Here is a 72,089-nt window from a genome sequence, read left to right as displayed (position 1 = left end):
ACCACTATATACCATTAGCATTCTATTTTCTCACAAATTCACCTAGAACTACAAATTAATGAAGTATAGGAGCTACCTTCCAAGCAAAGGTGGCAATGTTATCAAATGTTTTGAATCTGTATTACATGAATCATCTTTTTGTGGTAGCAGCTAGACAGACATGATGAGCAGAGTGAGGATAATAAATAGGCCAAGCACAGAAGGCCACCAAGGTGAAAAGCCCCAGGTGCCCACCAATGAGCAAAAATGGGAAAACAAGGACATCACCCCAGGGTGACCTTTCCTCTCTTTGCTGGTCAGATTTGGTGTTTTTAGTCACAGAATTTGGATCCTCCCCTGACCATTCTTCCCCTGGCATATCACAAGTCATATGGTCTTAGACAACCTTAGAGGTAAAACAAGAAGGCCAGAGAATAGTGCTTAAGCATTAACCTCTAGAGATAACATCTAGGCCTCAGTTGTGTTTCAGTTCTAGGCCCAGAAAAGCAGCAAAACCAGACAAAGGAAAGCCACAGCTGACTTCAGGACCTGCTGCATTGAATAATGACTCTGTGCCTTGGCACTGACCAATCAGTAGGATACATGATCTTAAAAGAACATACCTGGAGAGCTGATGAATATTCTATTAAAATCTTCCCCTGAGATCACCCCTAAAATTTCCACCTTAAAATCCTTTAGGACTGAGGTCCCAGGGCACTCTCCCTTCTAGGAGTACACCCCTGCCTTTCCCTTCACCCTCCTCCTTCTCCTCTTCTTCCCCCCAGGCATGTTTTCCTTGCCCTTTTTTTCTAAACTCTAAGGAACCCCAGGAGATTTGCAACCAGGGGAACAGTGGGCTGAATGGCTGGTCCTGAGCAAACAACCTGAACCTGTCTCCAAGGTCCCCTTTCCTCTAATTTTCTTCCTGCACTGCCAATAAACTCTTCCTTTACTATTGCATTTTGTCTCTTGATTTAATTATTTTTCTCAAGAAGTCAAGAATTGAGGTTTCATCTCTCCCCCTGTAAAACTTTCGGTCTGCTATATCAATTATCTCCCTACTTGTTATCGAGACCTGATATCAATCCCATGTGTCTTAGCTCTGTTGTCACGGCAGCATCCAGTATCAATTTCTGTTTAACAATCAGGCTAGGATATTTCCATTTGCTCTTCTAGATCCATACTTGATACTTTTCTCCACTACTTTGGTTCCTAGTGTGAAAGTGAGGCAGTTAGTTGATGTTATTATGTGCATCAGTGGATTCTTTTGTCTTCCAGTTTCTACGAGTGCTCATCAATATTGTTCATCAAGTTACACGTGGGAGCAGGGAGCTCGGTTCCCTTTAGTCACTTGGCACCACAGGCTTCAGCGTGGATCATGCTTCTGTGATCAGTGGAGCCACAGGAAGAGCATAGAGATACCCATAGAAGGGTCCTTCTACTTCGGTCAGGATGTGACACCAGCCACTTGGGCTTACATTCCTAAAGGAGTAAAAGTACCATCCTAACATGCAACCAAAAAGGAGAAAACCAGAATAATTTAATAATTACTTTACAAATGGTTCAAAAGTTGTTTTTGAAACATAAGGTTATGATTAAATTAAAGCCAACATTAAAACCCATGTTAACTTCATACATTTTTATTGTAAGAATAATAAAAGTGAACATATAGAGTATGATTCTGTTTGTCTTCAAGCAAATAAGCCTGTTAATGTAATGATGCTGCACAATTACCTAAAAAGAAAAGTGGAAGCTCACACACACAAAATAACTGAAAATTAAATTGTATTCAGCTCAGTTTATAAGCCCTCCAGATCTGCTCAGCTCTGCTCCAACCCTAGGCCAGGTAGCTGGCCATTTACCCTGGGTCCCAGGTACAACACCCCAGTAATGGCTTTCAGACTTCCCACAGGCTCAAAGCCAAGCTCCAGTCACCGCTGCATTTGCCTCATCCTCTAAAATTTCAAAGTATCTTTTTACCCAGGAGTGAGAGCAGTGCTTCAGTGAGAATTCAGAGCACCCTCCTGGTATAACATGAGGTAGCTCCAGCTCTTCCGACTGCTACCAACAGGGCCAATTAACAAAATGCAGAAGATTAGGGGAAGAACCATGAAATGGTCTTTTACCAGAGAAAGATAAATGACTAGAAAAAGTCCACTGAAAGACTGCTTTCCCTTCCTCGCCTGATCATTTTGAGATGGCGCTATCACATAATGTCTCTGAAGCTTTTCAACAAAACTAAGCAGCTGGCCCTGGCCGGTTTGCTCAGTGGTAGAAAATCGGCCTGGCATGCAGAAGTCCCGGGTTTGATTCCTGGCCAGGGCACACAGAAGAAGCGCTCATCTGCTTCTCTACCCTCCTTCCTCTCTGTCTCTCTCTTCCCCTCCCGCAGCCAAGGCTCCATGGGAGCAAAGTTGGCCCAGGCGCTGAGGATGGCTCCATGGCCTCTGCCTCAGGTGCTAGAATGGCTCTGGTTGCAACAGAGCCACGCCCCAGATGGGCAGAGCATTGCCCCCTGGTGGGCATGCCGGGGTGGATCCCTGTCGGGCACATGCGGGAGTCTGGCTGACTGCCTCCTGATTTCCAACTTCAGAAAAATACAAAAAACAAAAACAAAAACAAAACAAAACCCAAAAAATCCCCCCCAAACCAAAAAAAAACTAAGCAGCTGACTGCATTGCAGGTGAAGCTGGGAAAGTTCAACAATATGCAACTTTGAACTTGCCTGCCCTCTTTATTGCCTCACTTTCCCGCTGCCTCTCCCAATGTGGTATTTACAAATAAACTTTGCCTCAGAAAATATTTGCTAAGGAACCTAGGCTTAGAAAACTAGTACCAAGAATGGTCATAAAGAGAAGACCCTTTTGGTAGTAAGTGAAAGAAAGCAAATGAAAACTAGCTTAAGAATGAATAAAAAGGCATATTTTTCCTTTAAGGTGAGTGTAGCTCAGGCCCTGGCTGGTTGGCTCAGTGGTAGAGCGTCGGCCTGGCATGTAGGAGTCCCGGGTTCGATTCCCAGCCACGGCACACAGGAGAAGCGCCCATCTGCTTCTCCACCCCTCCCCCTCTCCTTCCTGTTTGTCTCTCTCTTCCCTTCCCACAGCCGAGGCTCCATTGGAACAAAGTTTGCCCGGGCGCTGGGGATGGCTCTGTGGCCTCTGCCTCAGGCGCTAGAATGGCTCTGATTGTGGCAGAGCGATGCCCCAAGATGAGCAGAGCATCGCCCCCTGGTGTGCATGCTGGGTGGATCCCAGTCCAGCGCATGCGGGAGTCTGTCTGACTGCCTCCCCATTTCCAACTTCGGAAAAATACAAAAAAAAAAAAAAAAAAAAAAAGTGAGTGGAGCTCAGAGTGTAAATTCCATGGGGTAAATTGGGTTCAGGCATAGTTCGATGGAAAGATTGACAATATCATCAAAATCTGGCTTTCTCTCTTGGCTTTGCTTGCTGCTTTGTCCACTTCACTGTTAGGCAGCTTTTCTCACACAGTGGCAAAAATAGTTTATGTTCTAACCTCTACACAGAGACTATGTCTTTCAGGATGTATTCTGAACCTGGGAGTAACTCCCACCGCTGACTTAAGTCAGGGTCCTTCGTGAGCACTCACCGTGACTACACTTGGCCAGGTGTGGGTCACACACCTACCTTCACCTCCACCAGTCCCACCAAAAAGAACCATGTGGACAGAAAGTGAAGTAGGAGTGGTCACAAGGGGAAAAAACAAGTGTTTAGTACCTGAAGAGAGGTAATGAATATAAGGCAAGTAAAAACAAATGAAGTTTATTAAAAATTCTATTTGTGTTTAATTGCAAACCTATATAACTAAGTTAATATCTTGCTTAGTGGTTGAGGAGTTCATGATATTTTCATTAGAAAAATACTACCAACACTAAATAAAAGGATACTGTAGAAGCAGAAAAAATAGACCTACATTTAAATATATTGTTGACTTTGCCAAAAACGCTGAATTGCATGTATGTATTTATATTGTCAGTCCATAAATAAATGCAAAGGCAAATAAAAAATAAAACTGTTGGACATCTGCCAAATATTACAAAAAGAAAAGAGAAGACCTTAAGGGGAATATTTGGAGCTAGATTTCCTACCTACCTGAAAGCAATAAAGACTCCATTGTTTGGGGGAGGGAGGTAAATAAAGTAATAAAAATCCCTAAAATGAAATAGCAGTTCCATTATTAAAATTCGTCACACTAATTAATGGAATTTAGGTATGTTTGTGGTTGGGTTTTTTTTGGTTCATCATTCTAATTTCGATTTCCTCTTGACCTTTCTTATACTTTTGCACTCTTAGAGTTGTTTTTCTTTCTTCTGCTTGTGTTTTCATGTACATCTATGAAACTCCTCGCTCAGATTTTTGTTTTTTTTAAATGACAGACATAGACATAGACTCTTTATTAAAAACTACAAGAAATACAGGGACTTTTACAGATGAGACTCCATGTAATAACATTCCCAGAGAGAATGTCAGATGTTAACAAACTCATTCTTAAAAAAAAACTACTAAATTTTATTTTAAATTAGTAATTATACTGATACTGGCTTTGCAGCAGCTATTTGAAATTTCTGACACAAATCTGGCTGGTGTACTAAATCTGAAAAGATAGGTAAATATAAAATATATCGGTCCAAGTTTTGATAATAGGATACTTCTCATGCCAAACTCTGGATCAGGTCAATGTCATTTAAAAATTTAAAATAAAAAAGGAAGAATGTTCTAGGTAGCAACTGAAGTTAACAGAAACTCTGACTTCAAATGGCCCAAACAAGTAAGGTGTTTTTTTTATCCCACATAAGTCTGGAGTTAGGCAGTTCTGGGGTGTTGATTTGCCCACCTGGGCTACATAGCTCTCCCTGTCCTGCCATCCTTACATGTTGGCTCGAGTCCATGTGTTTATTAGTTTGCTAGGGTTGCCATAACCAAGCACCATAGACTGGGTGGTATAAACAACAAACATTAATCTTCTCACAGTTCTAAAGGCTAAACGTGTGAGGTGAAAGTGTCAGGAGAGTTTGTGTCATTCTGAGACCTCTCTCCTTGGCTTGTAGATAATCCTCTTCTCCCTGTGTCTTCACATAGCCTTCCCACCATTCATGTCTGTGTGTCCCCATATCCCTTATTATAAAAACACCAGGCATATTGGATTTGGGTCTGCCCCAGTGACTTTATTTTAACTTCCTCTGTAAGGATTTTGTCTCAAAATACAACCACATTCTGATGGACTGGAGGTTAGGACATCAACATATGGATTTTAATGGAGGAATTATAATTCAGCTTTTAACACCGTGGTTATAACTTTGTGATCTTAAGACCATTGCAAAACTCTACAACTCATTTTTACTGTAGATACAAAAGAAATAGTGAAAGGAATGAGCCTGTTATCTTTTCCCCGTCCTCTTTTTTTTAAGTGAGAGGAGGGAAGATAGAGAGACAGATGTGCTCCGATAGGAATCTACCTGGAAACCCCTGTCTGTAACTGATGCTTGAATCAACTGAGCTATCCTCAGTGCCTGAGGTCGATGCCTGGACTAATCAAGCTATCTTTAGCTCCTGATGCTCATACCAATTGAGCCACTGGCTGCAAGAGGGAAAGAGACAGTGAGGGGGGAGAGGGAGGAGAATCCCAGAAGAAGATGCTTGCTCCTCATATGTTCCCTGACCGGATTATCAAGCCTAGGAAGTCTGCATGCCAGACCAATGCTCTATCCACTGAGCAAACCAGTCAGGGCCATTTTTTCCTCTCTTTAAAAGAAAACCAAAAGCTTCTTATAGCACCATCTCTTCTACTTAATCGATTCATTTATAGCTCATTGGCCAGAACTGTAGCACATGGTTACTTTTAGCTGCAAGGCAGTCTGGACTAATGGCAAGGGTTTTTTCAGTATCTCTAGTAAAGGAGAAAAGGCAAAGGACAATTAAAAGTGGGTTTGGGGCCACTTATTGTACAGTCTATTCCAGAGAATTTCATAGAATATTTAACAAATGCCTATTTTCTGATCCACTATTAATGACAGACACTATATCAAGCACTAAAGGTATATGAGTGAACAAAAGGCAAACTCTACCTTCACAGAATTTACAGTGTAGTGTGGAAGAAAAAAAAAAATTACAGTGTTGCATGGCCACAGAAAACTCGGGAGCAGCATAGTGTTTTACAGAAACCCATTGGAGAGACACCAAAACTAGTCATCAGAAATCATAAAAAGCTTCACAAAAAGTGACATCTATACTTTTTCTATCATTAGTATGTACATTTTAGAGGTACTTTAAGCCATAAGTCAGTTGATATTTCAGAAATCAGTAGGACAGGACTTGGCACAAAATAATTAAAATATGTGTGTCCATTTACTGATATTTTTTTGTTTGTTTTGTATGTCACAATGGCAAACTCTTTAGTACATTAGACACTATTTAAAGGGATCCCTTTCACTCAGTTATTCATAGTTATTAAATGAGGTAGTTACTATCATTGTCCTCATTCAAGAGATGAAGAAACTGAAACACTGAACAGTTAAGTAATTTGCTCAAGTCATATAACTATTGAAAAGCAAAGCTGGGATTTGAATCTAGGCAGTTCAACTCCAAAAATCATTCTTTTAACTGCCGTGTCATCAGGACTCTCTTGATTATACTTTGCTGCTAACATTTATTTCATATGGTGTTAAAAAATGTACTAGTACTAAAACTATAATCTTTCCTGATGTCTGAGTTTATATCTCTGGCCATCTATCTACCTGGTAGATAAGTAGTTTCTATCTACCTGCTACTGCACTACTCTAAAAATAATGTAGATGCTTCCAAGGAAAACCATGAAGTAATTATTTTTTACTGAAATGGAAAAAAAAATGGGGAAGCTCTATAAATTACATACATAAAATGTCTCAGTTTTCTTAAGGCTGTTCATTTTCTCCAGCTCATGTCTTCTCTTCCTATTGGCTATGCTGTAAACTGAATTTTGTTAATTTGGCATCGGTACAAGTTGTATACCAGCTTTGAGAAATTGTTCTTGATTCTTTTTGGACAGTGGAATATAAAGATTTTGTTTTTGTGTAGCAACAATCTCTTTTCTTATTTTATCTTTTGGTTATTTTATTGTTCATTTTTATATTTTGCTTATTTTTATTCCAGCTTGACATGGTTTCTATATAGTCTTTTGTTTAAGAAATAAAAGAAATATACTCATTAAATATAGTATGGCTTTTAGTTTTGTTAATGACGCATTTTAGAATTAGTAAAACCTCAGTTTTGCTTTACCTTCTTCTGACTGAACAAACAGCCAGCCAAGGTGCCATGTTCAATAATAGCATTTGAACAATACACTGGAGAAAAAAAATTAAAAGAATTTGTCCCACTTTTATTTCTAGCATCAACTGCTAAATATCTACATGCCACTGGCAATTATTTAGAATCAAATTTTATGCTGGGAGAAGTCAGCAAATCCATAATCCTGAAAACACTGGATATTTATTTATTTATTTATTTTGTATTTTTCTGAAGCTGGAAATGGGGAGGCAGTCAGACAGACTCCTGCATGCGCCCGACCGGGATCCACCCAGCACGCCCACCAGGGGGCGATGCTCTGCCCAACCGGGCGTCGCTCTGTCGCGACCAGAGCCACTCTAGCGCCTGGGGCAGAGGCCAAGGAGCCATCCCCAGCGCCCGAGCAATCTTTTGCTCCAATGGAGCCTAGGCTGTGGGAGGGGAAGAGAGAGACAGAGAGGAAGGGGGGGGGGGTGGGTGGAGAAGCAGATGGGCGCCTCTTCTATGTGCCCTGGCCGGGAATCGAACCTGGGACTTCTGCACGCCAGGCCGACGCTCTACCACCCAGCCAACCGGCCAACACTGGATATTTTTAAGCAAATGCCCATTGTGTATAAATAATTGTGACTCGAAAAACTAGACTCTTCTTTGTAGCCAAAGACAGTGTGAGTAGGTTTTTAACTATGAATTTTAAAACTTGCTGCCATCTACAACTCATTTTCCACAGTAACCTCTCATCTGGGTAATTTGTAAACCTGAATTATTTTTTATTTCTAATTACTACAGAAAGCTTTCATGTCTCACTGACCACTTATACTACTGGTAGCTAGATGAAAGGAATAGAACAAAAATAAATTGTGTCAAGCATTGTCAAGGTCCCTGATAATTTTCAAGAATGTGCTCTTTGGTTTTATTATGATATGACTATTTCCATTTTACCTTGATGCTGAAGCATGCAATTCTTATAGTTTTTCTGATAAAGTATAATTTCTATTTAAATTGTAAATAATTCTGTAAAATAACTACGTTTTGAAATGGACCTTCTCAGCTTTCTCTTGGCAATGTCTATTTACATTTTAGAGGCTGTATGGACTTAGCACTTGAAGCCAATTCAGTATTATTACATTTTAATTTTCCCAATACTGTGATGAAATAGATGAACTAAACTTTGCTGTGTTTCAGTTTTGAGATTAAGATCTGACAAACAGAAACTTTGTTGTGCTTATACTGGTTACAAATTCCGGCTCTGCTCATCTCCAGCTATCAATCCTGGGATCTCATGGTCACATTAAGCCGCAGTTTCCTCATCTCTGTAATAGCATTGGTTCACCCTCACATGGCTCTCTCACCGAATGACTGTGAGAATTGAATGACATAAGCTAAGACTTGGCTTCTCTAAATGAAGAACAAGGGTTTCCAGGAAGAAAAACTGGTCATCAGGAGGCACAGGATTCTCAGAATAGAGACAATGCATCTTACATCAGCATCTTCATTAAAATATTTTGGGGAGAAAAATGAAGTAATTTTATATTAAAACCAATACAAATGTGTTATGGCATGCTATTCAAAGCTATGAATATTTAAGATAAAATACGCAAAAGTCGTAATGAAGGAGATTCTCTCCTGTCACTGAAATTCCCTTCCGTCACTCTCCTCTCTTTAGCCTCAACCACCTACCCTCTTACCAAGCTTGTATGTTGTTGTTTTTTTTCCCATAGACAAGTGAAAGACACTTGACTAGAGAAAAATGCATAAAAATGTGATAAGATATGCATAAAATGACATATTGGTATCACTTTTGGTCTATCTAAAATTGTGTGCAATACCTTGCAAATCATTCCACATTTCTGCAATGTACGGATTAATTCAAGTTGCCATCTTTACTATTGTGGATTACTGCGACGGTCTTACAACCGCCCTGCTGCATCCATTCTGGTCTTTCTCAAAATTACCTTCAATCCTCATGTGAAATAGTGTTTTTTAAAAACTCGACTTCAATTATGATACCCTATCCCTTAAAACCCAGCCGTGACTCCCCATTTACCTTGGAAAAAATACTAAAGCTTTTCACATTTCTTCTTGTGCCTTCCACAACCAATCCCACACTCCTTCCTGCTCCCCTGTTACTACTGCTCTCACCTCTTTCAGCCCCTGGTATGTTAATAAATCTCTGGCTGGCCACAGGGCCTTTGTATAGATTCATCTCTTACTTAAAAGGACTTCTCTCCTCTCTTCATCTAGTGACTCTTCTTGTTTGAGATATTCCTTAAGAAAGGAGACTTCCCAGGTAAAGCTTTTCCTATTCACTCCAGATATGTAAAACTCTCATTTTAAGGTCCCAACACCTTGTATGTCTCCTCTGTGGTACTTACTACACTTGCAAAAACATTTGTGCCAATATTTAATTAAAGTTTTTCTTTATTACTTCTCTATTTAAGCTCCATCAGTTTACTTGATTTCATCGTACCACATAAGAAATTCTCCATATATGTTTGACTGAATGAATAAATGAGTGAATACAACTTCACTTTGCATAACAAATTTTATCATTGTCATTTTCCAATATATTTTACAGATAAAGACCTAAAATGTAAAGTTATAATATTTTCCTCTAGTAATATTACCATATTACATTCTTATTAATATAACATCTAATTGCTAGCATAGTGTTGGATGTAGAAGAGAATGAAAATAAATTTTTATTAAAATGGATTGAATGATACATTTTATAGGGAAAGGAAGAGTAGCTGTATATTCTGTTTTAATTAGCTTGTTGAGATGTTCTCTGAGATAAAACTATGTGTGTTCCACTTAGAAAGATATATTACATTATCATTTTAGTTCTACACAGTAATATGGAGAAAGAAAAAGGGACCTAGATAAAATATACTAATAATGTCTAAAAATGTAGAAAAGAAATGTAGAAAAGTTATCAGTATTTATTACCAGGTGTGTAATTGCTTTTTTAAAAAAATATAAAATTAGATATACACATTTGAAAGCTGAATTGTCAAAGTGATTATTTAATAATTTGTGATTACCATAGGCAAGACATAGTGATAGACATTGTGAGTATATCAATTTAAATAAGGTGGGTATCTCTGTCCTCAAGAAAATTAGGATCCCATAAAGTAGAAAAATTAACAAAATGGAGTTAGACTTATGTAATAAATGCTATAATAAAGTGTTATGGGCTGAATTGTGTCCTTGATCAAGCATCCCCTCCCCCCAGTTCATATGTTGAAGTCCTAACCAATGCTACCTCAAATGTGACTGGATTTGGAGATAGGGCCTTTAAAGAGGTCAGTAAAATAAAATGAAGTCATACAGGTGGGTACCAATCCAATATGACAGGTGTCCTTATAAAAAGAGATTAAGACACAGGTATATACAAGAAGAAGAACATTTGAAAACAGGGAGAAGACAGCTATCCACAAGCCAAGCAGGAAGGCTCTCAGAAGAAAATCACCCTGTCCACACTTTAATTTGGACTGCCAGCTTTCAGAATGTAAAGAAATAATTTTCTGTTGTTTAAGTCACCTACTGTGTGGAACTCTGTTATTATTTCTACCTGGCTAATATTAATACAGTTATAATCAAAAGTGTTATAGGAGCACAGATGGGGAAAAATTTTTGCTAGAGATTGATAGTGAAGGTAGAATATCTGTTTATTTATTGAAGTTTTTAAGAGACTTTCACAGAAGTTTATATTTATCTGTTTCCATCAATTACTCAGTAAACCTGTCAACCTCAAGTCTTATATTTCAACTCCAATTTTGGTTACCCATATCTTGTTACCTGGAGTTCTCTGTATTTGTTTCCTATGACTGCTTTAATAACTTACCACAAATTTAGTGACTTAAAAGAACACGAACTTATTCTTTTACAGTTTTGGGAATCAGAAGTCCAAAGTGAGTCTTATGGACCTAACTAAGGTGTTGACAGAGCTTGATCTTTTTGACAGCTTCTATGGAGAATTTTTTTTTTCTCTTTTTTTTTTTTTTTTAATAAATTTTTATTGATGTTAATGGGATGACATTAATAATTCAGGGTACATATATTCAAAGAAAACATGTCTAGGTTATTTTGTCATTAAATTATGTTGCATACCCCTCACCCAGAGTCAGATTGTCCTCCGTCATCCTCTGTCTAGTTTTCTCTGTGCCCCTCCCCCTCCCCCTAACTCTCTCCCTCCCTCCCTCCTGCGTCCTCCCTCCCCCCACCCCTGGTAACCACCACTCTCTTGTCCATGTCTCTTAGTTTCGTTTTTATGTTCCACCAATGTATGGAATCATGCAGTTCTTGTTTTTTTTCTGATTTACTTATTTCACTCCGTGTAATGTTATCAAGATCCCACCATTTTGCTGTAAATGATCTGATGTCATCATTTCTTATGGCTGAGTAGTATTCCATAGTGTATATGTGCCACATCTTCTTTATCCAGTCTTCTATTGAAGGGCTTTTACCAGGTTAAGGTGGTTGCTTGTATTTCTTGGCTCATGGCCTCTTTCTCATATTACTCCAACTTCCTTTGGCACATCTTTTATTACTGACTTGGACCTTTATATTCTTCTTAAAAGGACTCTTATAATTACATTAGTCCACTTGAAGAATACAAAATAATCTTCCCATCTAAAAAGATTCTTAACATAATCATTCTCTATGTACAGTCCCTTTTGTAATCTAACATATTCACAGATTGTTGGCATCACAATACGGACATATTTGGGGGTCTTTCAGTACCCTGCTTTCTAAGCTTAGCCAGTATATTCTATTCTCTCACTCCTATTGAACTTGCTTATTAAATTCTAAACAAAACTTATTATTGGATCTTTTTATTTTCTTCCCGGCCTTGCTTCTGTCATTAGTCTATGTTAACTGTGTTTGAACAGCTGAACCGTTCACTTCCCTGATCCTTCAATTCTCTTTCTATCATACCATTGCTTAGTCCTAGCCACAGCCCAAGCTGGATCAGTCACCCACCATCCCTTACACTGCTGCATCTGCAAACTAGAGAGCCACATCCATGGTCTCCAACTTAACTCAGTCTGCAACATGAGGGATATTTAGTCATACCTGCTTCTTTCCAGTTTCAATATCTATTAAAATAAAAATGTTACTCAGCCATAAGAAATAATGATATATTGCCATTTAAGGCAACATGGATGAACCTTAAGAACATCATGCTAAGTGGAATAAGTAAATCAGAAAAAGGTAAGAACGCTATGATTTCACACATAGGTGGGATATAGAACTGACACTCATGGATATAGACAAAAATGAAGTGGTTACCAGGGGTAGAGGTAAAAAAAGAGGGGAGTGAGAAGGGACAAATACATGGTAACAGAAAATGGTGTGACTTTGGGTGATGGCACCTAATGCAGTCAACAGTTTAAATGCTATAGAGATGTTTACCTGAAACCTCCTTATTCTTATTGACTAATGTCACCCTGTTAAATTTAATTTTAAATAAAAAGTTGAATAACATCACATGAAAATAAGAAGAAAACATTTACCTTTTACCTGATACATTCTTAATTTTCATCATTTCTCAGTAGATGCTCCAATTTCTTATTTCCATAAAATAATTGAGTCCACCAACACAAAATACCACAATTTCCTGCTCCCTCACTCACAAAATGCTACAAAGGTGTCTGTCACCTTTTTTTTTCTCCAAATATAACTGTTGAACTAAACTAAATTGCACTGTAGCATTGGGGGCTACAAAGAAAGTTGTAGAAATAGTGATCAATCTCTAATTTCTTGAGAAAATGTTGGAGGGCATATACATTTTATTCTGTCATAGTGCTCTTTAAAAATCTTAGTTGGTATCCAGTTATCTACAGGATAACTTCTAGCTTAGTAATGAAAAGTGTACCAAATCTTTCACATAACATCATTTTTTAATCTGTATTTGATTCTCTATACTGCACGTCTATTGTCTAGATATGCAACTCTACACCTTTGTACATTTGTCCAACTTTTTTCTCTGTCTGTAGTATTCTTACAGTATGTCCTGAACTAGCAAACCTCTACATTTCCTCAAAAACCTCAGTCATATCAATAGTTTTCCTGGGAAACTTTTCTTAACTATTCCAGGAAAACTCAGGAGATTTTCCTCTTAACTCCTAACTTCATTATTACTTAGTACTATTGCGGCTACTGTTAATATTACCAATAAATATAAGGTCTACCGGAAAGTTCTGTCCATTTTTGGAATAAAACAAAATACAAGTTTTTCTTATCTTCAATAAACTTTATTAAACAATATAATTGCATTATTAATGATTTCTTGCTAGCAAGAGGGCAATTGGTATATCTCATTTTTGAAAAATGTTTTATCTTTTGATGCAAAAAATTGAACCAGTGCTTGTTTGATATCTTCTTCATTTTTGAATTTTTTGCCCTTCAAAAAATTTTGTAAGGACAAAAACAAGTGATAGTCGGAGGGTGCTAAGTCCGGGGAATATGGTGGATGCAACAGACATGCTTCAGTAGTATTTCTTCCTTGTTGAAATTTGTAAAAATTATAGTGGCGTAAATGAACTTTATCAGTAGCCATGGGTACACTACCGCTTCACACATAAGACTAACGTAAATCAACTTTGTTTTAGTTTATTTGCTATATCAGTATGTATACATTAAGTGATAAAAATAGAGAGACACACATGCGCCAAATAAACGTGCTTATGTGTCGAAACTTGTTGTGATAGGAACGAACAGAACTTTCCGGTAGACCTTATACTATTTCAAATAACATAATAATTAGCTATCATTTACTAAGTAAATTACTAAACCTAAGTTACTAAACCCCAGTGCATGTTATTTCTTTTGAACTCCCCAATCACCTCTGAGTTTGAGTACAATTAGTATTCCTTTTACTATTGTAGGTACAGAGGCTTAGGGTAGTTAAGTGTTTTGCCTAAAGGTCACCCAGTTCCAGGATTTATATCAGGCCTATCTGATTCAAGGCTTTTACTAAATGTCATACCCCACTGGTTTCTTTGCAAATTGATCACATTTAGCTGCAAGGCTACATATGCTGTACTATAGAGATAGTCTGTAGAGGACGAGCAATTCTGTGGCATATTTTGTGTAATACTGATAAATTAAATTGTTTTGTCCCTGCCTGATGGTCAAACTAATGTATGACTGAGAAGGAATACGGGAAAAGCAGTTGCTGTTACTTAAAATATATGCTTTCTTATGTAAATGGAGGAGTTTAAAAATTCACGAAAGATATATAATCTACAGTCTCAGTTATCGCTTTCAACTGCTTAGTGAGTAAAAAAAAAATGCTTCCATTAATGTTTAGATTATATATTTTTTGTGTAATTTAGATAAATTTGATTAGAATGGGTTAAGATGAGAAAGTCTTGACTGGTTTCATTGTGAAAAAAGAAACCTGAAAAAATTACAGTACTCAAAGGTACAATTTTTTTTTCTGTATATTTTAACTTCTCATTAAATACCTGCCATGTAATATACAATGCACAACACCATTTCAGGAGGTTTTCTAGGTATAGAAAGTATTTCTAGCTAGTTTACAGAATATCAGATTAAATGATTTTAAATCACTTGTCCATGATAGTTTAGTCTGACTGATGGTAATACTGCAAGCTGCATTACTATACACTTAAGTTTAAGAAAAAAAAAAGTCATTGCCTGACCAGCAGTGGTGCAGTGGATAGAGCATCTGACTGGGACACAGAGGACCCAGGTTCGAAACCCTGAGGTTGCTTGCTTGAGCGCAGGCTCATCTGGTTTGAGCATAGGATCTGCTGTAGCTCCTTGGTCAAGGCACATATGAGAAAGCAATCAATGAACAACTAAGGTGTTGCAATGAAAATTGATGCTTCTCATCTCTCTCCCTTCCTGTCTGTCCCTATCTGTGTCTCTCTCTCTTTGTCACACACACACAAAAAAGTCATCACTTTGCAAATTATCTTTTCATTTATGGCCCATATAGACGGCAACAAAAGATGGACTGCCAGCTTTTGAATGCTCCCTAGAGGAAGCAGTCTACCAATTACATTCTAGCCCACAGCATTGCAGAACTGCAGACAATAGGCTATGGAGCACTTCATCTCTGCCCACAGACACCACCACTCTGTAAATCCTGGTTCAATGGGCTTTGTACGGATAACATTTCCTGAAAGAGCCAGAGTTTAAAATTTCCCAAAGCTAAGCCCACTGTGTATTTATTTCAATATATGGCAGAATCAACTGAGGGTCTAACAAATGAAGTCTAAATCCACTGGCATTATATTAGAAGTCATATATCAGATGCATAGCTAGCTATGCTCATCTCACCCTGAAAATGAATGAATGAAAATACATTACTACAGGCTTGGCTAGCTAAATAAATACTATGGAGTTTGAACTATCACTCCCTTATTCATGCCTGTAATTAAATTTTGAGAGTTTATGTACCAGAAACCTTGAAAAGCCTCCTAATGATCCCTGGAAACCAGGTCTTTTGAACTGAGTATGCTGATGTGCCATCACTGGCCTGAAATGTGACCCACAGGTTTCATGGTTTACTCTTAAGGTGAAACTGATAAATTACTGGTCCTGATTTCAGAAAGATCCTTTTATGTTCTGCGCTAAATGCAACAAGGTTCATTTTCATGAAAGAAAACCATAGAATTTCAGGCAGAACATTCTACTGAGATGCTGTAGAAAATGCATTTAACATAGACACATTACAGCGTATATTAAAAGAACACATAACCTGACCAGGTGGTGGTGCAGTGGATAGAGCGTTGGCCTGGGATGCAGATGACCCAGGTTTGAAACAGCAAGATTTCCAGCTAAAGTGTGGGTTTGTCCCGTTTGAGCGGGTTTACTGACTTGAGTGTGGGATCATAGTCATGACCTCAGGGTCGCTGGCTTGATTCCAAAGGTCACTGGCTTAAAGTGCAAGGTTGCTGGCTTGAGCAAGGGGTCACTGGCTCAGCTGAAGCCACCCCTCCACAGCCCCGGGTCAAAGCACATATGAGAAAGTAATCAATGAACAACTAAGGATCTGCAATGAAGAACTGATGCTTTTCATCTCTCTCCCTTCCCTGTCTGTTCCTCTCTCTGTCTCTCTGTCTCAATGTCTCTCTCTTTCTCACTAAAAATTGAGAGAGAGAGAGAGAGAGAGAGAGAAAGAGAGAGAGAACACAGTACAAATATCTTTTCCTGTAAATCAAGGGATTAGAAACTCTGAAGAGCTCCATTATTATTTTACCTTTAGAAAATACTGTTATTTACATTGGGAAGATTAAGAAGGTCATTCTAGATTTTTTAAGCCTTATGTGCTCCCTGGATGGCCAGTTAATTTGTGGGGTAGAGGTGTTTTGAAAAAATATGGGAGCATTGCTTGTCAGTCCTAATGGTCTAGTCAGTACTCAGATGCTTGATCAGGGATTTCTGCCCACTAAGGGACTAGGGAAAGAACAGCGAGGAATTCTCCCGCCTATAGAAGTGGCACCCAATACCAGAAGGTGTGGATTAGTATATAAAAATTTATCATAGGGGCCTTGGTAGCTCCTGCTACCCCAATAATGCATTGTGCAGACCCAATTACTTGGAAATCAGATAATCCTGTATGGGTAGACCAATGGCCCCTTCCTCAGGAGAAACTTAAGGAAGCTGCTCAATTGGTACAAGAGCAGCTACAGCTTGGGCACACTGAACCATCCAATAGCCCTTGGAATACACTTCCATATTTTGATCTTGTTGCCTCCTGGATTATCAAGGGGCATAGGCGACCCTTACAGCTTATAGGTTTTGAGTCTCATAATTATTGTTGTTTCTTTTTTCAAAGGATCAACAACAATGGCTCTGGGAAACTTCCACTAAATGGCAAATTGTTTTTTCAAATCAATGGACAACTTTATACTGAAATAGTCAACTTAAAATCAGCTCAAAGACTAGAATTATATGCCATTATCATGGCTTATCAGTATTTGCCATATTCCCGCTTTAATCTATATACAGACAGCAAATATTTACTTATGGTTGTTTCCACTATAAAGACTGCTGTCTTAGGGACAACTTCTGATGAACTATTTCAGCAGTTCTTCCTTCTTCTTCGAAGACTTGTATGTCAACACAGAGCTCCATGTTTTATAAGACATACTTGAGCACACTCTATGCTCCTTGGAGCTTTAGCACAAGGGAATGCCTTTGTTGATCAAGTTACCCAAAAGAAAATTATTTGAAGCTACCATGACAGATCGAGCAATTCAGTCTCATACTATTCATCACTAGAACGCTGCAGCCCTGTGTAAACAGTTTCAACTTTCTCAGGAAGCAGCATGGCAGATTGGGAAATCCTGTCCAAGGGGTCCTATACTATAATCTGTCCCTTCATTTGGAGTTAACCTTCAAAGACTCCTACCAGGACAACTTTGGCAAATGGATGTTACTCATACACCTTCATCTGGCAAACAGTCCTATGTCCATATTACAGTAGATACCTATTCTGGATTTAGAGTAACCTCTGTCAGAACAGGAGAGGCTGCTAAGCATGTTATAGCTCATTGTCTGTATGCATTTTTCTATTATTGGATTTCCTAAACTGGTTAAACTGACAAGGCTCCTGCATATGTAGCAAAAGCATTTACTGTATTCTGTCAAACTTTCGAATTATGGGTATTTCTTACAATTGTTAAAGTCAAGGTATTATTAAAGTGTACCCAGAAAATAGTTTAAGGTCAATTTAAAAAAATTTAAAAGGGGGGAGTCATATCTTGGAATTCCTATGGGTCTACCATATCATGCTTTTTACTTAAAATTTTTTAAATTTCTTTTGAATGCTGATGAACAGGAGATGCCAAATCTTTTTCTCCTGCAAACTTCTACCTTCTTCTATTTGATCCAGCTAATAACACTGTTTTGTCTTTTTCCAAATAGCTCCAGAGATACGGAAAAGGTTTATATAGGCGGATGGGGATCCTCAAACCCCTCAGGGAGATCTTCTGAGCATGGCTTTTAAGGTACCAAGAGGCAGAAAAAGCCCAATAGAGATCAGGGGAACTACCAGCTTTTAGGATACGTCCTTAAAGGTTCCAATGCCCCAAAGGGGTCTCATAGGATTTCATCTGGGTCTTGCTTCAATAGTGAATAGGAAGGTCATTGAGCTAAAGCCTGCCAGGTTTACATGCCTTTGCTGTGAGGAAACAGGGACACTGGAAGGTAGGCTTCCCCCTCGCTCCTCTAAGGGAGGGTTCAGTCTTTTCCAGCCCTGCTCAAGCCACCTATGACCTAACCTTGCCCAGAATGCTGGGTTTGCCACTGAAGGCTGAAGGTGCCCAGGGCCATCGGCCACATCTACAACACTGTGGACGAGCTTAGGGTATTTCTTCCAAGAAGCCGGTAAACTGATCTTACTTGCACAAGGGCCACTTAACTATGTCTTGCCTGAATAGTCAGGTTTTTCATTCTTCCCTTGAAGATCTCTGCTGTGGGTGTTGATAGTCCTATTTTCTGCTGCTTTGTTTAATATATAGTGTTTCCTTTATTCCTCCTACCTCAATGCCCCACTCATATTTCAGGCTGGGACCTACTCCTAATTTAGAGCTCTCTTTCCTCCTTTTGCCAACTTCTATTATGAATTTACCTTTGCCACCCAGCTTAGTGTATCCCAAGGTTCTCTTTACCACACCACAGTCACAGAGATCCAGGGAAAAGCAACCTGGTCTCATCTCTCCAGGCAGAGGAGAACAGAAGCTCCATCTCCACACATGCTGCAGATGGCTTTTCCAGTCTACCTGAATCATTACCAGCTAGAAGCAGCGGTCATTGGGACTTGGACATGAGCTGCAAAGTATAGAATTGTGACAACAATTCCAGTGCCATGTGGACTTTTCCTGGATGTGGACTTTTCTTGGACTCCTGCTCCTTGTGACAGCTCCTAACAGACTGAACTGGGGTTGGGTTGCATTCGCAGGAATTTGGAATGGTGTTGGTGCCAACTTGGACTTGGTGAACATGTTAAGGACACTACTCTTTTATGGATTCTTGCTGTATTGGCCAAGAGTTTGCTTAAAGGCCTTAATCACTGTAAAAAAAATAAATAAAAGACTGGATAAAAAAGATGTGGCACATATACACTATGGTATACTACTCAGCCATAAGAAATGATGACATCGGATCATTTACAACAAAATGGTGGGATCTTGATAACATTATATGGAGTGAAATAAGTAAATCAGAATAAAACAAGAACTGTATGATTCCATACATTGGTGGGACATAAAAACGAGACCAAGAGACATGGACAAGAGTGTGGTGGTAAGGGGGGGAGGGAAGAAGGGAGAGGGAGAAGGTCAGGGGGAGGGGCACAAAAAAAACTAGATAGAAAGTGACGGAAGACAATCTGACATTGGGTGATGGGTATGCAACACAACTGAATGACAAGATAACCTGGACATGTTTTCTTTGAATATATGTACCCTGATTTACTGATGTCACCCCATTAAAATTAATAAAAATTTATTTATAAAAAAAACAAAAACTAAACTGTTTTAAAGACATTTATATGTGGAACTAAAAGAAAAGGAAAGATAGGCAGCAGCAATAATGTTACTTCTTTCATAAATTAAGACAAATTATCTAAATTAATCTCCAAGGGCTTTGTATTTACTTTCCCATCATTTCCCTTGTTATTTCCTCCAGATTATAAAACATAAATGAAGAGATGTTTCAGGTCATATAATCTATACTTTGGGCAACTCTTTGGGTTATTCTGAGGATTTTATAGGCATATTTAGAAAAGCATGAAAAATCCTGATTGCTAAGCATAAAAAGGGCCATATGTATAAAGTAAGAAAAAGTTATGAATTTTTATTACCCACTTATCTGATTTCCATTTTTCAAATATATATGGAGTCAGCATAGCTCAGTAGAAGGAAGACCAGACTCAGAGCAGTAGGGGCTCAATATTCCTCTCCTGGCTCTTAAACACCCCGGCTTTATATGCTCTTACACAAGCCAACACTTTAGAGTGAGCTAATGCTCTCTCAGATTCAGATTTAATATTTCATTATTCCATTTGGTTGTTTTTCCCCCCCAAAAGCATATCATTTACCTACCTACTTACCTACCTATCTCACACCAAGTTTTTCAGAATATAGTTATTAAAAAAATTTTACCTTTTTTTTTGTTTTTTACTATTTAGCTGAACAAATTGACAAAAATCTACCAATGTGCTGGGTAATTTGGAAATGTGTGGTTAAAAAATACCTATAGCTTCTGGCAAAAATATTTCCAAAGTTGTAATACACTGTATAATGAGAAAAATGTCCTATATAAGACAATTATTTAAAGATAACAAACTGATACTTACTAAGTAGAACAACTGTTTATAAATTTAATAAGTTTATCATAGAGCAAAAAGTAAGAATTCTTACAATGTATACAATGGGGTCAGAGACTGAAAAGGTGACTTAAATTATGGCACATTAAGAAAAAATAAGTTTTCTAGAGCTTAGGAGTTTATCTACTTGAAAACTAAATCTCTTATTATCTTTTCTCTTGTGTTTTTCTAAAGTTTTTCTACTGTGACTTGTATACATTGACAGAATAAGAAGATAATATTTATATTTTTATTATGTAGGATTTACTACTGAATTAAAGATTCTAGTTCTCATATCACTATGTTCCAAGTCTCTGAAAATGACTTTAATGGAAAAAAAAATTCATAGAAATAATACATACAAGGCGATTTCATTTCTGCCATAGTTTTTCTTCAGTTTCCCCACTTATTTATGTGTTTTGAGATCAGTATTCAAATAATTATTTTCAGATCTCATGTTTTTTTTGATGTTAGAAATGAAGAGTAAAAACACTGAGGAAAACAGCCAGTGGGGAAAATGCTAAGTCTCTGAACATGAGCAGAACGTCAAATGCTCACAGCACTACTAATTACTTGCACTCCACAGCGGGAGCCTGTCAAGACAATCGTGTGGTGAGCCCCAAGCTGAAACAGCTGTTGTTCTTGTGCACGGAACTTTGTGTGTGCTCTTCTCCTTCGGAAAACACTTCCTGTGTGGAGTTTTGTGGAGTCTTTGCTTTTATTCCCATCATATGTGTTTATAGTTTTCACCCCCTATATTAAAATTATTCTCTTATAGAACATGACTAAGAGAGGTCATGTTCTCATTCAATTTGAAAATAACATCCTAAAATAAAGTCATGTTTAAAGAAATAAAAAGAAATTACTATAATTTGTATCAAACAAATACTTTTTGAATGTTTACTATGAGGTAGATACTATGTTCAGCTCTGGAAATACATCCTAATCAGTAAAAAGTGAATATAATTTTTGAACATTAACTACAGAATTGGAAGAGACTTTATAGATATGCCATTAAAGCCTTGTGCATGTGTGTGTGTGTGTGCAGAAGTGTTTCTTTTGGATTCCTTTTCTGTAAATGGTACTAATAAAATAACTGCAATATGCTAGGACCTCCACATATGTTAGCTCTTCAAGTATGTGTTAGTAAACCAATTTTTAGATAAAAAAGTTAAAATTCATTGCCTGACCTGTGGTGGCGCAGTGGACAAAGCATCGACCTGGAATGCTGAGGTCACTGATTCAAAACCCTGGCCTTGCCCCCATCAAGGCATATACCGGAAGCAACTACTATGAGTTGATGCTTCCCACTCCTCTCCCTTCCCTTTCTCTCTCTTTTCTCTCTTTAAGATCTATAAATAAAATCTTAAAAGAAAATGTATCCATAAAAATCCAATTTGCCTAAGGCCACACTGTGGCTGACATATTCGCAGGTGAATCCCTATGATCAGTGCTTCCTAGTGTCCATACCCTTGTATAATCCCTCCTCCTTCAGAGTGAATAGAACCTGTGACCTTTCCTTATTAATAGAATACGACTAAGGTCGTAAGATGTGCTTCTATTGCGTTATATAATACTATCTTGCTAGCGGATTTCTGCTCGAGACTCATCTTACTGGCCTGATGAAGTAAGCAGCCATGTGGAGAAGCTCATGTGTCAAGAAATGTGTGTTGCCTTTAAGAACTATACGCAGTCCAGTCTCTAGGAGGGAGCCATGAATAACTGTCAGGAAATTAAACAACAACAACAACAACAACTCCAAATAAATAAATAAATAAATAAATAAATAAATAAATAAATAACCCTCTGAAGTTCTCAGTCCCACAACCGCAAGGAAATTATTTCTACCAAATAAAGGAGCTTAAAAATGAATTGCTCCTCAGTTGGGCATCTAGGTGAGAACCTCACTCCAGTAACTCCTTAATTCTTGCTTTCTGAAACCTTAGTACAGGACTCAGAGGAGAAGGTTCCAACTCCTGACCCACAGAATCTGAAAGATAAGGATAAATTTATTTTTTAAGTTGGTGAATAGTAGTTATTTGTTATACAGCTATATATAACTAACACACATAGTATCTGAGATAGAGGCAGCATTCAAACACAGGTGTGTCTGATACTTAAGCCAATTGATTTCTATAACGCCAATGTTTTGCAAATTTGGGTTACAGAAGCCCTTCCATAATAATCATCTGTAGGTCTTATTAAAAACATTGTGTTGGGGTTTCACAGTTGTCCTACTAAAACAGAATCTCCGAGCTAAAGTCTAAGACTGGCATTTTTCACAAACTCTTGAAATGATGCTTATACAATTATGTTGAGAATATTTTACTTTGTTGCTTTTATAAATAGAGTTGTTCACTTTACTTAGAATGTATATAAGAAAATGTTCTTATCCTCTATGAAAAAGTTGACTTTGGAAGGCTGATCATTTTAAGGTTTTTACTCCAACAAAATTATCAACTAATAATAAGTAATGACAGGATAATGTATTTTCAACTTTATTTGTACATTTTCAGTTGCATTGTCCTGCACCAATAAATATAATATGCACTTATTTCAAGGCTCAAAATAAAATGGGAAGAAAGAAAACATGGGAATTGTGATGCTCTTTATATATTAAAAATTTGCGAACAAATCTTGACAATTTAAGAAATTTTCTTGTTCTAAACGTTAGTAATTCTGATTTGAAAAATTTCGAAGTACCAATTTTAAATTGCAACACATCTAAGGGGAGATAATAATAACAGCTATGAATAACCATATTTCTCCATGTATAAGATACTCCCATGTATGAAGCACACCTTAATTTTGGGGCCTGAAATTTGAAAAAATAAAATATATTACATAAAGTTATTGAACTCATTTTTTTAACTCAAGTTTTATTCATCATAAAATTCATACAACTCACCACTGCTAAAACTCCCATCCATTAGCTTGTCTTCATCTGTGTCTGAGGACGAATGACTGTCTTCAAATTGAGCGTAAAAACAAGCACAAAAAGCAGGAAATGCATGTAAAAAAAAACTACAACCACTGTATAAAATGCACCCAGTTTTTAGACCCCAAATTTTTTGAAAAAACATTGGTCTTATACATGGGGAAATACAGTATGTAAGTTATATTCAGAAATTTGTCTGAAATATTTGCAAGCCCCAAATAACCAGAATCTGCATTGAAAATTGGCAATTACCAGGTGACTAAAGTCACTTTATACCACTTCATATATGAGTTTCAAGTACAGATTTAAAGGTGCAAAGTCACTTTCTCCTGAATCTCAGTTTAAAGTGTCTGACAGATGAGAATCACATCTATAACGTTCATTTCTGCTGTAGGCACCTGGTACTAGCAGAGTGCTTGATGCAGAGGTGCTCAATAATTATTTTTCAATGACTGACTAAAGGATAAAGCAAACAAACCTATCGGTCTTTAGTTTTTTTCAAGACTTGATCCTTTAGGACAATCTTCTTAACCCTTGTTAAGGTATGTCAGTATAAAGACCCCTCCCCTACAGTGCTGCCTGGCAGGGCCTAGGGTGGCTCAAATACCCAAACTGGTTTTCTGTTGGACATAAGCAGCATTGTTCATATACCTTATGTGTCTTTACTACTTACTATGTGTGCTGTCACTTTAAAAAGAGTTAGATGCTTCTGAGCTAGGGTTTATATAACAGAAAGGGTACAAACTTATTAAAACTGTAAATTAATTTTTTATTTATTGATTTTATAGAGAGAAAGAAGTAGGCAGAGAGAGAGAAAGAAGCATTGACTTGTTATCCCACTTACTTATGCATTTATTAGTTGATTTTTGTGTGTGCTGTGACCAGGAACAGAACCCACAATCCTGGCATATCGGGACAACACTCTAACCAATTGACCTACCTGGCCAAGGCTGTCTTTTAATTTTTGAAATATATAGAATTTCACTGCTTTAATTTTGTTTTGTTTGACTTCTGAATATAATAGGCAAATTCCCCAGCAAAATCACCAGAAATGTCTTTGCATAACCAATTAGGTAAAATCATCATACTTTCTGTGATCTGCAGTGAACTAAGTGTGAGTTTAAATATTAAGGAACTCAGAGACTACGACTATAATATAATAATGTGGTAGTCTGTGAAAGAGCTCTTATTTCTCATCTTACGAAAGACTAAACTTAGATCAAAAGTGTGAAGAATCTAATCCAGGCTGAGAACCTGTTTTTAAAATCATCTTCTGATGTTTATTCTTTAATACTGATTTCAAGTTTTAAACAGTACAACTTCAGTGACATGGAAATTAAGGAGAGATATAACAAGACTGTGTCAGGCACTGAGGAAACAATCAAACTAAAAAAAAAACCCCAAAAAACCCACCTAATTCAAATTCTTCATTACTGAGAAATTCCCAATATAACAAGATGGCTCTATACATAGACAACTATAAAACAAGGGGCCTTTAATACGTCAAATAGATCTTTAGGATCTCCTGGGTGAGTGTCAAATATCACTCATTTTCTGTTTGTTTATCATGTATGTTGGTTCTCTCTCTGTCTCTTCCCGCTCTCTTTCTGCCTCTAAATACACACGCAAACACATCACCTCTCTCATAGTGAAATAATTACTACCCTTTTACTCTTGGGTGCACAGAAAGACTGCACTTACTGCTTCCTCTTAATATTAGACATAAATGAGTGACTTTTTTTAGGGCAATAAAGTAAGAGTGAATATAGTGTGTCTTTTCCAGGTGGAAACATTTACTTGCTGGAAGTCAGATGTTTGTTAGTCTCTTTTTGGCAATAATGATCATAGCACAGATTGTTGTGAAGACATACTTAATTTAAAGCAGTCTAAAAGGTAAGCCAATACACACAAAAAAACTTTGACCTGAAGGTTTACTCAGGTGTAGAGAGTACTGAATATAACCAACAAATAATTTGTGTAGTTGAATTGATCATTTTTGGGCTATTTGTTACTAGGGTACAACCTAGCCCATTCTGACTAAAACATTTCCTAAGGATTTATTTATTCTCAGTCAGAATTAAACCTTAACTTAGAAGTACATAAACTTTCTTATTATTTTCAGCACTGATTTCATCTCCAAATGAGAAAGAACTACATTTTATTTAGGACAGTCTTTCTTAATTACATATTTTTTTCATTTATTCTATTCCTGTTTAGCCCTACCCTTTACACACTCTCAATTTATGTCTCCTTAGGTACATTTAGAATAAGATAATTGAACATTTTTTTCAGCTTACTTGAGATATAATTAACATTTAACATTGTATAAATTTCAGGTGTACAATGTGTTGATTTGATACATTTATAAATTGCAAAATGATTATTGTCATAGCATTAGTTACCACTCCCATCCTGTTACATAGTTATCATTTTTTTTTGTTATTGTGAGAACATTTGATATTTACTCTCTTAGCAACATTCAAGTACATAATACAGTATTATTAGCTATAATCACCATGCTGCTGATAGATCTTCATACTTGTTATTTCTTATAACTGGAAGTTTGTGCCCTTTGTGCAATATTTCCCCATTTCCTCCATCACCAACATGATATCTGAACATTTTAATTGCAAATGGCATTTTAACTATAAAAACCAAGCCTATACTTTAAAATTATCCCATCTATCCATCTACCTATGTATGTATCTACATAACATGAAGCATGGAGAACATATAGCAACAACAAAAACAAGAATTGGACCACTTTTCATTTAACAATGAGAGTAGGTTTCTAAAGGTTGAAAAAAGAAGGAACAATATAATTTATAGCACAAACCAGTATGAGAAAAAATGCACATAAAACATGCAATTTACAAGAGCACATATATTCAAAAAGGTATATAACAAAAACATTAGAAGGGTTATCTGTGTCTGAGAAAGGGAGTGAGGAATGTGCATTACAAGAATAAAAATAAATAAATTGGACAAGAAGGAAGTCTTTTAGAGACAAGGGATTATTCAGTTCCATGTTTGAAGATATTAACTTACTCAACCTTCAACTTCTAGGTTCCCATGCCCTCTAATGATATGTAGGATGTATGTTTAAGAGTCATATTTAAGAGAAAAGACCCAAAATTAGTTGTAAAATATGGAATGGGGCTGGCTGAGAGATAACCTATAGAAGGCTTGAAGAGTACATGCAAGGTCAAGAAGAACGTCCATATTCAGAACAGAAACAAGAACAAAAAACAATCTAGATCTATTTGGATGGGTTTTGTTGTCATGGGATCCACCAAAGGGCTGGAATGAAGAAATCTGATCCAATACATATGTAATGTCTAGTAGACTCACCTTGTGCTAATCACTCAATTTACTTATGAAACTCTTGCTATATATAATGGTAGTGATTCTCACTTTATTAATAGTTTAAAAACAAAATAAAAAGTGTGTGTGTGTGTGTGTTTGTAAAGAAAATTAAATTCTTGGGTAGATAAAAATATTTTTGAATAGTACGGGGTTAGGAAAGATATTCTTAGAGATAAAAATCTCTAAAATATGAGAAAAACTTGAAGGATAATGAAAATAATTAAATGAAATATTAATATTCCTTTGACTTACATAAAATCTTTTATTCATAATAGTTACACTATTTGTTTAAATTATGATTTTATATTTTAAAGTTTAAATTAAAAATAAATGATATCCGGCCCTGGCCGGTTGGCTCAGCGGTAGAGCGTTGGCCTAGCGTGCGGAGGACCCGGGTTCGATTCCCGGCCAGGGCACACAGGAGAAGCGCCCATTTGCTTCTCCACCCCTCTGCCGCGCTTTCCTCTCTGTCTTTCTCTTCCCCTCCCGCAGCCAAGGCTCCATTGGAACAAAGATGGCCCGGGCGTTGGAGATGGCTCTGTGGCCTCTGCCTCAGGCGCTAGAGTGGCTCTGGTCGCAACATGGCGACGCCCAGGATGGGCAAAGCATCGCCCCCTGGTGGGCAGAGCGTCGCCCCTGGTGGGCGTGCTGAGTGGATCCCAGTCGGGCGCATGCGAGAGTCTGTCTGACTGTCTCTCCCTGTTTCCAGCTTCAGAAAATTCATCAAATATTACATGCTACAATTACCTATCCAATTTCATATTATCTATAAAAATGCTAAATTATAGCAAAATATGTTACTAGAGAATATTAGTATATTTTAATAGCACTAGAACAGTGATTTTCAACCTTTTTTATCTCAAGGCACACATAAACTAATTACTAAAATACTGCAGCACACCAAAAATACACCATTTTTTTTTATCTGACCAAAAGAGGTATAATTTTGATTGATTTGCAAAAATAATACTAATAATAGCAATTACCTACCCTTTTGGCTCCAGAGTGAGTTTTTAAAAATTCAGTTCCTTGTATCAGCCTGGCTGGCTGCTGATGCTCCATCTACCCAGTCTATACTCATTTGCAGCATCAGATTGTACCATGTGGGCCAGGGTTGAAGAGTTCGCCTTAGAAGTCTAGTCGATGATCAGGGACAGGAAGCTTCCTTGACCTGGTCAGGTTCTACTCTCCTATCAACACCACTAATTCAACCATTGGGGTTGGAGATACATGCCCAGAGCTGGGTATTTGGTCAATCCCGTGAATGCACTGCAGACAGGATCATGTCTTGTTGACCTGACTGCCATGTCCCTTTCACATTGAGTGAACTCTAAATATTGTCACCACATAAATGTAGCCCTGAGGGTAGCTTGCAGTGATGAGATAAATAGATAACATAGCTTCCAAAGTGGTGTATTTTTACATGAAATAAAAGTATTGGAACTACAAGAAAGCAGTTTCGTAATTTGAGATGCCAAAATAAAAATTTCATTGCTTTTGTTATAATGTGAAAGTTTTAATTATGTATAATCAAACATGAAAAATATAGATAAAGCCTTAGTTTTTGACATAAAAAATAAAATTAAAATAAAATTAAAAATCAAGTGCTATATTTGTACATAAGTATTTCTAGTAACAAGAATGAACTAAACAAATGCCGCCTTATTATATGATGTGACCAGTAAGGTGCAACTCTATTATTTGACCCATATATTTATGGTTCAAGACAGGACATTCACACTGGAAAGTTATTATTGCATTGGCTATTATTATTTTTTTATATGACAATTTAAAGAAAAAGAGGTCAGTGTCCCTGAATAAATAGTTATGTATTTCATGTTTTAAAAATTATGGTGGGACACAGGTTAAAAATCACTATACTAGAGCATAAATAAACACTAATTTTTTTGGTAAAAATATTTTATTGTATTAATTTTTTTTAGCTTCTGGAAAGAATTTACCTGAACTTTCTATTTTGTAAATGCCTCAAATTTTTTCTTCAAAAAAAAAGTAGAAATAGAAAAAATACAATTTAATTCTACACTAAATTAGAAAAATCCCATTATTATGTCTTTTCAAGAGTTGCATTTAAAAATAATGCAATATTTTATGAAATTTTATTAGTTTATATTTATATAATATAAATTGTTTAAATTTTACATATGATATACATTCATTTGAATCTGTTTATGTCATATAAGACAGAAAAAAAAATATTTATGTTAGAAATATTCTACCCATTGTTTGAAATTTCACTCCAGCAAAAAATATGTATGATTGATTTGCTTATGAATTTCAAGGTCTATATTGCTTGAATAACCATAAAATAATACACTGCTCACAAAAATGAGGGGAACAGGAAACAGTACTTTCAGCCTTTTGTATAGTGCATTTTCACCAATGAAATAAAAGTTGGTTTTGCATCTCATTTATATAATCAACTTGTCATTTGCTTTTCTGATGTTCTTGTTCAATAAAAAAATATCAAATGCTTCTTTTTTTATCACTTCATTTTGAAATACCCCCAATTTTTGTGAGCAGTATAATATATTTATTGAGCTCAAGCACTTAGTACTTTCTAATACTTGTTCTAAGCAGTCAGCACATATTAAATGAAATTTTTACCATAGTTCTAGAAAATAATTGAGGCACAGAGATTTGAAGTTTTTTGGTCAAGGTCATAATGAGAGTTTGTATCTGAACTGAGTTTCAAATAGATGATCTGGCTCCAGAATTTATCCTTTTAATGCTTGTCTATTTTTTTAATGGCCAAGTCAAAGGTCAATTTCTCTGATTTTTCTCCCTGGTCCTAACAACCAGAGTGACTTCTTCCTTCCCTCTTTTATCTAAAACTTGCACATTGCTTTCTACATTGTCTTGTGGTTATATGTACATATATATTTTATAACCCTAAATAATTTTACAGTGTTTACTGTTTTTATTTTTAATCAGAATGTCCAGTATTATCTTTCAAAATATATCTCTGGAATGGCTATATTTATAAATAAATAAATAAGTGATTTAAACAGAAAAAGAGATCAAACCAATGAAGTGACTCTGTTTTGGAGAGTAATTAAAGTGTTGTCTGTTGGGCAACACATCATCAGTTTTTTTCAGACCACTGGAACTATTTTAAAAATAAGTTTTAAGTGACAAGCACTCACTAACTCAAAGTGAATAATGTACATTTTGCATTATAAGATTCTGAGCCAAAGACATAAATATAAGATATAACATCTGAATCCTTTATATAAATTATGAAAAATATAAAATGTATAACTAACAACGTATGATTTTTAAGTTGGACAGCACATTTTTGTAGTACCAGTATTTCTCTTAAATAAAGTTTAGATCACTGGATCATAGAAGGTATGAGTTTCTCTACACACATACAACATTTTATAGTGCACATCCACAGAATGCAATTAATAAATTAATATATTTCTGCTTAGTCAGGAAATAAAGAATACATAAATGAGTAAAAAAAAATAGTGAATGATGAGAACTTAAAGAAATAACCATAACATGTTTGTTTAAATGCTGATCTTAAAGATAGTATTTTTTGTTTACAGAGCAAAGAAAGTTTATAGTTACTAAAAGGATTTTAGGCTCTTCCTATTAATACAAATTGTTATAGTTAATAGAAATTGAGACAACCTCTAGGTCAAGAACAATATGCTACACAGGCAGGTATAAATATGAACTAGGATTTGAAGTTAAGTTATCAACTTGTGGTAAAAACCTAACATTATGAATTTGAAAAAATAAACAAAGCAAGTAAGAAGGGAGATCATCCTCAAGAAATCACCTCAGGTTTTATTTATGCATGTTTGTTATTTAACTTTCAACATTTATTTATAAAATAGTACTGTTTTAAAAAATATGGAAAATGTTAGGATTTAAAATCAGAAGACTGGAGTAATTATTTTCTAATCCTAGGTCAGAAACAGAGGAGTTAGAGGATTTATCATGGTTTAGAGACAGAATTTATGGTTTAGGAGTTAGACTAGTGGCTAGGAAGCCAGAGATAATAAGCTATAAAACCTTATTAAGGGCTCAACTTTAAAATGAAAGACAAAGTCATTCACTTTCTAATGAAAAATGAAAATGTGAATAAACTCATAACTGTAAGAAAATGAGATGATGATTCTGTGTGGACAAGAGATTTCAGTGAAATTTTAGAATAGATGAAACATCTTCTGTTTCTGACAATACTAGATAATAGAGTTGTATTTTATCACTACTACTACAACAGCTAGTAACACTTAAAATATATACTAAAAATCTTCTTAAAAGTGTCCATGAACTGGCAAAAAAGAAATGTGTATTCAGATTTCATTAAAAAAAAATTGAAGGTGAATGTATAAGTGGAAAGAGATGGTGAAGGACTTTAAGCACTGAAGATGAAAGGCATTCACTAAATGCCTTTAAATTTCTGTTTGAAGTGAGAAGTCTAACAAGACATCCCCCATAAACCAGGATCTTTAATGCAAGCATGAACTAGAGTATCCTCCATAACCTTAAACTTAAAAAAAAACAAAACAAATAAAAATAAAAATAAAACAAAACAAAACCATTTATCTTGAATATTAGTACTAAATGGAAGGCCAATTGTTTTCCCTAAGAAAACATAATCAAAGTTGAGACATTTGCAGATATATTTATATTACCAGGGTGATCCAAAAAATATCTCAAGCTAGAAATTTATATTAAAACATTTTCAGGCCCTGGACAGTTGGCTCAGTGGTAGAGCATCAGCCTGGTATGTAGGAGTTCCGAGTTTGATTCCCGGCCAGGGCACACAGGAGAAGCGCCCATCTGCTTCTCCACCCCTCCCCCTCTCCTTCCTTTCTGTCTCTCTCTTCCCCTCCCGCAGCCAAGGCTCCATTAGAGCAAAGTTGGCCCGGGCACTGAGGATGGCTCTATGGCCTCTGCTTCAGGCACTAGAATGGCTCTGGTTGCAACAGAGCAACGCCCCAGATGGGCAGAGCATTGCCCCTGGTGGGCATGCCGGGTGGATCCCGGTAGGGCGCATGCGGGAGTCTGTCTGACTGCCTCCCCGTTTCCAGCTTCAGAAAAATACAAAAAAAAAACAACCCCAAAAATCATTTTCATATCTGGCCTATGATGGTGCAGTGAATAAAGTATAGACCTGGAACTCTGAGGTCACCAGTTTGAAAACCTGGGCTTGCCTGGTCAAGGCACATATGGGAGTTAATTGTTCCTGCTCCTCCTCCCGCTTCTCCTTCTCTCTCTTCTCTGTATAAATAAATAACTAAAATCTTTAAAACATATATATACATATTCATATATGAATGTCTCCAAGTATCAGAAGCAAAAAATAATAATTGTTAGTGAAATCTACCTTTATTTCAGATAATTCCTAAAGAATTTCATAGAAAAAACAAGAAAAGGAGAAGCTCATAGTAAAATAACTTAAATTTACACAGGAAAAACACTAGAAATAATAACTACCAGAAAAAAGACAACAGAAGCAGCATTTAAGAGATATCAGAAAGTTGGTGTTACTGAGCACAAGGTAAATGTAAAATATGTATTTTGACACATTTATAAAATAAAGACCAAGTAGATTTTAAAAGGAGAAAAAATATATGTCCAAAAGGTATAAATCAAAGTAATTAAAAATAAAACTTAATGGTCTTGTATGATAGGTTAATAAACATATTTGAAGAAAGAATTAGTAAACTGGAAAACAGAAGATACAGAGAATGCAGTGCAGAAAAACAAGACAACAGAAAATAGGAAAATATTGAGAGACTTAGAAGCTGAAGAAAAAGTCTGCTTTAGTATGGGTTCCCCTTGAAGCAAAAAGTTAAATAATTACTTGGGTTTATATTATTTTTTTCAAGGTGACACTAGCAAATAGGAATACAAATTAGAATGGAGAAAGAGAACGAAAAATTGTGATATATTATTAAGTTAACATTGCAGGCATCAAGGACTTCATCTCATTGTATATTTTCTAAAAGAAAGTGTAAAAGGTGTTACAGAACTGAACCTCCAAAACACAGTCAGGCTGGAATAGTTATTAACAGAGCCTAAATCTCTTTGGTTAATTGATGCTCCTGCAAGTGTTAATTTTTCTATAATTATAGGCTGTTCCTGTGCATGAACTGAATAGCCTTCCAAAGCTTAGAAGAATATTCTGAAGTAGAAAGCAGAGAGATGCTATTATTAGTTGCACTCTTGAGGTGAGACACTGTCAATACGCATGTAATTGAGAGTCACAGCTGCACTAAAGTCAGGTTAGCCAACAGGATGTGGTGAAATACACCACAAATGTCTGCCTCAATGTCTAACATAACTGTAACGAGAATTACAGAAAGAGAGAAGAGAAGAGAAAATAATCAATATTCAAGTTATAATGACTCATAATTTTCTAGAACTATTCAAAGACAACAACCTATAGATTCAAGATTTCCAGAAAAATAATCCACATAGTAGTGAAACTAGAAAGTACCAGATACAAGGGAAAGATCTGAAAGAGAACAAAGACTAAATACCTTTACAGAAGCAGTTATAAAATATTTTCCTGTTTTATTTTCTCTATTTTTATTTCATATTTTAAATTTTAATTGAATTTATTGGGATGACCTTGGTTCACAAAGACATACCACTTGCAAGTGTACAACTCAATAAAACACCATCTGCACACCGCATCGTGCACCTTCCACCCCAGGCAATCTCTTTCTGTCTCCATTTTCTCCCTCTTTGGTCACTTCCACCTACCCACATTGCTCTTTTCTTCTGGCTTTCACCACACTGGTGTCTGTGTCTATCTATATAGGTTAATCCTTTCACCTTCTTTCATCTAGTTTCCTTAACTCCCACCCTCTGACAGCTGTTTGTTCCATGTGTCCATGCTTCTGTTTCTATTTAGTTCATCAGCTTATTGTGCTCATTAGATTTTAAGGTTATTTGTCACCAGCAAAAATGAAACGGAAAGATACTGAAAATACATTAAACATAAGAATATCTTTTAACTGGAATTAAATAACTAGCTAATACATGTTACAAGAATGTGAGCACAATAAAATCACATTCTGTCAAAAACTGAGGAATGTTTCCACCAAAAAAACAATCTTATCAAAGTAAAGTATAAAAATAATTAAGTCAGAACAATATATCTAAGATAAAGATCTAATATACAAATAAATAAAGAGAAAAAAGTGGTAAATGTTAGATACTTTAGTGCATGATTTAAATAATAAAAAGATGTTTGAAGTTAGAGTGTATTATTCAGGGACAGCACTTCTTACCTTAGACCCTGTAAAGAGGTATGTTAGTATTACTTACCTAAAAGTAATATGAGAAATAAGGTATGTAATTTTCAATATAGGTAAAAAATAAAAGTAAATTAAAAAAACAAATGGAAATGAGTTCAGGAAATAAAAAAACAAAGTAACATATACATGACAATAATAATAGGAAGCAAAGAGATTAAATGGTACAAATAATCCAAATTCACTAACAATTACAACAAATATAAGAAAATTAAATAATCCAGTTCATAACCAAAGCTCATAAAAATGCATTTTCAAAATTAGCTATATGTTTGTGTATTTCTCCCAATTCTTCAACCTCCCTAGATTTATACCCTTTATAATATGACTTCTGTGATTTCTTGTAGTAGAGATGATATTTACTCGCATTGATTTCTGGCTTGCCTACCACTTGACTTGACCAAGAAAATTTGGACAAAAGTAGTAGTTCTGAGCCTAAACTTTATGAAGTGGTGTGTGTTTCTGCATTGCTTCTTGTGGCTGCCATTTCTTGAGAAGAACATAGCCTGCATAGTCTATTGGTGCCAGGATGTAAGAGGTACATAGGTCTGACCTAAATTAAATCTTCAGCTTGGAGACAAGACAGTTCCAGGCTGGACCAGCTAGAAATTTTAGAAGATACATGAATTAGAAATAAATATTTAATGTTGGCACTGCATTTCCACGTGTTTTTTTCATGCAGCCCTATTTTAGTAAAAGCTAATTCATATTACGTTCTTTAAAAGAGAGAGCTAAAATATAAGTACTGAGATAAACTGACATTCAAATTATGGATAAAATATACCAGTATAATTCCAATAAAAGAAATGGTGGTACATTATTAAACAAAATAGAAAACATGATCAAGGCAAAAATGTCACTACATAATTTAAAATAAGGAGTTCAGGTTCAACTTACCTAAAATAAAGTGTCAAAATGCATAAAGCAAAAGTTTATATAAATACAGAAATAAAAAGAACCTCACATTTACATTAGAAGATTTTTTTCTTAGGGGTGTTAGATTGATTGTAAGGTCAAGAACGCAGACACTAAGGATTTTGAAAAATCAAATAACACAATAAGTTTGACCTAATGGACTCAGGTAGAGCACTTAAAATATTACTTTAGAGTTCACATGCATTTCAAATATTCCTGGAGCTTTTATGAAGATGGACTCTTTAATACATCCATAAAACAAGTCTTTGCATCAATGAAATCATCAGAAAAGATAACTCCAAAAATTTAATTTGTTTGGAATTAAGGAATAAAGTTCCAGTCTTTTCACATATTACAGCACTTGATAATTTCTTTGCTTTTCATTTTAGTTATTATCACATGCTGTGGTACCATATTGCAGTTTTAATAAACATTTTCCTTACAACTAAATATGTTGAACAGGTTTTGTATGTTTATTTTCCATTTTATAACTTTCTTGTGAAATAATTGTTTGATTTGTTAAAAAAGACAATTGGCTTTTCTCCTTATTTATTAAATTGGAGGATGCCTTTGGATATTTTAGTATATACACCTCTATTTTCTTGACATATGAATGGCAAAAAACTTCTTCATTTCTTTAGTGTATTCTTCACATTAATGTATCCTTGATGAACAAGTTTTTAATTGTCGAATTTATCATTGGCTTTTGTGTCCCAGGTAGAAAAGCTTTGTTTACTATAATGTCATTAGCATATTTTTCTTTGTATTTTTTATTTGAATTTGTTAGGGTGACACTGGTCAACAAAATTATATGGGTTCAGATACACACTTCTACTATACATATCCTGTACACTGTATTGTGTGTTCATCCCCAGCAAGTCAAGTCTCTACCTACCTCTATTTATCCCCCATGTACTTCTCCACCACCATCCCCTTCCCACTGGCAATCACCACACTGTTTTCTATGCATTGTTTTGCCATTGACATTTAGATTTATCATCCACAGAGAATTAACTTTTAGTAAAGGTGTGAGATTTGGGGGAGAGGTAATGTTTTTTTTTCCTTATGAATAGCCAATTGATACAGCATAATTTATTAACAAGGACATCCTTTCTACTCTGCACTTTGATTTACATCTGTCAAAAATCAGAACACTATGTATGTATAGATTTGTTTTCTGGACCCTGTATATAACTTTATTGCACAACTGTTTAGATTTTAAATTGGCACAAGCACTTTGGAAAGCTGTTTGGAAGTATCTGTAAAGTTTGAACATATGCATATATCTTATGATTTAATACCTCTGTTCCTAGGTGACTATTTAAAATAAGTGTGTACATATGTTCACGAAAAGGCATGTCCCTAAATGTCCAGAGAAATATTATTTGTAATAACTAAACACTGAAAACTACCTAATTGTCATGAATGTTGTAACGGATAATTATAACATATTATACAATGAAATATATAGAGTAATAAAAATCAGTCAACCACACCTGTGCCCAATAACCTAGATGAATTTCACAAACACAAAGTTGAGGGGAAAATAAAAAAAAATAGGGGTAAACCTTATATAAAAAGTTTCAATACAGACAAAATTATTTTATAGTGCTAGAAGTAAGAATAATATTTACATTTGGGTGTAGTATTATCTGAAAAGGGGTATCATCTAGGTTGCTAGTAATGGTCTATTTCTTGAAACGGATACAAGTTATGATGGGGAATTCAGTTCATGAATGTTCTTTGGGTAGCATGCTTTACCATGCTTTTTGGTAGTGTGATTTAATGGATGTTACATTTTAATATATTTGAAAAGTAAGAAAATATTTTTAAAAATTATAGTTAAAGAATAAATTGTAATTAAATTTAAGAAATATTTAGAACAAAACCCAAAATGGAATTCAGCAAAAACTCTGCTTAGAGCAAACTTTTAAGTTTTCAGTGCCTGTGTTAGAAAAAAACGTGACAATTATTTAGATAAGCACACAGTGTAATATTTTGAATAAAGCAGCAAAACAAATGTGAAGAAAGTAAAGAGGAGGAAATACAGAGTAAACACCACTAAAATGAAAAACATGCACATAGTAGAATGGCTTAGAATCCAAAGTTGTGTTTTTTAAAATGAATGAATTTTTTTAAATGAAAACTTCAAGGATTGGAAAAAAAGCTGATACAAATAAAAATATTAAATAATTTTGGAGTAAAAATAGTACACAAACGCTACATATATTGAAAAGGTACTGAAAGAATATCACGAGAAACTTGATAAATTGACAAAGACTAGTTAAATAAACAAAGGTACAGAAAAATAATTTTGCAAAATAGGACTCAGTTCCAATAGGAACAATTCAGAAACAAAGATAAGCTGCAGCTTCAGATCAGAAGGTGTCCAGGAAAGTAATGAGAAGTGAAGCTAAAAATACAAACAAAAGATAAAAGTAATTGAACGACTATCAAATGAGTGTCTCTATAAATTGGAATCTTCTAATTCACTCTCTACTCCTTCACCCTATTCTGTTGCACTTGGTTTTCAACCCCAGGAGTGTGTGCATGCACACTCATACACATTCACTGAACAACAACAAAACCAAACAAATAGCAAAATCAACAATAAATAATAAATATAATTATTTGGAGAAGATTGAAGATTTCGGCATTTCAGAGCAAAATTAGGCCTATCTATGGTTTCTCAGACCAGACCACTCACTTCTTCTTTTTTTTTTTTCAATTTTTATTTTATTTATTCATTTTTAAAGAGGAGAGAGAGACAGAGAGGGAGAGAGAGGAGAGAGAGACAGAGAGAGAGAAGGGGGGAGGAGCCGGAAGCATCAACTCCCATATGTGCCTTGACCAGGCAAGCCCAGGGTTTCGAACTGGTGACGTCAGCATTTCCAGGTTGATACTTTATCCACTGTGCCACCACAGGTCAGGCCACCCTTCTTTTTTTTTTTTTTTTTCCTGAAGCTGGAAACAGGGAGAGACAGTCAGACAGACTCCCGCATGCGCCCGACCGGGATCCACCCGGCATGCCCACCATGGGGCGACGCTCTGCCCACCAGGGGGCGATGCTCTGCCCATCCTGGGCGTCGCCATGTTGCGACCAGAGCCACTCTAGCGCCTGAGGCAGAGGCAACAGAGCCATCCCGAGCGCCCGGGCCATCTTTGCTCCAATGGAGCCTCGGCTGCGGGAGGGGAAGAGAGAGACAGAGAGGAAAGCGCGGCGGAGGGGTGGAGAAGCAAATGGGCGCTTCTCCTGTGTGCCCTGGCCGGAAATCGAACCCGGGTCCTCCGCACGCTAGGCGGACGCTCTACCGCTGAGCCAACCGACCAGGGCTAGGCCACACTTCTTAATCAAAGTCTATTAATAGTTATGCCTGGCAACTGACACACAATTACCGGTCGATATTCCTTTTTATAGTAAAGCCCTGGCTGAAACAGACTTATATACATAAGAGTGAAGTAAATTCACATATGTAGGAGTTAAGAAAATCCACAACAGCTACCTTAAAAAAATACCTATAACAATAAGAAGTATAGTATAAAGAAAATAATACTGACAATAATACAAGTGTACTTTCTGAAGAGTTATTACTATGAAAAAAGAAGAATTTTAAATGATACAATTGTCCCCCCACCCTCCTTGCTAAACACATTCACAAAGACTGCTCTAAATTTAGATGTTATGACAATATTTACCTGGCAGACTTTAAATATCTATGAACCAGTCACTACAATGTGCATTTCATTCTTTCCCTATTTGGTGACAGTAGCTCTTACATTTGTAAATTGTTTCTGTACCTCTTTTGTAAATTGTATGCACATGTCAAATAATTTGTCTTTTTAGCTCTTGGATTTTCATATCAAGAAATAAGTATCACACAAGTTTTATGTAAGAGTCACATCAAAACTTGATATTGCTCACATACTTTGATCATACTGCCATAACTGGATAAAAATCTTGAGACTCTTAAAATGAGATAGAAGGAAACAACTTTGGTCAGGAAGTGAACTGTGAAATATCATTTACAAAAATAATTACAATTAATCTTTTTTATATAACCATACCTTTTTTGCAGTATATCATTGCAGATTGCACATAGAGCAATGACATCTACTTCTCTATTCCTTGAATGTGTGCTGTCCTTGTAACTTGTGTTGACCAATAGAGTGCAACAGAACTCATATTGCTTGACTTCTAAGCCTTGCTTTTTTCTGTTTTTCCTTTTGTGGAACCCTGAAATGACCATGTGATGAGATCAGCTAATATGCTGAATTATAAAAATCATGTGGCCCAGTTTTTCTTATTTCCACCACTGGTAACTCACTGTCAGACTTGAAAATGAAGCAATCAAACATCAGAGAGCCCCCAGTCAACCTGACAATAGACCTCAGATATCTGAGCAAACCAATTACCCCAGAATAGCAGAACAGTCCAGAGGATTCCAAAGGAAGGTTTTTTATTAACTAAATCTAGGAATGTATGTTATACACAACAGTTAGTTAATGTAATGATTCACAAATAATTGCAATTAAAAAATTACAATAGTGGAGAATCTAAAAATTTGGAATAAATAAAAACAATTGTGGCCCTGGCCAGATGGCTCAGTGATAAAGTATCAGTATGGCATGTGGAAGTTCCGGGTTCAATTTCTGGTCAGGGCACACAGGAGAAGTGACCATCTGCTTCTTCACCCTCCCCCACCCCCATCTCTCTCCCTCTTCCCCTTCTGCAGCCATGACTTGATTGGTTCTAGCAAAGTTGGCCCCAGGCTCTGAGGATGGCTCCATGACCTAGCCTCAGGTGCTAAAATAGCTCATTTTAACAAAGCAGCTGCCCAGACAGGCAGAGTGTTGCCTGGTAGGGGGCTTGCAGCTTGTAGGGTGGATTCCAGTCTAGGCACATGCAGGAGGCTACCTCTGCCTTTGCCTCTTACTTAGTAATAATTAAAAAAAAAAAAGGTGTGTAGATACACATGACTGGTAAAACTATAAGCAAAATATTATCAAGAGTACTTATAAACAAGAGTTGGATTCATTGGTCAAATGTTGAGTGATGCCCAGAAAACATGACATGGGATTCTATAATTTCCTAGACGTATTTTTACAATATGAAAAATAACTTGAATATCTATAGCAAATAATGAAATTTTATTTATAGATATAATAAACACTGGATAAATGAAACTATGAAAAATAATTAAGCAATGCTTTTGTTCTACCTTCTGTACATCTCATACTCCTCCTCCTCCCTGATCCAATTTATTTAGGAGGACTATACATATGGCTGCACTTAAAATACTATCCATTTTCCATTATATGTTCTCTCATCTCTAATTAATTCAAGATAACAATTTTCTGATTAGACAAAAATAAAATGAATCATACTAGCTAATGGAAGCTTGAAATATTGTGAATACAACATTGTTACAGAACTAGGTATAAACCAAGTGAGCAAATAACTAGTTTTATCAAATGGATAAAAATATACTGGGCTTGAAGGAAAGGGAAAGGGACCTTCTGTAGAAATTTGAATGAACCACATATAAATGAAGAAAAAATAGAACAGGAAGCCAGGATATATTTTGTACTCAGAATTATAAAATACATAAGCAGACCTCTTGGCATGGTCATGGTAAAATTATCTTAGTTAGTTAAAGGTTATGCAAAGAGAAATGATAGTATTTCAAAAAGTATCAGCAAAACTGAGAAATGTTGGATTTGTATTATAAAGGACATACATCTTGCTGGGCTTTGAGAGCAGGACAGAAAAATACATTCACATGAAAACTGAAAAACACTATGTCATATGGGCAAAGTGATATGAAAACTGGAAAAATTATCTGGATAATTGAGACCAAAAATCCTAATGAGCTAAAAGAGTTATTTGCAATCTGATTTCTCTAGGTTAGCTGTCTATATCTATTAAGTTAACTGGACACTTATTGAAGTTTCCATTATTCCAAGCTTGAATAGATTTTGGTATTGATTCCTTGTTTGCAAGCTGGAGCAGAAGAACCTTGGTGTATTATTGGCATTTTCACTTTGGTTACAGGTGGTACTCATTTTTAATTTTACTATTCACTTAATAATGGTTTAATAAATTGTTGCATTATAATAAAATACTTATACCATTCTTAAAATAAGTCTTTTAAATATCAATTTCAGTTTAGTTTTATTAAAGCAATAGTCTCTAACACAAAGCAAGCTGCACTTAAATGGCTACTAACCACTGAATAGTTTTCTGAGTCTGTAAATGCTTGATAAATCATATAAGATATGGCTGTTTCAAGTGGCAATTTTACTCTGGCATTTTAATTCAATTAATTAAAATAGTTTAATATTTATTTTATCTTTCTATATAATTCCAATATTGATTTTTTTGTTTTGACAATGGTTACATAGAGAAAAATGGAATATAATAGCATATGACTTCTTCTGGTATGAGTAGGATAAGAATGGAATTGACAAGGCCCTGGCCTGTTGGCTCAGTGGTAGAGTGTCGCCGAGGCATGTGGATGTCCCAGGTTTGATTCCCGATCAGGGCCCACAGGAGAAGTATCCATCTGCTTCTCCACTCCTCCCCCTCTTACTTCTCTCTCTCTCTCATTTTTCCTTCCTCCTCTTGCAGCTATGGCTCAGTTGGAACAAGTTGGACCATGGCGCTGAGGATTGCTCCATGGCTCCTGCCTCAGGCCTAAGAAAAGCCTGATTGCTGAGCAACGGAGCAATGTCTCAGATGGGCAGAGCATTGCTTTCTAATGGGTTTGCTTGCTGGGTGGATCCTGATTGGGCGCATGCAGGATTCTGTCTCTGCCTCCCTCCTCTCACTGAATAAAAAATTTTAAAAAACAATAAAATAGACACTAAACAAGCATTTTAAAGGAATCACTATTTTTCAATATCAAACAGTTGTATCACAAGTCACCACGAAGCTTATATTTTTTTATTTTAAACATTTGTGCACTGAAACCAGAAGATATGTCTTAAGCACAAGTTAACAAAGAACCTTGGACTTGGAAATTCAACCAGACTGCAAAAGATTTCTTCAAAATCTGTTTGACAATTAAAGAAAGCAACCTTAATACTTCCAAAGATTTCATGGTTTGTCAGATATTGCAAAACAAATCCATTCTTGATTTCATCTCTAAATATTTTTCACCTAAGATATGGCCCAGATAACTTACTATTAGAAGGTGCATAAATTAGAAAATTCTATCCAATGTTTGTGAAGATGAGTGAGCCGATAATGCAGGATTTTGCCACCGGGTAATATTGATTCTTCGGGCCAGAATATTCTTTGTGGGGGAATGCCATATCCATTATATGATATTTAGTACTTTCATGCTTGGTTGCTCTCCACTGAAACTAGTAACACCTCCTCCCCACCCCCACCCTTCAGTTATGATGAAAATGTCTCCAGGTATTGACAAGTGTCCTCTAGGGGCAAATAGACCCTGCTTTAGAATCACTGCCATAGAGGGTACAGCTGGTGTTCTCAGCATCACTTTACTTGGACAATGACCCCCAGCCCTTTTCCAATCAAGTAAGAGCATGTTGCTCTCAGATGTTGTATTTTCTCAGTTTTGTCCCAGCTGGAGGATAGATCTAGAGACTGAAAGGGACAATGTGGTTAACAGTGACTTGGTATCAAAAAACTAACAGGAACACTCTAAGGGCAAAGCATAGCTAATTAGGCCTTAAATTGTCTTAAGCTCTCAAGGGACCTCTCCAAGAAAACAAATGAAAACAACCCAGACATGTGGGTTTACTGCCATTACGTGAAAGAACCTCTCCTGCTGGCAGATCTCGGATCAAACTGGGCTAGGGTTTTTACATGTGCTAGGGCTGGGCAAACAGTGGCTTTTTGCCCACACTTGGGTTTCTCCCTCAAAGTCAAAAGCCTGAGGTCCAGACTCCTCAGGAGATTGTGACCAGAGACGTGTGCTCAATCGGAATGCAGTCCTTAGAGACCCCTGATTTCCTGGAGTTTCTGTCACCCCTTGCTGGGGCTGTATCTTTCTCCAATGACAAAAGTCTGTGAAAAACCCAAACTGTGTAAGTTTCGCAGTGATAACTGGCCTAAAAGCTGCCATTTGTTTCCCTGTGACCAGTGAAATAAATGCTTTTGTTTGAAAGTATCTAAAAATGAGGCAAATGTTTGTTTGTTTGTTTGTTTCTTTTTAATTTTTATAATCCATACGTTTTTGCTGTTAGAATGCTGATGGAAAATATGTTATAAAAACTGTCTTTGTATTAAAGTTATCTATTTCAAACAATGCTAATAAACAGATTTCATTTTTCCCTTTCAGTTAATTAGATAAATGGAAAGTGACTGACATTTAGAGGAAAAAGATTTTACCACAAGGTTTCTCGACTTCAACATTACCGACATTTTGGAGTGGGCAATTGTTGTGGGGTGACTGTTCTGTGCACAAAGGATGTGCAGCCAGTTGATGCCAGTAACATTCCCACTGTCCTCCCAATTCCAATTAGTCTGTCTGTCTGTGACAAATGGAAAGGACTCAAGACATTGTCAAATGCTTCCTATAGGAAAAATTTTTCCAAGTTTAAAACCACAGATCTAGAAAAGTCTTGCTTAGAAACTGTATAGGTGTCATTTGGCAGATCTACAAAGAATTCAATAGATCCTTTGTTATAAAAAATATCGAGGCCACATATTTTTTCTAAATGTTTTATAATTTTACTTTTAGAGTTATTATCCATTTTGAATTAATTTTTATTTAAGATCTGAGGTTGGGGTTCATTTTTGCATTTAGACATCCAACTCTTCCATTTGTTGAAGAGGTTTCTCCACTTACTTGCATTTACGTGGGTGTCAAATATCAATTGGTCATATTTGTGTGGTTCTATTACCGAATTCTCTGTTCTGTTCCATGGATCTATATGTCTGTCTTTCTGTGGATAACACATGACAACAACACTGAGTATATAGTAAGATTTAAAATTGAGCTATACACGCTGCTTTGTCTGATTACTGCAAATTTTTATATGTTGCATTTTTAATCATGTTTTTTTAAAAGTAATTTTTAATTTCCTTTAGGACTTTAACTTTGATTTATGGGTTTTTAAAACATTTGTAAAGTGGACTTATTATTATTTTTTTATTTGCAGCAGATTTAGGTTGACAGAAAAAGTTGAGTGAAAATTTCAGAGTTATTATATCACATCCCCACTCCCGTTATCTTCACTATCATCTTGCATTAATGTTATAATTGATTAGCCCATATTTATAAGTGTTACTATATAATAAGTAATCCAAAAATCCAAAGTTTAGTTTTAACTAAATCCATAGTTCACATTAGGGTTCACTTTTTGTGATGTACATTGTTTTGACAAATGTATGTAACGTGTATCCACCATTACAGAATAGAGAATAGTTTCACTGCCCTAAAAGTCCCCTTTGCTATATATATTCATCCTTGTCTCCTTCCCTTCCCCCGAAACCCCGACAATCACACATCTTTTATAGTGTTGCCTTTTCCAAATTGTTACATTGTTGGAATAATACAATATGTAGCCTTTTATGATTGGTTTCTTCCATTTAGTAATATGCATTTAAGGTTCTTCCATATTTTTTTGTGGTTTGATAACATTTATTTTTATCCCTGAATACTATTTATTTATATGATGCAAAAACCCATTGAAGAACATTTTGGTTGCTTTAAGTTTTAACAATTATGAATAAAGTTGCTATACACATTCATATGTAGATTTCTTGTGTGGATATAAGTTTTAAACTCATTTGTGTCAAAACCAAGGAGTGTGATTGCTGGATTGTATAATAAAAGTATATTTCGTTTTGTAAGGGTCAAACCATTTTCCAGGATGGATGTTTTTCTGTATTTGCACTCTCACCAGCAATAAATAAAAGTTCCTGCTGCTTCACAACCTTGTTAGCACACGGTGTTGTCAATGTTTTCTATTTTCACTATACTAGTAGGTATGTAGTGGTTGTCTTATTTACAATTCCCTAGTGACATACAGAGTTGAACATATTTTTTTAAATGCTTATTTGACATCTGTGCATCTTTTCAGTGAGATGTCTATTAGATCTTTTAACCACACTTTGTGTTTTTGTTTTTTTTATTGTTGAATTTTTGAGTTCTTTGTTCATTTGAATACCAGTTATTTATCAGATATATGTTTCACAAGCATTTTCTCCCGGGGTATGACTTGTCATTTTATTCTGAACAATATTTTTGCAGAAAAATTAATAATTTTAATGAAGTCAAATTCTTTGTCCAATATTTTCAGGACTGATGTCATTTCATTGTTGGCAACTCTCTTTTCCCAGTCAAGAAGAAAATTTCTCAATTCTTTTTATGCTGAGTAATTTTGGACTGTTTTCTACACATTTTGTTGTTAAGTTATAAGGCTCTGAATCTCATTAAATAGCTACAGAGAATATTGATGTTTTTGTTTTCTAACAACTAATTAAAAAGATAAACAAAAAAGAGGCTTTTACTTTACAAACAGTTGACTCAGGCTACAAGTTCTAACCAGCCTTCTGTGAGTTGTGATTCTTAATGGCAGTTTAGTTTCCAAACTATTGTGTTATTCTGATCTGTCCAACACATTTACCACCAAGTATGGACCTTATGTGATGCTCTATCTTGTAGTCAGTTTCCAAATGTTAATGTTAGGTTTGGGTTTAGGCCTCTTTTAAATCCAAAGTCCCTTTAAAACTCAAATTCCCCTCACTCAACTTCCCACTAGGGCAACTTCTTCATTAAGCATCTCCCTTGCCCAACCTCCCCCTCCTCTTAAGCAACCCCCACCACCACCACCCTGGGAAGGTTTTGAGAAATTTCCTTGGGACAAGGCCATTGGGAAGGACCTGAAGATTGGGAAAAGTAGACAGTCTGTAACCAAGGACACACCCCAAGATATGCTAAGCTGAGCATGTCCAGGGGCACCCAACCCCATGCCAGCAAAGGCCTGCAGCTACCCCTATGTCTAACACTCTCTTTCACAGCTCAGCGCTCACACTCTTTGTTGGTCTCAGCCCACCTGCACTCAGGCACTTCTAAAATAAACTTTCCTTTTGGAACACGCTAGCCTCGTATTTTTGGTTTGGCCTGCGGTGTCTGCCTTTCTATTACATATGATTTTAGAGGCAAATCAACTCATGTTCAGCTCATCGTTGGAATTCATAGACTTTAAAGGGTCAGTCTCCTGAGTTCATCCCACTGCCCAGGCATATTCCAGTTTTCTATACCTTCTCTTTATTTGTCCTTGAACCAAAAGTTGGTCTCAATTTACTCTAATCCACTGCACATTTCCTGCAATGTCAACCAAGTTTGAGATTAAAAAGTGGGAAGATGGAAAGGGAAAAAAATAATCCCTTTAAGGCTCCTAGCTTCATGGGCAGTGAGAAAACCCTCCTTTCCAAAGATTTATGCTCTTGCTTACCAAGTAACCCATGTTGTCACTGCACCCATGGGACCACCTTGGTCCTAGGGCAAAGAATATCAGAGATAGTGTCAACATAAGTAACATCCCAACCTGTAAGAACTTTTATGAGTTTATTTGAACCGAACTGTCCACAATTGCTGGAAAGCAAAGTCTCAACGGATTGAGAAAATGCTCCAGAAAATGGCGGTTTACCACTTAGTTTATACATCAGAATTAAATGGGAAGATATAAGAGGGTTTGTGAAACCTATTGATGATTGTCATTTTATTTTAAATAATTGTTTTTGCAGAATAGTTAATAATTTTAATAAAGTCAAAGTTTTTGTCCAATAATTCTGGCATCATTGTCATTTCACTGTTGGGAGAAAGCAAAGTAGAGAAATCTTTGGGACTGGATAAAAAGTAAAAATGTATATACTCAAACTTCTTTTTAATAGGCAGGCATAGATAGATAGTTAACACAATGATAGCAATAACAATGAAGGTATTTATGTCTTCTGCACTGGTGAGGTAACTGCGCCTAGAGGGGGCAGAAAAAGAGATTACTCTTATACTTCAAAGGTATGTTATCGTATATGCAATAGTTAGCAGACAGGCTCAATTACAGAAAACACTGACCTTTGTTAGAAAAAAATACTTCGCTGGAACATGACTATGCACCATGAACTGTTTTTAGTTAGAAAGACCATTTTATGTTGTTACTTTAGGTCTCTGAGTTTGCAAGGCCACCATTCAGGCCTCCCTTGAGCTTGTCAGTTTCAGCATGTGGCCTCCTTTTCATCCAAACAAGAAAGAGAAAATAAAATTGCTGACTTTCTTACACTCTCTGAACATTAAAACACCTCCTACTTGTTCTTCAAGCTTCACTAATAGATTTTTCTGAAACACTTTCCCTACAATGAGGTCCTCTTCCAGGTTTTAGGATTAATTAAATTCAGGCTGGAAGCACCAGAAGGAAAAGCAAAGTAAGGAAACTCACTGTTATATAAGGTAGTATAAACTCACTGATGGTTGATAGTACAACTGATGGTTTGAATACCAGTCTTCCTCAAAGCTCCCATCATTTTTTACTTTTCAAAATCTTCAAATAGATGTCCTATTCATTCTTTCTTGGTTGTATAGCTGCATTCAATGGGTTATAGAAGGATTTTGTTCACTCAATTCTAGAAGAAGAATCTTTGAAGTCTTTTTTAAAGTATATTAAAGATAGATTAAGCCTCCCATTTTCCCTGAGAGGGGAGAAACCAGAAGAATACAAGGGAAAGGAGCCAGCAGGGATAACTACATCCTATAGTTCTCTAAATGGTTGCTTAGAGCCAGGTGCAACACAAAGCAAGAAAAGCAGGATCTGTATGTAGCTACAACCAGTGATCCGGAAACCCCTTCCTCTTTGCTGACCCCACTTAACCCTCCCCTCCCCTCTAGTTGAGTCTTGGGAAACCTTAAACAAAGGAATAATGCACCCATTACTTGGATATATAACTTATAAGAAAATCTAATTCAGGGAGTTTGTTCTTTGGAGCTACTAACCCAACATGCTATGCAGGATACTAATAAATTCTCCTTCCTCTATTAATTAATGCTTGAGCATCTCCTCCATTGGGTGTCACTTCCTGCAACAATACAAGTTACTTTAGTGGATATTTTTCAAATAATATTTTTTTTACAGCAGTGGAATGTATTTTCTACCTCCCTTATATTTAACATGCTCTCTAGTTTATATTGGCAAATTATTTTTAGAAAAGTAGAGAAGGGAACAACCTCTTTTAGTATGATACAAATGATTTTTACAAATTTCTGTACATTTTATGGGCTAAAATTTATGAATATGGAAGGATCCCTCTACACATAATGAAGTGGAGTTGAAAATTAGTAACATCTTCTGCCAAAATAGTAACCATATTGGCTATTTTTCTGAGATACCATATTTTTCGCTCCATAAGACGCACCTGATCATAAGACACACCTAAGGTTTTAAGGAGAAAAATGAGAAAAGAAATATTCTGAACCAAATGGTGTGTTAAAATATTTAATAAAATATCATATTTTCCACTTTATAAGACACGTGGGCATTTTCCCTTCCACTTTTGGGAAAAAAAAGGTACATCTTACGGGGCAAAAAATATGGTAACTATATGCTCCTGTACTGTGATAGGTATTTTCACATGTTATCACACACTCAGTTCAATGTCATCATGCAATGAGTTTTGAATGTACTTATTATTTTCATTTATACAAAAAAAATAAATGAAAATTTGAAGATTAAGAGATTTGCCTTGAGTTATAGAGTTGGACAATGCTGTAGCTTGGGCTTTGTTTCAGATCTTTCTGACTCAAAAACTCCAAACATGTGATATGGCAAATATTGTTTGACTATTTGAAAATTCCACTTAAATGAAGAAGGAAGTAATAAATACAAATTAGAAAAGACTAAGACAATAGGAATCAAAAATAGTGAATTTTATTTAAACACTAAAAAGGACCAAAAAATAGGTAACAGTTACCTCAGTCATACTTTACTATCTAAAAGTAGTTTAGTATTTGCTAAATATTTCTCTGGAAGACAGTTGTGCTTTTACTGATAGGGTTCTAGGTGGGGGCCATGATCCCTTCCTCCCTTAAGTAGACAAAAGGATATTAAAAACTGGACATTCCAGATCACCTCCCCCCAGACATCCAGACTGACTCACTGTAAAGCCAGCAGCCTGGCCCATGCTGGTTCGCATTTGACTCAGACAGATGGTAATGAAACAATGAGCTAAGAACTGGTGGGCCATTAGCTTTAATCCTAGCTTGCACCTGGTGGGCAAGAAATACACACAGTGGTAAAGCACTTCCCTTTCCATTCAGGGCTCCCAAAGCCACTGACTTACCCGAGTTTCCTAGAATCAAAGGTTTCTACCTCACCAGCCTTATTCACCTCTGTTCCCCATCTCCTTCCTCCTCTCTGCACAAACTCTGCACAAACTGGCTTCTCCTTCATCACTCCACCATCTTAGCTGCCTCTCCCCTCCTCTACGTGGCCTTTTTCTGCTCTCCCTCAGCATGGGATCCTCTGCTCCATTTTATAGTGTAGAAATCAAAACCTTTAATCCAATATACAAACAAGGAAGTCTCTATAAAGCCAGTAGCCAGGGCCACCATCACAGCCACCTGGCCCATGCAGGTTCTCATTGGATTCGGACAGTCGGTAAAGAAACAACAGAACCAAAAACTGGTGAGCCTAGCTTGCACCCAGCGGGCAAGTAAAAACACACACTGGGCTCCAAAACCCACTCATTCAGTGCTCATAAAGCTACCAACTTATCTGAGTTTTCCTAGAATCAAAGGTTTCTAGCTCAGACTTACTCACCTCTTGTAAAGTCAGTATCCAAAGCTACCATCACAGCAGCCCGGCCCATGCAGGTTCGCATTGGATTCGGACAGTTGGTAAAGAAACAACGGAGCCAAAAACTGAAGGACCATCATCTTTAATCCTACCTTGCACCCGGCAGGCAAGTAAAAATACACACTGGGCTCCAAAACCCACTCATTCAGTGCTCGCAAAGCTACTGACTTATCCGAGGTTCCTAGAATCAAAGGTTTCTAGCTCACCAGACTTATTGACCTCTGTTTCCCATCTCCTTCCTTCTCCCTGCACAAACTCTGCACAAACTGGCTTCTCCCTCAACACTCCGCCATCTTGGCTGCTTCTCCTGGCCTCCTCCATGTGGCCTTTCTCTGCTCTGCTCTCTAATGCTAATTTTAGGAACCCAGAGAGCAAGCTCCTGTTCTGCCTCCATTTTAAAGTGTAGATATCAAAACCTCTAATTCAATATACAAAATAGGGAAGTCTCTAATACAAAGTCACTTATCTGAGGCATGATGGGATTGCACCACCCCACATCAAAAAGGTTGTAAAAGGCTTAGTCCTAAAACCAAGCCCCAGGCTATAAGGATCCTGCCCGCCCACAGCCTGCCCCCAAAACACATTAATATCACCTGGACGATGGCTTTCACGGCTTCCACATGGGCAGCACCATCTTTAACAAAGTGAGCATAATATATTTTATCTGCCCAATAGTCTCTGATACAAAGTCACTTATCTGAGGCATAATGAGATTCCTCATGAGAGTGCACCACCCCACAACATTCAATAGTCATGAGTAGGGGGAAAAGCTTAGTTTTAAAACTAAGCCTTAGGGTATAACAACCCTGCCTGTTTACAGCCTGTTTCCCACACACAATGCAAAGTCTAAGCAAGCAAACATATACATCATATTTACAAACTCAGCCAGGTATGGAAGGTCCCCTAGCTTACTTACAGTTAATCCTTTCCCCACCGCCAGTAACGATTACTAGCCCCCACCCTCATATCCCCTATTTAGCCCTACCTGTTAGAGAACCAGTTGCTGACCTCTGCCTTAGGAGTCAGCCCGGAAGATGACCCCCTAAACTTTTCTTGCCTGAACTTGGGTGTCCTCCTCTAGCCGACCTTACATTTATAATGTTGGGATTTTAACATATTACTACAAGATTTACAAATAATACTTACAGAAATCACACAAGGTTGGAAGTTTTTAACTTCAAAAATATATTTTAAAAATACATGTTTAGAAATGTTGAAATTATAAACACTTATTACTTAGAATAAGTAGATAAAGGATAGATTACAGACTGATAGATAAATAGATAAACAGAGAGATAGATTATTGGATAACCTAAACTGACTCAATTCAAATTGATTGCTTCAATACATAAATTGAGGCTATTTGTTGGTCAAATAAGTTTGTGAATGTGATATATATGTTTGCTCGCTTGTGACTTATATTGGGTGTGGGGGACAGGCTATGGGCAGGCCAGGTCGTTGTAGCCTGGGGTTTGGTTTTGGGACTAAGCTTTTCCCCACACCCTTGAATGATTGTATTATCTGGGTGGTGCACTCTCATGAGGAATCCAATTATGCCTTGGATGGGTGACTTTGTATCGGAGACTTCCTTGTTTGTATATTGGATTAAGGGATTTTGGTTTTCTACACTATAAAGTGGGACAGACCAGGAGCTTGGACACACGGTTCCTGCTATCACAATTGCAGGGGCTTCCCTGATCCCTTGCCCTTCATGGGAAGAGCTGGTTTTCTGCTTTTCCCTTGTCTTCTTTTGTGGTTTGCCTGTCTTGGTGAGACACCAATAAATAGGATGGCCCCCCATCCTCTGACTCCGCCATTTCTTTATCGTCTGCCTGAATCCAATGGGAACCTGCATGTGAATGGCCACGATGGCGGTTCCTGGCCTTACACTATTCAACAAAAGGAAAAATCATACTCTGCATTCTTTGATTGAGGCTCTGTAAATTAGACTAACATAAGAAAGTTAATAAGAAAAGAAGTTTTTATTAACCTATACACACCAAACGTACATGTGGGAGTCCTTAGCAATGCATAGTAATTTACAAAGGTTGATCTTGGGTTTACATAGCATTTTAACTAAAGAGCAAGACAAAAGAAATAGACTGTTAGTCAAATAAGTTTCTAAATATGATATATATGTTTGCTCACTTAGAGTTTGCATTGTGTGTGGGGTGGGCTGTGAGCAGTCAGGGTCGTTACAGCCTAAGGCTTAGTTTTAAGACTAAGATTTTCCCCACACCCTTGACTGTTGCATGATGTGGGGTGGTGCACTCACATGAGGAACCCCATTTATGCCTCGGATAAGTTACTTTGTATCAGAGACTTCTTTGTTTATATATTGGATTAAAGGTTTTGTCTATACTATAAAGTAGGGCAGACCGGGAGCTTGCTCTCTCTTGATTCCTGCTATCATCATTGCAGGGACCTCCCTGATCCCTTACCCTTCATAGGAAAAGTAGGTTTTCTGCTTTTCCCTTGTCTTCTCTTGTGGCTTGCCTGTCTTGGTGAGATACCAATAAACAGAATGGCCCACCTTCCTTGGACTTCGCCGTTTCTTCACTATAAGGCCGGATCCAATGGGAACCTGTGTGTGAATGGTCATGATGGCAGCTCCTGGCCATACAACTGGCATAGTTTGTGGCAGGATATGGAGATCTGTATGGAGCCGTCACCCTTGCGGCTGTTCTGGCTCCCCATGGCTATCCTTTTAAGGGCCGTGGGCTGGGTGTTTTTTACTCAAGAGGAAACTAGGAGTTCTGTGTGAGAAACCACCCAAGGTCGAAAGCTTCAATGTGAATTTCAAATCGAATGGCAAAAAAGGCTGGAATTGGAGTGAGCACTGGAAAAGAAATTACTGGTTCGCAACTTGCAGTTTTCCCTGGGAGCTGAAAGTTTGCACCGGCAGTTGTTGGAGAAACAGCTACGGATTCAGGAGCTCGAGTCTCAGCTTCTGGCCAAAAGCCAGCAGCCACAGAAGCCTAAATGGTCACCAAAGGAGCAGCAGCATCCCTGCCGGTGGATTGGCTTTGAGTCAGCGGGAGCAGGCGCTTGCGACTCCTCTTCTGAGGATGAGAAGGCTCAGGCTGAAGCTGCCATACGCACACTGAGAGCCCGACCAGTGGTCGCCAAGAATTGTAAAAACCCAGCAACAAAGAGTCCCTCAGGGGCAGCCACAGCCTCCAGCCCAGATAATAGAACACTCTGTGGTCTGGTCCTATACCCAGGCAGAGCTGATGGAGTTGGGGGCACAATTTAGGCAGAAACCTACTGAATCCCTGGTAGCCTGGTTACTACGATTATGGGATATAGGGGTGGATGGCATCATGCTCTCCGGAATAGAGATGGAGAAACCGGCCGCCATTACCACACACTCCTCCTTGAGGCAGAGTCTTCAGAACTGCCATGGCAACCCAGGAGACCATAACCTATTAGAATGGGTGATGGCCGCAATTCATACGGTCTGGCAGAATGCTGGAGAACTGCCGGGGGCAATGAGTCGGTGGCAGTGCTATGGTGAGTTAGTAAAGGTCCTTCAGGAACTCAGTATGAAGAATGCTGTTTTCAACCCTGGGTCCCATGGGCCAGATGAGGAAGTGTTTATGGCAAAAATGAGGGAATATATCCCTGCTAGCACCCCATAAGCCCTTTTTGGGTCACTAGTGGCTATCTTGGGCTCCTATGTGGGGCAGCCCATCAATGCACTTACACAGATGGTAGCAGATTTGGGAGAGCTGGAAGCTGCTCAGGATCATAAAGCAGTGAGGGCTTTATGCCTAGGTTACCCCCCACCCCTGAACAAACAAGGGAAACGGGCCTATAAAGGTTACCCGAACACAAATGTGGATAGATTTGATTGCGGCTGGAGCAGATAAGGGGAAGTTGGATGGCCAGTCTAATAAACTTCTTTTGGAGCTTTGGCAGCAGCATAAACCAGAACAGAAGTTCCAGCCAGTGAGACAAAAGACCCCAGCAGCTACCAATAAAATGTTTGATGCGTGGGCAGCTTGGTACAAGATTATATGATAGAGGTGGCCAAGGGAAAGGAGAACTTCCAAGACCCATTGTACCAGTTTGAATAGGAAAAGGGCTGAGGGCCCTGTCTATAGGTAGAGTGCAGAGCATTTATCTAGCGGCTGTGGCTGATGCAATGCTGTGAGAATACTCCCGGAACCCTCCTGGGCACACCCAGGAAGGAAGCTCGCCCACTGCACAGAAATGACTCAGTGCCAGCCAGGCAACCCTCTGAACTTTTTTTGCCATTTGCCCTATCATAACATCCCATTGGCTGAACCCATCTATCTAAGGTTGCTTACTTCCTGAATAAAGCGAATCTGCATCACTGAACCTGGTTCCCGGAGTTGGGTCTTTGTGTCTCCGTCGTCCTCACCCCCGACAGGACTTGTCCAAAACTGGTGCCCAACAAGGGGCAGGGACCTAACTGGCATCCAAGGGATGGCTGAGTGACCCTCTGCAATGGGAAACCTTCTCCCCCTCTCTCGAGCCCCACAGGCTCAAGCCCTGCACGCCCTATTGCAGAGTAGGCGAGTTGAGGTTTGTGAAAGGGATCTTTGTACTTACTGGGAGATTCTCTCTGGTTTCAATCCCTGGATTGAGGATGCGCCCCTCTGGGACCCAGATACTTGGGCCCGAGCTCTCCGATGGTTTGTTCAGCCGAGGTACATGAGGGACGGGCCTTCCCTCTCGGCCTCACTCCTGCCTTATTGGCAATACATGCCTGCTTGGCCGGTGCTCCTGCTGAGGACCATCCGCCAGTTCCTAAGGTTCTACAGGCTATTATTCTTTCAGAGGAACCCCTACCTCCATATTTGCCTCCCCCTGTAGAGGAAGAAAAGGGTTGGGCCACCAAGTTTGATGGACTTGCAGCTGAATGTGCAGAAATGAAACTAGATACATTAGAAACCATGCTATCAGCTCTGCCACCCAAAGAAGTGGAAGTTGCTACTTCCGCATTCCCTGCTGGGGCTCAATGCCCCACCCCAGCCTCTCAGACACCATTTTCTACCCCAGCTTTAACTCCAACACGTGTTCCAGCTGCAGACCCATGGGCCAGCCTATACGCCCCCATGTGTCAGCAAAGAGATATTTCCCATGCAGCATCAGGACTAGAGCCCCCTCACCTTTATCCAGTCAATATTAACCCTATCACCACATGACTGCAAGCGTGGTATCCACATGACCAAAAAACAGTCGTTACTCTCAGAAAAGCTATCCAGGAAGATGGCCTTCATTCTCCATATGTTCAGCAATTACTTGAAAATATCAGTATTGATTTAAATTGTCCCCATGATTGGCAAACGTTAGCCCGAGCAGTCCTTACCATGGGAGACTTAATTCAATGGAAAGCTTTATACAATGAGCAATGTGAAATAATAGGTGAAAGAAATCAAAGGGCTGGTATTAACCTCCCCCTGGAAGCCCTCAAAAGAGAGGGGCAATTTGCCTCCCCCGCTATACAGGCTACAGGCCCCCTTCAGTATTTTGATCAAGTGCCACTAGAGCCTTTACCCAAACTAATGCTCATGGAAGGTCCTTGAAGCTTTCCAAATTGCTTCAGGGCCCCAATGAACCTTTTTCAGATTTTCTAGGAAGGGTCCAAGAAGCTGTAAAGTGAAAAGTTACACACACTGATGCGGCCAGTGCTCTAACTAAAGAATTGGTGTGGGAGGGCGCTAATGGAGAGTGTAGACAGGCAATAGGGCCAATTAGAGCTGTGCCTCTAGATGATTGGGTCCTTGCCTGCCAAGATGCAGGCAGCAACTCAGTGGCGGTCCTTGCTATAGCTCTTGCAGCCTAGTTAAGTGTCTCCCATCAGGGAAGCCAACTGACACAAGAAGCCTGCTTTGAATGCAAAGGCACAGGACATTTTGCGCTGCAGTACCCTAACAGGAAAGGAAAGAATGATAAAAGCCACCATCTGTGTGCCCCCGTTGTAGAAAGGGATTTCACTGAAAGCAAGATTGTCACTCAACCACCATCATGGATGGAAAGCCTCTAGAGTCTTTAAATGGGAAGGAGGCAGCTCTCAGCCCCGCCCATAAGAGAGCAACTCCACACAGGAGTCTATTGGACCTTACCCTTAACCCAGAATAAGGTCTTTCTAACCCTACGAGTAGAGGGCCATCCCATCCTTGGGCTCATAAATTCTGGTGCTGATGTTTCTGTAATCAGAGAGGAAGATAAAAAAGGAAGGCTGGGCCATGCAGCCCGGACCTTTAGTACAGGAGTTAGTGAAGTACGATCGACCCAACAAGCCATCTAGCCACTCCATTGGACAGATCTTGATGGGGTAACTGGAGTTTTCAGTCCTTTATTTATGACTGAATTTCCACATACACTTTGGGGATGGGATGTGCTGTCTTTACTCTGTGTCTCTATTACCAGCCAGCACCCCCAATTCTAAAGGCCACTACTCAATTAAAAACTCCGGAACCCATCAAACTTATATGGGATACTGACCAATCAATTTGAGTTGAGCAGTGGCCATTAACAGCCTCTAAATTAAAAGAATTACAAAAACTAGTTCAGCAACAATTAGAAGCCAAACATATTGAGCCTTCCACTAGTCCTCATAATTTGCCTGTTTTTGTAATTCAGAAAAAGACATCTGGAAAATGGAGATTCCTTCATGATTTAAGGGCTATTAACAAGCACATGGCAAAGATGGGCACTTTACAACCAGGCTTGCCACATCCCTCTGCAGTGCCACGGGCTGCCCATATATCAATGGGCAGTCCTACCGCAAGGCATGCGTTGTTGAACAGCCGCCTGGAGGAGGTCTTCACTCTGTTCCTCCTCATGTGTGCCATTATCACAGTGAACTCCCAGGCTCAGAAATCCTCACATCTGGGCGGCTGTTTCTCACCCTGGCATAATTATGCCTGTTGAAGTTAATAGCCCACAGTTTCCAGTAGTATATTCCAGTAACTGCTCCCTTAATCTCCCTTGTGACAATAGTGGCTGGGAATCCCAACAGTGGGATGGAACTATATGGGGTAACTTCAGTGACCCAATGCTACTTAAGTTTACTCTGAATAATAACACCATCCCCTCAGAGGGGTGGGTCCTCCTTCGAAATCATACTACAGGGGACTTTGCTAAAAATGGTACTACCAACCAAGACTCGGTACTTGGCTTACAAGCCCTCCTCCCCCTAACTACCAACAGGTGGGCCCGCCCCACTAACTTTGCCTTCCTAGGTTCACTTCTTTGCCCGTTCCGTTCCTGTATGACAAACATTTAAGAACGCTCCCGAGAGAAGGAATTCCCTGGAGAGACTGCCGCATTGCCTCTGGCCCGGATGCGCAGACCATCAACCTCAGAGTTTGGCATCAGAAGCTGAGAGATGGAATGCAACCATATGCAGTATGAAGCCCACAGCAAGCCATCAGTTCCATGTTTGGACACTGGGACCTTTGTGGGAAGGGGCGTGCATGAACCTATGTCCATATTTTGCAATGAAAATGGAACTGTGTTTAACGGCACCTGGGAGGTCTCTGTAAGACAATGGGAGGGAAATGACATCCCGGCCCCTAGGAGAAATCCCTTGTTTAAGACCTCCATTCTACTTCCTAACTAGTCAAACATTACAGAAGCTTGCCTCATTGTTTAATCCAGCTAATCTATTAGCATATATTATAGTATAATAAGTTTTATAGTTGTTTTAGTTTCACTAGGGTTTCGTTACATAATGCGTAGCATTCAGAAGCTACAGCAGTCACCAAGCAGTTCAACTGGCCTTAATTAAAAGAGAAGGGGGAGATGTAAGTAGAGCACAGAGCATTTACCTAGCATCTGTAGCTGACGCAATGCTGTGAGAATACTCCAGCCATACTGGAACCTTCCTGGGCACACCCAGGAAGAAAGCTCGCCTGCTATGTGGAAATGACTCAGCACCAGCCGGGCAGCCCTCTGACCTTTTTTGGCCATTTGCCCTACCATAACATCCTTTTAGCTAAACCCATCTATATGAGCTAGCTTACTTACTGAATGAAGTGGATCTGCATCACTGAACCTGGTCCCTGGAGTCGAGTCTTTGTGTCTCCATCGTCGTCCTTACCTCTGGCAGGACTTGTCCACACTCGTCTAATGGGGATGGGTGGAGACCGGAGGCCACACGTGAAACAGGCTATCCACTGGTCCCCTTCCAATGTACAATGGGTGTTGGCCTTGGTGGATACAGGTGCAGAATGTTCCCTCTTTTGTGGGAACCCAGAGTGGTTTGCTGAGACCCCAGTGGCCATTGATGGTTACGGGGGTCAAACTGTTCAAGTGAAGTCAGTAACTATTCCATTGGGGATAGGAAGACTGCCTCCTAAGCCATATAAGGTGTATGTATCTCCTATTCCTGAATATATTTTGGGGGTAGATGTCTTGCAAAGACTATGGTTAGAAACTACAGCCGAGGAGTTCCGGCTGCGGATCAGGGTTGTGAAGGCAGTGTTGCAGGGACATGCATCACATTCCCCTTTGCAATTACCTATCCCTCAGTGTTTGACTAAAATGTTGGGCAGATAGAATATATTATGCTAACTTTGTTAAAGATGGCACTGCCCACGTGGAAGCCCATCTTCCAGGTAATGATATTAGTTGCCCTTATGCTTGGAATAGGCGCAATTATATTAATGTGTTTTGGGGGCAGGCTGTGGGCAGGCAGGATCCTTGTAGCCTGTGGCTTGGTTTTAGGACTAAGCCTTTCCCACCCTTTTTGATGTGGGGTGGACTTTGTATCAGAGATTTTTCTATTTTGTATATTGGATTAAATGTTTTGATTTCTGCACTATAAAGTGGGGCAGACCAGGAGCTTGCTCTCTCGGTTCCTGAGATTGGCATTAGAGAGGAGAGCAGAGAAAGGCCACGTGGAGGAGGCCAGGAGAAACAGCCAAGATGGCAGAGTTTTGAAGGAGAAGCCAGTTTGTGCAGAATTTGTATAGAGAGGAGATGAGGAACAAAGGTGAATGAGACTGGTGAGGTTAGAAACCTTTGATTCTAAGAAACACAGATAAGTCTGTAGCTTTGTGAGCACTGAATGGGTGGGTTTTGGAACCCAGTGTGTGTTTTTATTTTCCTGCCAGGTACAAAATAGGATTAAAACTAATGGCTCACCAGTTCTTGGCTCCGTTATTTCATTACCATCTGTCCAAATCTAATGCGAAACCTGCATGGGCCAGGTGGCTGTGATGGTGGCCATGGATACCGGCCATACAAACACCAAGCAGTACCGCCTGCCAGGTGGTTATGAAGAAGTCACAGGGACTATCCTTGAACTAGAAATGGTAGGGATCATCCAGCCAGCAAACAGTCCTTATAACTCCCTGGTATGGCCTGTGTGCAAACCAGACGGAACTTCAGAATAACAGTAGATTACAGAGAACTTAATAAAGTTGTTTCCTCTTTTCATGCTGCTGTTTCCTTGTGTTGGGCAGATAAAATATATTATGCTCACTTTATTAAAGACCACGCTGCCCATGAGGAGGCCGTCACCCAGGTGATATTAATGTGAGTAGGGGTGGGCTAAAGTCAGGCAGAATCCTTGTAGCCTGGGGCTTGGTTTTGGGATTAAGCCTTTCTCACCCTTTTTGATGTGGGGTGGTACAATCTCATCTTGACTCAGATAGGTGACTTTGTATTAGAGACTTCCTTATTGTGTATATTGGATTAAAGGTTTGGATTTCTACACTATAAAATAGGGGCAGAACGGGAGTTTGCCCTCTTGGTTCCTGAGATTATCATTAGAGGAGAGAGCAGAGAGGAGAGCAGAAAGAAGCCATGTGGCCAGGAGAAGCAGCCAAGATGGCAGAGTTTTGAGTGAGAAGCCAGTTTGTGCAGAGGAAGGGTTTGTGCAGAGTGAAGGAAGGAGATGGGGAACAGAGGTGAATAAGTCTGGTGAGCTAGAAACCTTTGATTCTAGGAAACTTGGATAAGTCAGTAGCTTTGTGAGCACTGAATGTGAGTGGGTTTTGGAGCCCAGTGTGTGTTTTTGCCTTGCCCACTGGGTGCAAGCTAGGATTAAAGATGAAGGCCCACCAGTTTTTGGCTCCATTGTTTCTTTACTGACTGTCTGAATCCAATGGGAACCTGCATGCGAATGGCCATGATGGTGGCTGCTGGCTTTATAGACACTGAGGAGTGTACAGAATCAAGCAAGTAGCACAGAAAGTCACCTGAAATACTGAGGTAGAGCCACTAATCTGTAAAGTTTCCTGGATAGGTTACTGAAAAGACTATGTTAAAATATCTAAAGTATTTTATAAATATGTAAAAATAACAGGCTATGAATACAGACATTTAGATGTGATGGTAATTGTTGGTCAAATAAATTTGTAAATATGATGTATATGTTTGCTCACTTATAGTTTGTATTGAGTGTTGGGGACAGGCTGTAATCAGGCCGGGTTGTTGTAGCCTAAGGCTTAGTTTTAAGGCTAAGTTTTTCCCCACACCCTTGACTAATTGCATGATTGGGGTGGTGCACTCTCATGAGGAATCCCATTAAGCCTCAGATAAGTGACTTTGTATCAGAGACTTCCTTGTTTGTATATTGGATTAAAGGTTTTGATTTCTACACTATAAAGTGGGGCAGACCAGGAGCTTGCTCTCTCTTGGTTCTTGAGATTAGCATTAGAGGAGAGAGCAGAGAAAGGCCATGTGGAGGAGACCAGGAGAAGCAGCCAAGATGGCAGAATGCTGAAGGAGAAGCCAGTTTGTGCAGTTTGTGCAGATAGAAGGAGATGGGGAACAGAGGTGAATAAGGCTGGTGAGGTTAGAAACCTTTGACCCTAGGAAACTCGAATAAGTCAGTGGCTTTGGGAGCCCTGAATGGAAAGGGAAGTGTTTTTCCACTGTGTGTATTTCTTTCCCGCTGGATGCAAGCTAGGATTAACGCTAATGGCCCACCAGTTCTTGGCTCTGTTGTTTCATTACCGTCTGTCCAAATCAAATGTGAACCTGCACTGCCCAGGCGGCTGTGACGGTGGCCGTGGCTACTGGCCATACAAATATAAAAAGCATTCATAAATTTTTTTCCAGAAACAAATGTGATAATATTTAGAGGTCTTAAAAATAACCGATAAAATAAATGATTATTTATTATTATTATAAAATTTCCTTACCTTAATTACATCTTTCAAGGTTGTTCACATAATGTAGTCACCAACTGAAATTAATCTCCTCTATAATCTGTCACCAATTTTTATCTTTATTTATACTGACTAAATTAAATGATAGACTATGATATTATATGAATAGTTATTTGTCTCACAGTCACTTAAACTACTTAATGCTGACCATAAATCATATCATCATGCAGTGGTCATATATGTAGGAAAGAAAAGGGAGGCAGGTAGAAGTTTATTTAACTTTGATGAACAAAGAATCAATAACATGGCCCTGGCCAGTTGGCTCAGTGGTAGAACATCGGCCTGGCGTGCAGAAGTCCCGGGTTCAATTCCCGGCCAGGGCACATAGGAGAAGCACCCATCTGCTTCTCCACCCCTCCCCCTCTCCTTCCTCTCTGTCTCTCTCTTCCCCTCCCACAGAGAGGCTCCATTGGAGCAAAGATGGCCCAGGTGCTGGGGATGTGGCTCCTTGGCCTCTGCCCCAGGCGCTAGAGTGTCTCTGGTCGCAACAGAGCGACGCCTTGGAGGGGTAGAGCATCGCCCCCTGGTGGGCGTGCCGGGTGGATCCCGGTCGGGTGCATGCGGGAGTCTGTTTGACTGTCTCTCCCTGTTTCCAGCTTCAGAAAAAAAAAAAAAAAAAAAGAATCAATAATTTGATATATACATAGTTATTATCTTTATTCTATTTTTGAAAATTATTTCTTATCACAGAAAAATAATAGATGATAATATGGTCTGTGTTTATTTATAAAGTTGTCACTCTCTCTGCTGGTTTTTTCTTAATAAATTCATTGCTCATGAGATTCCTTTAAGCAGTGAGTTCATCAAGACATATATACTTTTACTGTGATCACAAAAATCTCATTTATATATCATCTTCACTTTAGTTGGAAACACTTTAATATCAGCTTTCAGGTATGCAGACAGAGTGAAGTTTTTTGAGGCACATGTCAGAATATAAGGACACATTCATGAAAATATATTTTTGTCTAAGAATGCCTGTGTCTGTCAAAACCTTTAGAAACATTAGAATGTAAATGTTAACCTTCCTCTGAAGAGATAAAATAAATAATGAACTGTTTAGGTACTTAAAAAGTCAGCTTGACAAATCGTTATGGGATAATGGTAAAATCTATGTGATTACTTTATTTGTTTTTATTTAAGCTTTTTTAAATGGCAAAAAATTTCTTCCACCGCATTATTTCAAAAGGCTACAGAGGCAATTCTCTCTCTTTTTTTTTTTTTTTTTGTATTTTTCTGAAGCTGGAAACAGGGAGAGACAGTCAGACAGACTCCCGCATGCACCCGACCGGGATCCACCCGGCACGCCCACCAGGGGCGAAGCTCTGCCCACCAGGGGGCGATGCTCTGCCCCTCCGGGGCGTCGCTCTGCTGCGACCAGAGCCACTCTAGCGCCTGGGGCAGAGGCCAAGGAGCCATCCCCAGCACCCGGGCCATCTTTGCTCCAATGGAGCCTTGGCTGCGGGAGGGGAAGAGAGAGACAGAGAGGAAGGAGGGGGTGGGGGGTGGAGAAGCAAATGGGCGCTTCTCCTATGTGCCCTGGTTGGGAATCGAACCCGGGTCCCCTGCACGCCAGGCCGACACTCTACCGCTGAGCCAACCGGCCAGGGCCGAGGCAATTCTCCTTTTAAAAATGAAAATCCTGTTTGTCAAGAAAAGATTCAATAATAAGTCTTTACACCACTGCATGTCCAGAGTAATGGTTTAAGTTCCAGAAAACTTAGTAATTTTATTAAACCTAAGCTTACAAAATAAAAAGGTACATTTTATATCATCCACAGTTCAAAGAAACAAACTTGCAATTGATAAGTGCATGTCTTTATATCCTGTATAGGTAAATTTGTACTAGAGATAGGACAGAATATAGCTTTAGTGCAGAAAGAAAAATGGAAGGAAGAGGTGAGAAGTTTATAGCTTTTTATTACAAAGGAACACATTCTAGTTAGGTCAATCTTACTCATTAAAACAAGACTATAAACCTAAAATAAACTGAGTTGACTGTTGAGTGTGTCATTACTCAAACTTAGTTTTTGCTTACTTTCCAAAGCTTACCACCCTTAAATATAAGACTTTAACTGAAGGTTAAATTTACTTGTACACAGAATCAAGAAGGCCTCTTTCTGGAATGTCTATATCCAAGTTTTCCCTGTCAATTCTCTCTGCAGATATTAGCATGCTTGGCATAGTTTGTGTTGCTGGAAGTCGACATTTTGAACTGACTTTCTGCTTGCAAATCTTTCTTAAAATAGTCACTGAGTTTGCCTCCATATGACATTTTTTGATGTGCAGAAAGGACAAATAGGACCTTGGGAGTAGCAGTACATTTGATTAAACCATATCCAATATCTCTGGTTACTAAAGCAATTTGTCTCAACTTAGGGCAAAACTAGATGGAATTTAGATAACTATAGCTGAATAAAGAGACTGAGGGGAATCTGAGATCTGGACTAAGATATTTATTGTAGAGAAAAAGATTAAACTTTAAATACTGAGAATAAAGCCACACCCAGAGACATCAAAAGGCTCGGCTTCGTACCAGCAGTGAAAGTCGGTGCACAGGATTAATCCCAAATAGCAGTAAATGACTAGAACATCCAAAGGTGAAGACCTGAATAAAAGTCATCTAGCCTTCTGGAACTATGTCAGAGGGAAATATGTCCCCAGCCAGTGAGCTTGGTTTATTAATTCACTACTTTGCATACATGAACATCTGCTAAGTGCCAGACTCTATGTCAATGATTCAAGATAAAAGTTGTGAACAGGGCAGACATAGTATTTCACAAAGCCAACAGTTTAGTGAGGGAGATAAACAAATAGTAATTATACATATATAGTTATATAGATATAACTGGTATAAGAGTATGTTGAATAAGTACTAAACTGTGCTAGGAAACCATATATATATCAAGAAACTATTACCTAGTCAACATGATTATGGAAGGCTTACCTGAGGAGGTGCCATTTAAGTAGCTTCAAATATATAGGAAAAAGGTCGTGAAGAATAAAACAGGAGAAATTCCATGGAGACTGGGCCACTAGGTTATTACTAAGACACAGATTCAGGAATAGAGTAGGCAGAAACCAAGTTCGTAAAAACTGTAGCAGAAGAGTGAAGTCAGTGCGTCTGTAAAAATCATTTGATGCTGAGCCAGAGAGCAAAGTTAGTATAATTTAGAATTTTTGTTCTTACACTCCTGCTTTTCTACAATTACGCTATAGCTCTACCACTAACCAGTGTAGGTTGAGGATTAAACTTAGATACTGGAGGATTGAATGAGTTCAATGGCTTAAGTTATAGGAAGAAGAGGAGGGCAAAAATTTTGGATTTACTGGAATGTAAGGAGAATGAAAAAGTATACTCTATTCTTCAACCCATGGAATGAAAACAAAGGGATTCTGAGGGTGTCCCACTATTCCAGTTAAGTTTTGTAAAAATCAGTAAATGTATAATGAGTGTCTATTATATGTCTGAAACTGTGCTATTCTTTGGGGATGAAATAGTGAACAATATTAGTTTTAATACTGAGATGTTTATAGTCTATTATTGGAGACAACAATTATAATAGACTCTGATACACAATATATATGATACACAATATATATATACATATATATATATTTTTTAATTTGTTTTTGTTTTTTTTTTGTATTTTTCTGAAGTGAGAAGCAGGGAGGCAGAGAGACAGACTCCTGCATGCGCTGGACTAGGATCCACCTGGCATGCCCACTAGGGGGTGATGCTCTCCCCATCCAGGGCATTGCTCCCTTGCAACTAGAGCAATTCTAGCACCTGAACAGAGGCCATGGAGCCATCCTCAGCAACCAGGCCAACATTTTGCCCCTTGGCTGTAGGGAGAAGGAGGAGAAGCAGATGGGCACTTCTTGTGTGCCCTGTCTGGGAATCGAACCCAGGACTTCCACATGCTGGGTGAATGCTCTACCACTGAGTAAACTGACCAGGGTCAACACATAATATTTTAAGGTTGAGCTTTAAGCTTTAAAAGATCAAACAAATACCCCTCTCCTTTCTCTCTATCTCTCTCTTCCCCTCCTGCAGCCAAGGCTCCATTGGAGCAAAGTTGGCCCAAGTGCTGAGGATGACTCCAAGGCCTCCACCTCAGGCACTAGAATGGCTCTGGTTGCAATGGAGTAACACCTCAGATGGGCAGAGCATTGCTCCCTAGTGGGCTTGCCGAGTGGATCCCGGTTGGGAGCATGTGCGAGTCTGTCTCTTTGCCTCCCTGCTTCTCCCTACAGAAAAAATACAAAAACAAACAAACAAAAAATAAATAAATAAAAAAAATAATTAAACAAAAATGGACTAATGATCTAGACTTAGAAAGTTAAAAAGAATTCTTTAAAGAAAGTCTTCAAACTGAGATGAATAATGAATTAAAAATAGATGATTGTTGAAACTATAGGATCACCCAGAAGGATATATGAAGTAAAAAGGTACTCAAGAGAGTTAGTATAGAATGGATTTTATGAAGTGAGCAGAGAAAAGAAAGCCCAAAAGGATCCTATGAAAGATTATCCATAAATAAAATAAATACACACACACACACTTATAGAATGCATGACAGTATTTCAAAAAGAAAATAACTATAGGCCATGTCAAAAGTGCAATTCTAATGAACCCTTTAAAGCAGGGGTCCCCAAACTTTTTTCACACGGGGCCAGTTCACTGTCCCTCAGACCGTTGGAGGGCCAGACTATAAAAAAAACTATGAACAAATCCCTATGCACACTGCACATATCTTATTTTAAAGTAAAAAAACAAAACGGGAACAAATACAATATTTAAAATAAAGAACAAGTAAAGTTAAATCAACAAACTGACCAGTATTTCAATGGGAACTATGCTCCTCTCGCTGACCACCAATGAAAGAGGTGCCCCTTCCGTAAGTGCGGCGGGGGCAGATAAATGGCCTCAGTTTGGGGACCCCTGCTTTAAAGATAAGGGTTCTCCTGGCCTGTGGTGGCGCAGTGGATAAAGCGTCGACCTGGAAGTGCTGAGGTTGCCGGTTCGAAACCCTGGGCTTGCTTGGTCACAGCACATATGGGAGTTGATGCTTCCAGCTTCTCCCCCCTGTCTCTCTCTACCCTCTCTCTCTCTCTCTTTGTCTCTCTCTCTCCTCTCTAAAATGAATAAATAAAATAAAAATAAAAAAAAAGATTTGTTTAAAGATAAGGGTTCTTTGGTTTTAACAACAAAGAATTTGTTGACTATCTTGGCTAAAGCATTGATAATAAAAGGTTGAAGTCAGAAGCTAAACTACAGTTTACTAAGGATTGTTTAGCAGGGAAGAATATAAAGGTAAAAACTTTAGACAAATGAACAAAGTTTCCTCGGTTCCCGTGAGGACCTGTGGGTTGCAGAATATTTGGAGGAAAAACCCTTTGGTTTCCAGTTGACAATCGTCATAGTTGATGTACTTAGTGTCTAAACCATCTTAGTCTTATAACACAGTGGTCCCCAATCCCCGAGCCACGGACCGGTACCAGTCTGTGGGCCATTTGGTACCGGTCCGCAGAGAAAGCATAAATAACTTACATTATTTCTGTTTTATTTATATTTAAGTCTGAATGATGTTTTATTTTTTTTAAAAAATGACCAGATTCCCTCTGTTACATCTATCTAAGGCTCACACTTGACACTTGTCTCATAAGTTCGACAATTATATTTTAAAATACCACAGTTTTTACACCGGTTGCATAATTTTATTTTCTGCATTTATCCATCCCACCCTAAAGGCCGGTCTGTGAAAATATTTTCTGATATTAAACTGGTCCGTGGCTCAAAAAAGGTTGGGGACCACTGCTATAACAGACACCAAGCTTAGGTGCTGTTGTCTGGCCAGGTAGTGATGTTTGGTTTCGCGTGTCTAACCTCCCTAATCCCATAATATAGCCATTCACCACTGTGATCCTGTCATTTCTAGGATGCCTTGGGACTCATAAAACTGCTTTATATGTTTGAAAGAAAGTTTCTTTTGTTTCTTCATTTAGCAATTTTTATTTTCTCCAATTTTTCTCTTCTGAAATAATTCCATAACTCTTAAAAACAAAACCTAGGAGAACACTTAATTTTCTGTGCCTAGGAATAGCTCCTTTGTACCTGACTGTTCTGCAGTCTCCAAGCCAAGAAAACATAACATTGACCAACTTCTTAGAATTAGGGGAAAAATAGTGATGTGAGCAAAATCCAAGTTAATGTTTCAAGAAATCATTTTGCCACATTAATCTTTGTTTGTGCAAATGTCGTCACTTCTCTATACACTATTGGCCTTTCCTTTTCTGTGGAAATTAGAAACATTATTTTTTTTTAATTTTTATTTATTGGTTTTATATATAGAGAAACACTGATTTGTTGTTCCACTTATCTATGCACTTATTGGTTGATTTTTGTTCATGCCTTGATCAAGGATCGAAGCTGCAACCTTGGCATTTTCGGATGATGCTCTAACCAACAGAGCTACCTAGACAAGGCCTACAAATTATTATTTTTATTAAATTATATTAAAGGTAACTAAAGACCATTGACCATTCAACCAAATATTTTTGAAGTCCAACCCCTTTATGATTTACATTTCATTTTGTTGTGAAAAATTTCTCTAAACTTTTTTGTCCTAAAAATAGATATGTATCATTCTTATGCACTACAAGCACTAACAAGTTTAAAAAGTCAATGCACAGAATCAGCACTTTTATCTTCACCTAAATTAGGTAACTATGTAGACATTTTGAATAAAAGGAACATAGAGACTTGATATTTTCAACTATAATGGAAGGAACATAGGGAATTCATTCGCATGCAATCTCCGAGCGAGTTAGGTCCACTTATAATCATACAAAAGATTTTTTTTGTGTGTACTGAAGTCTTTAAAGATCAGTCATCTTTCATGAATATTCTTATCATTTAGTATATTTGCTTTGCAGCTCTTGCCACCAGTTGCTAAGGTTGTGGAAGATGGTATTTCTGAGGTAGATAGAGTGCCTTTTTCTCTTTGGATTTCTCAATATGACTAGAGGCTATGTAAGTTTACTGAGGTTGTTTACCTGTAATATCCTGTTAAATTTCTTTTGGTTTATAATAAAACAATTATAATGCAAATCTACTCTATGTAACTTATTTGCTACCCAAAGTTCTGAACAAACACACCTTAGTAATTTGAAAAGTAATTTAACAACTTGAGGGTGGTCACATATTACTAAACAGACATGTTTACTTTGGCTTTCATGGTTATATATATATATATATATATATATATATATATATATATATATATATATATAAATATTTATAAATATATATTTATACATATATAGGAATATGTTTACATGCACATATATAAGTTGACTAATTTGTCAGTATTAAACACTCAGAAGACTTTACAAAAATAAAATTTAAATTTCAAACGATTATTAACAGGTGACATTTGACGCAGTGTTTGGTGAATGTGGCTCTGAGTCTGAAATAGGGAGCTGCGGGAGAGCAGCTCCATGAGACAGGCGCTTCTACTGCGTGGTTCAGTGAGTAATTGGATTGGCTATGGTGGGCATTTGAATTTGCAACACTGATCTATAAGTTGATTTCTGGTAAAGAGACTTTTATTTTTTAACTATTTTTAATAGAAGATCAATGACTTAAAAAAATTAAAACAACAAAACGTTGTCAACTCAGTCTGAAGTGGGGTTTGGGTATCGGTAAGCCTACCTTTTCACCGCTTCATAATCTTCACTAAAACTTTTAGATATGCCTCGTAGCATCCTTTAATGTCAACAAAAGTGCAATTTAGAAAACTTCCTATTGATAGATATGCAGAGTAAAACAAAATCAGCACTTTTGTATTTCAAAACTTATTTAAAACATCTGAGAATGCTTGCAGTGGATTTTGAGGCTGGCTTGTATGCAAAATATTATTCTCATAACATCCTATAGATCTTAGCACTGTTATAGTGACTTTTTTATGAGACATTTTTGCTTTATCTCACTTTATCTGGTTATATAGTTTGGCACTTGCAATTTTGACTTTTGTGTATAATATTGAGCTAAGCTATGTCTAGCAAGAAATAAGATACATTTTTATTTACTGACCTGTTGGCTCATTGTTCTGCCAGTTTAATGAGAACATTGTTCCATAATTCAAGATATAGGTTGGTATAGTGTGTTTAAGACAAACATATTTTCAAGGTTACTACAATGAGTTCACATTAAAAATGTGGACATATTAAAAATGGAAAACAACTGATTCAGTCTTTTAATGTTCTGTATTCTCCTTCATTTATTACAAAGTAATTTAAATTACATATCAGTATATCAGTATCACAATCAACAAATATATAACTTTCATGTTTTTCTTGATTTTTTTAAAATTCACTTACTTTTTATTGATATAATCTAAATGAGCCTTGTTTTCTATGATTGTATTCTGACACTTTTAGAGAGAAAGACATAAAGAATCTAATAATCCAATGAGTATACCACATAAAAATGTGCAGTTACCAGGTTTTGGCCTTTTTGTAACCTTGCAATATCTAAAATCCCTTTTTCTCTCTGCCTTTGGCCAAGAGAGCAGATGGATAATTACACTTCTCCAAAGATAAATTAAAGAAAGAATCTGGACCAACTGGGCTATTGAAATATAGTGCTAATGGATGGTTGTGGAAAAATGGCCAAATAAGAGTCTTGGATGACCTTATTTTCTTCCTGGTGACACTGCTTTCCAGATTAAAAGCTGTTTTCTTTTATTGAAATAGAATACTGCCAAACATTGAACCTGCTTTGTAAGACATACATCAAGAGAGAAAATATTTCACCACAATGACATGACCTGACATTTTAAAGCAGATAACAAATGACATCTTGTCAATGGCACCAATTTATTATTCCCTCTCTTGTACCTTGGTGCCACAGCAGGATACAAATTTCTTTTAATCATGGGATTGTGTTAAACAAATTTTTACCAGCAGAGACTATAAAATGTCCCTCGTTGTTTCTGAGTATCCTGACCTCTTGGCTGTCCCCACTGTAGGATAAAAAGACAAAAGTTATGCTAAATTTTTTATCATTTTATTCTATTTCAGATCCAATTATGTGAGGGTCTTCCATCACTTACATGGGTGGATATGCTGTAACATGCAGTGCCACACATTAATCAGACTCTTTTTCCAGCAGACACCAGTGCTAAATCACATTACTACAAAAGAAAGAACATTAAGTAGATGCAAATATCTGAGGAGGGTGCTCTCTTTCATGCAGTTACAATCAGAGGTGACTTGCATGGGTGGCCTTCCCACCAAGTCCAAGAGAGTCTCAAAGTACATTTTGTTTTTTATGCTTTCTACACATTCCTTTCCCAAAAGACTCTCTTCTACTTGCTTTAATGTCCCTCTGCCAGTTTACATCATAGAATCTACCACTTTGAACGGTGCCCTTAGCAATGACTTTCTAGTTGAACTGTTGTAACTAATCGGCCTGTAAGCTGAAAAATGACCAACCTGACACTTGTTCAGCCCTCTCAGCAAGAAAAGTCTCTCTTTATTACAACAGTCTCTTGCAAGCACATAGGACAAAGACCTCGAATGCTGAATATGTCTGATTAATGACTTTAAAATTGTGGCTTTCAGAGAAGCAGGAAGATTTATAATACTAAGCAATCTTAATGCTATTCAGATTTAGAAGTTTCTTAATAATATTTTAAATTATATTTAAGTAGTAGTTTCAGGCATCATCAAGAAAATTAGTTGCTTATGATTTCAGAAGGCATATAAAAATTGTACTATAAACGTTTAAGAAGAAATTATTTGACAAAACTAATGAAGAAAAGAATTCTTTTTCTTTACTTGCTATGGGATAAGATTTATAGTTTAACACAGACATAGTTTAAAATACTACTTTGACAATTTTCTAATTAAGTGGGTTTGGGCAAGTTGTATAACTTTATGAAGTCTTTATTTTTCCTTTATCAAATAGGGATATTATTATCACCTATTTCATAGAGTTGGGACAGATTAAATAAGCTAATATTTATAAGATGTCAGGCACAGTGGCTAACAATGTTAAACACTCAATAAATGGAGACGTGCCTAAAGTAAAACTAAACAAAATTTAATGTTGCCATGACTGTTTGAGGTAAATAATCTCAATTGTTTTAGATTCAAATGGTGGATTCAGAATATTTATTGAAAAAAAATCATAAAATTTTCTTTAAGAAAGTCTTCTATAAGAAGTCTTTGTAGTCAGCCTAAAACACAACTTAAAATAAAAATTTTTAAAATTTAACTACAAAAATGTGATTGCATTAAGATAATTCCGTGATATTAGTGAAAGGCACAAACCATTCCACTATGAGCAAATATTAAAAAGATTTGAGAACTCGATGCATTTTTAGGAGTATCGGCTCAATCTTTCATTTGTGAAAATAAAGGAGAAGATAGGCAGAGGTCTCGCCTCCCAATCAATGCAGCTTCTAGGAGCTGTCAGATCAGAAGGCTGCTCTCATTCCATAGTAATGTCATGACTGGAAATAATCCTAATGTCTTGATTTTCAATTACAATACTTGTATTGACAATGAATAGATTTAGGGAGGAGAAAATACATATAGAATAAAATAAGCAAATATTTTAGTGACTTACATAAAATCATCATTTCCTAAATTAGCTTGATATAGCCATTAATAATTCAAAAGCAATGAAGGACATAATTTCACATTTTTATTGTGACTATAGCATAGTCTCTTATCCTTTTTTATCTGGTTTTCAGGACAAAAAGAAAAAAATAAACCTTAAAGCAAAAAACTGGGTGGCTGTGAACTAAAATAATTTCTTACCTTAAACTACTGTATATAATTCAGTCAAGTGGTCATACGTTTATTAAGTTTCAAAAAACTTTGTTTTTAATTTGTTTCTTAGGCTGACTTAATATAATGGAAATTTTAAGGTATATTCCAAGTTTTACATGGACATTCTTAATGTATTTT

This window comes from Saccopteryx leptura, chromosome 5 (assembly GCF_036850995.1).
Source record: "Saccopteryx leptura isolate mSacLep1 chromosome 5, mSacLep1_pri_phased_curated, whole genome shotgun sequence".
NCBI classification, from domain to species: domain Eukaryota; kingdom Metazoa; phylum Chordata; class Mammalia; order Chiroptera; family Emballonuridae; genus Saccopteryx; species Saccopteryx leptura.
Note: the sequence above shows the minus strand (reverse complement) of the source record.